We start from the raw sequence: 56,001 nt of genomic DNA on the forward strand, positions 1-56,001 counted from the left end.
TTCTACTGTGTCCTAGGTGGTGCTGGGAATTGGAATTCGACTCCATGGCAATGGGTTTGGTTTACGAATAAATAAGCTCAGAGAGGGTAACTAGTCTAAGACATCAGCCAGGAGGAAGCGGAGCTAGGATATGAATCCGGGTATCCTGACTCCAGAGCCCACGCTCTAACTGCTATGTTATATCCCCTTTAAGCAGTTGTAATATTGTATCGCTATGGTTTGCTCATTCATACACCCCAGAGAAAATTTGCGTAGGCTGGGGTTAAACCACAAGCAAGCCTGGATAAAAACCGTTTTCCACGGAGCCAGCTCGGACTTACCGCGACCCCGTATGTGTCGAAGTAGAACTGTGCTCCCCAGGGTTTTCAGTGGCTGATTTTTCAAGGTAGATCGCCAGGCCTTTCTGCCACGTCAACTCTGGGTTGGACTTCAACCTCCCACCTTTGGCTTAGCAGCCAAGCATGTGAACAAGTTTGCATCACCCAGGCACTCCACAAGCATGACTAAAACTCCCTAAAAGAAAGCTGCAGGATGAGAAGGCAGTCAGGCCAAGGAGGAGAAGGGAGAAAAGAAGAAAGTAGCTGAGTCTTTTTTTTTTTTTTTTTTGCATCCTGGGGTGTCCAGCGCTCTAAACAGGGCTTGGCACAGAATAGGTGTCAGAACACTTCTGCCGCCTGGCGTGCTGAATGAATGATTCAGGATAGACTTGGTTTAGTCCCTTCCTCTCTAGACCTCCTTTTCCTCTACAAAACGGCAATACTGGCCTGGGTTAGGTGGGCGGCAACGGCTGGGACTCAGGCGCGCCCCTCCGAGCGGCGCAAGCACTGCCAGGCTGAGCATCTGCGGAGTGTTCGCTGAAGGGCGAAAGCCGCCCAGGCTGCAAAGGACAGTGGCCTCGCCTCCCTCGGCGATTGCCGGAAAGCGCCCCCGAGTGCGCTAGGTGAGAAGGGCACCGGGACGAGGGTCCTGTGCCCTGAGCAGGGCGGACGCGGAGGAGAAGCCAGAGAGACAGGGGGAAGGGGAGGCCGTCGTGAGGAGGGCGCCGGGCGCGGTCACCGCATCTGGGAGAGACCTCTCGGGGGAGGCGGGTGGTAGGGGCGGAAGGAAGGAGAAAAGGAGGGAGAGATCGGGGAGAGTCATCCGAGAGACCCAGAGGCCGGTGGAGACTTATCTGGGACCCTCCAAAACAAAAACAAACAAATCAAGCTGATGCTATCTAGTCCATTCCGACTCGCGGTGGCCCGTCTGTTGCAAAGTGGAACTGAGTTCCATTGGGTTTTCATGGCGTGACCTCTCCAAGGCAAATCGCTAGGTCTTTCTTCTCAGGCGCCTCTGAATGGGTGCCAGTTGCCAACTTTTGTTCAGTAGTCACAACGCTTAACCGTTTGCGCCACCCAGGGAGGGACTCATTCAGAGCCTCCAGAAAAGAGCAGGTGCGGGTGCGGTAAGAACGGCGCGTGCCAAAACACTCGGAATGAATAACCGATCACGCTCCTCCTAGCAGCCCCAGGACTCGCCGCTGCCCAGGGCACAGCTGAGAGGGCTTGAAGGGTCGTGAGGTACCCGGGCCCAGGTCGTCTCTGCAGGGCCGTCGGAAGCCTTGGAGTCCGCAGGCGCCTCCGGCCGCCGCCGGGGGGCAGAATCGGGGGTAGGCTCTCCCCACCGACCCCGCGTGGTGGCCCCGCCCCCGGGCCGCGGGGAGGCCCCGCGGTGGGGGGCGGAGTTGTCGCCGCCCCCCATCCCCGGGGACTGCTGGCCCCTTCTTAAGCCAGCCGGGCTTCCAGACGCCCCTCACTCGCGTCTCCCGTCAGTCTCGCTCCCGCGCAATGGCCTCCGCGCTGAGCTATGTCTCCAAGTTCAAGTCCTTCGTGATATTGTTCATCACCCCGATACTGCTGCTGCCACTCATCATTCTGATGCCCGCCAAGGTCAGTTGAGTCTCTGGGCTGCCCGGCGGATCCCGGGTGCCCGGTGCCCAGCAGCGGGCACCGAACGTGGGAATACTGAGCTGGCGCGCACGGATTCTCGGGAGGGCACAGCTCTCCTGGAGCGCGCGTACTCGCGAGCTCGAGATGCTGGATGGGAGGCGCCCCGCAAAGAAACCTGAGGGGCACGGAGACCCCGGGAAACACCAACCTTGGGGCTCACTGATCCCAGGGCGCAGGAACCGTCCTGGCAAGCACAGAAACCTCGAAGTGCGCACAGATCTTGGGCACACAGCCCTCCAGCATAGAATCGCCTTAGAGTGCATAACGGCGTTTCCCCCAAGTAAATGCCCTCCGCGTCGACAGGGAGCCTGAGCGCTTGTCCTTCTCTCCTCTGTCTCTCTCTTCCCTTAGCGAGTGAGGACTTACCATTCAAGGTGGCTTCCGAGGTCAGGGACTTAGGCGAAAAGACCCTCACCTAAGTGGATCCTGAGGGCTATCTTTGACACTCTGGCTCTTCTTCGGGTTCCATTTTCCCCATCCATGAGCCCAGTTTATTTCCAGGTCTGAAATCCAGGAAGCCAAAGCTGAGTCAAAATTTCTGCTCCCAGCTGAAGAGCAGGTCGGGTTGGCCTGCTTTTGCTCGCTGCCCGCTGTGGCTGCGGCAGGAGGCGGGAGACGTTCCCAGAACTCACGCCTTGGGTGGCAGGACCCAGAGTTGCAAGGAAGTCGCGTCTCTGCCCTGGCCTCCTAGTGCTCCTGGGAGGGAGGGAGAGAATGAATGGCCGCAGGATGGGGGCGGGGCCGGCGCCCTGGCCCGGGCTCTGCTGGGCTGTGTGCAGCCTGTTTGGCAGAAGCCCGAGCCCTTTGAAGCCTTTTGTGGTTCGATGGTTGCTCCTTCCTCCTCATTCCCTCTTTCAGCCCTTTCACTCTCAGCCCAGACAGGAAACCTCCGGCTCCGACCCCCTCCCCTGTCCCAGGCAGGTTTGGGAAACAGAGGAGCTCTTCAGGGGATGCTGGGGGCAGTCCTGGGGCGGGGGCGGGGGGCACACCGGTAAGCCAACCTGCAAAAGAACTGGACTTCCACCATTCACTCATGCTTGTGACTTTAGTCAATCTCCTGTGCTCTCTGGCCTTGGCGTTCTCATCTGTATAATGGGGCAGGGTAGGTAGGTCCTTACACTTTAAGGCTTGGGCTGTCAAAAGGGGTTATGCTGGTTCCCAGAGTGGGGGTTGGGGGGGGCAGGGAGGAACCCTCGGCTGAGCACAGACCCTGGATGGGCCAAGGACAGCAGATCCCGTTATGGTGGCCCTTCACTGGCCACACCAACTGTGAGCTGCCATACTTTCCCTTTAGAAAGAGATTCTGGGCTGTTATTGTCAGTGGGAGGGAGCCAAGCAGGAGAGCTGTGATTTTCACTCTGCTTTTTTTTTTTTTTTTTAGTGGGGGAGTGGGGAGTGTTGTTCCTGGAATAATTATAGTAGCTTGGTTGACCTTCCTGCCCCAGGAGAGTGTGGCTGAGGCTTTATTCCCACCTTGCCACGCACACAGGTGGGCCCTGAGCTGGGACTCCAATCTGTGTCTCTGTGTGTGTGTGATTAACCTGCCTCGGGAGCAAAGGTCAGGAGAGGGAAGAGGTGACACCGGTGAAAGCCGTTCTAAAGCTGCCTGGACACGCTTGCCCTTCGGGAACTCGGACTTCTGCCTTCTTGTTTTCTCCCTTTGTGCCTCTGTTTTGGTCACCACTGAAGAGCGCCCTGCCCCCTGCCCTCCATGGCCAGACCATTGTGCAAGGAAGCCCAGATGCACGTGGCAAGGGGGCAGAGCAGCTGGGAAGCCAGAGGGACCTTGGCCCCCTGGGCAGCATCATCAGGTTGGGGGGGCAACTCGTGGGGCAGGCTGTCCTGTCCCAACCCCAGCCCTTCCCCTCCAGCCAACTTCTCTAGTTCTTCTCCTGCACCTTGCTTCCCTCCTGGCCTCATCTCTGCTCCACATTTTCTGTCCTTTCTCTGGGCCTCTCTCTCTCTTTAATTAGCTTTTTAAGAAAATAAATGATATATCCATTGTATCACTTATTTTATTAAAATCGTAAAAAAAAAAGTCCTAACAATTCTGTACAAAGGAAAAAAGAATATGCCCTCAAATCCCATGATTTATTAACATTTTGATGAACATCTTTCCAGAAATCAATTAATTATTCTTTTCTCTCCTCTCTTGCTACATATACACAAATACACACAACACATTCTCTTACCTGCATTATTCACTAAGCAATATGTCATAGACGCCCTTATGCATTACTAAATACATAAATAATGAACTGTAGCTTTATTCCTGAATGCACTTAGTATGTATTTATCGAGCCCCACTATGTGCTAGGCAGCTGCTCACTGACAGGTTGGAGGTTCAAGTCCACACAGAGGTGCCTCAGAAGAAAGGCCTGGGGATTTACTTCTGAAAAATGGCCGTTGAAAACCTGATGGATTTTGAGACACATGCCTTTGCCTTGAGTCAGAATATTCTATGGCAACTAGTTATGTGCTAGGCACTGTGCTGGGTGCCGAACTAAATCCCATCGTCTGCTTTTAACGCAGCTTTTTTTTTTTTTTCAATCTCATCACATTCTCTGCTGCAGGGAAGTACTCTGAACTGAGCCACAAGGAACTAGGCTGTCTCTCAGGTAGGGTCCCCCACATTCTCCGTGATTCTCATCACCCCCCCGCCCCCCGCCCAGACTTTCCTAACTTCCCCCTTCCCATTCTGCTCTCTCCGCTGACATTGGGGGAACATTCTAGACTAGGGAAGGTCAAGTTTACTGACCGGTGTTATACCAGGGGCTGGTCGCCTCCTGGGCTTAATAGTGGTATGGAGGTAAGAGGGCAGAGTTAGCATGTGTCTCATTGTGTTTTCTAATGGTCATGTGTTGCAACTCCAGACACTGTGCAGCGAAAAGGGATGACACCTGCCACCTTTAAAGTAGCCCTCTTTACTGTTTCTAAGCTTCGATGACAAAAAAATTACTGAGTACTTTCTGTGTGCCATAAATTAAGAGTTGTTGTTAGTTGCTCTCAGGTGGGCTGTGACTCGTGGCGACCGTATGTACAACAGAATGAAACACTGGCTGGTCCTGTACAGTCCTGTACCGTCTTCGTAGTCGTTGGTAACCGGGCAATATTCTGTTCTGATTCATAGGGTCTTCATTAGCTAATTTTCAAAAGTGGATCACCAGGCCTTTCTTCCTAGTCTGTCTTACTCTGGAAGCTCCACTGAAACCTGTCCATCATGGGTGACACTGCTAGTATTTGAAATACTGGCGGCAGAGCTTCCAGCAAAATAGCAACGAGCAAGCCACTACAGTACGACAAACTGACAGACAGGTGGTGGGTGCCCTTAAATCCTCAATTTACAGATGAGAACGTGGAACAAGCAGGAGGGGTCAGGGTTGGGAAAGGTATGTCACAAGTGGGAGAAGTTTTCTAATCGGTGACATTGTTTAGAACTGCCAGCCCAGATGGTAAAAAGAAGCAGAAAGGTTTTCAGACAATTTTCTTATTGTTTTTAAATAGTCTACAATATATTCCCTTGGTAAAGTAGAGAGTCGGCGAGAAAGAGAAAGACCCTCAACGAGATGGACTGACACAGTGGCTGCAACAATGGGCTCAAACATAGCAACGACTGTGAGGGTGGCGCAGGATGGGCCAGTGTCTTGCTGTCATACACAGGGTCGCTATGAGTCGGAACCAACTCAAGGGCACCTAACAACAACAAAACAGCGTATCCCTTAGCGCGAGTCACTGGAGGGGATCACTCCCATCTCCTGCCTGCCTTGATACACAACTGACACCAAGGCCCAGAGAAGTCAGTGGCTTCTGGAGAGAGAGCAGACCACGGCAGACAGCGAGCATAAATCAGTCTGTCGGGTGTCAGCCTGGGCTTCTGACCGCACTGCTGTTCTGGTTCTCCATCAGGGGCAGTTTTCGTCTCCAAGGATCATTTGGCAAAGTCTGGAGACGTTTTTTATTATCATAACTCAAGGGAGTGCTACTAGCGTCTAGGGGGTAGAGGTCAGGATGTTACTAAACATCCCACAATGCACAGGACAGCCCCCACAAGAAAGAACCATCTGGCGCAACGTGTCAATAGTGCCGAGGTTGAGAAACCTGCTTTAGACAGTAGGGAGGTGCCCTAGGGCATTCATGGGATGCCAAGGAAAGATGTAATTTTTAGGACCCATAACATAATCCACAAAGACTTCCTAATCTTCCTGCAATGTTTTACACATATAACAGTGCTCTTTTGGGTGACGACAAACAGCGACAATGTTAACACAACCGACAAAGACTTTCTAATCTTCCTGCAATGTTTTATGCATACAATACACGTTCTCTGAGGTGATGCTAAACAGAGATAGTGTACAGTACGCTATTTTCAGCAGCGGGGTCACAGGTCTGCTCAGGTAAAGGCTAGTCAATCCACCCATTCTTTTAGTAAGCATTTGCTGAGCATCTCCCAAGTGCTACGGCTACGCTGGGTGCTGAGGACAGAGTGAATCTACAAACACTGTTTTTGCTCTCGAGTTGCTCACTGTTTGGTGGGGGAGATAGTTAGGGAAACAAACTATTACAATATAGTGTGCTAAGTCCTGGGGGGATACTCAGAAGAAGGGCACAAACCCACACTGTGTGGGTTGTCAGGGAAAGTGTTCCAAGAAGGAATGCTGAGCTGAACGATGAGAACTCATTCCAGGCAAGGGAGCGGTCTGTGTGAGAGAAGGAGGGTGTGAGAGGGAGAGCATCGTGCCTCAGTTACTGCAGTGCTTTGGGGTAGCTGGACCCTGAGGTGCCAGTGGGGAGCGAGGTGGGGCTGGAGGAGGCTGTAGGGCCTGATGTGACACTGGGGGGCGTGTAAGTCATGCCAAAACACCTGGGTTTTATCCTGAAGGCAATGAGAGGCTTTTAAGCCAGAGGGTGATGCGATCAGATTTGTGGATTGATGGCAATAAGGAGATCGAATGAGGAGACAGCTGCAGGGATCCAGGTGGGAGATTACGGGGCCTGAACTAAGGCAGTAGCCACGAGGATGAAGGGGAGGGGAGGCCAGAGATTTAAGGAGGGTAGAATCTATAGGTTTTGGTGACTGATTTAATTAGAGAGGGCTATAGCCAGTAAGAGGGCAAAGTCTGGGTTATTAATAACTATAAAAATATTGATAAAACATAAAACAGCCTAGAGAAGTAGGTATCATTATCCACATTTTAATAGGTGACAAGCCTGAGGCCCCAAGAGGTGACATTTCTCACCCGAAGCCCCACAGTGAGGTGGGGTCAGAGCAGCGAATGCTTGCACCTGGACCCAGCTCTGTCTCCCAATTCTTTCTTCTCATTCTTTCCACCAAGACCCAAGCTAAGTGGCTAACAGATGTTATATAGAGAGTTTACACAAAATTAAATGCCAATAGTAAAGCTTGAGACCCGTGTAATTAGAGAGACGGTAATGAAAACACCAAGCATCATCTTCTAAATTGTAATGATAAAAAACAAACTTAATGAGAACATTTAATGCTGGCAAGTCCTGGATGAACTGGTTGACTTGTAAATTTCTGAGAGCAGGGAAAGTTGAAGTGGTCCTTCGAGAAAGCAACTTGGAATAGGTATCTGGAGTTCAGGAGCCCTGGTGGCCCAGCGGGTAAGCACTTGGCTGCTAACCGAGACGTCAGTGGTTCAAAACCCACCAGCCATTCTGCAGGAGAAAGATGTGGCAGTCTGCTGCTGTAAAGACTTACAGCCTTGGAAACCCTATGGGGCAGTTCTACCCTGCCCTATAGGGTCACTATGAGTCGGAATTCAACTCAATGGCAATGGGTTTTATCAGGAGTTCAGGGATCTACTTCTGGGAGTCTGCTAAGGGCTGATTTTAAAATACATGAGCTGAATTGGTAGGGTGATCACAGATCATTTTCATGGCAGAAAAGAAAGAACAATGTTTACTCAACTGCAGGAGGACAAAGGAGAAAACTGGTCAACGTTACGGAATATTTGCAGCTTTAAAAATGATAACCCTCTGGCTTAAAAGCCTCTCGTTGCCTTCAGGAATTAAAACCCTGGTGCTTTGGCATGACTTACACGCCCCCCAGTGTCACATCAGGCCCTACAGCCTCCTCCAGACCCATCTCCTTTCCCACTGGCACCTCAGGGTCCAGCTACCCCAAAGCACTGCAGTAATTGAGGCACGATGCTCTCCCTCTCACACCCTCCTTCTCTCACACAGACCGCTCCCTTGCCTGGAATGAGTTCTCATTTTTCAGTTCAGCATTCCTTCTTGGACACTTTCGCTGCCCCCCTACACAGTGCGAGAGAAAGTTAAGGAAAGGAAGTAGGATTGAAAGAACATGGAGAAAATGGCACTTAATTTGCAAAGTAGAGAAGAATTGCACTTACTTTCCAAACGCTTTTAATTCTTCTTTTTCCTCCTTTCCTCTTCCTCCTCCTTCTCCACTTCTTCCTCCTTCTTCTCCACTTCTTCCTCCTTCTTCTCCTGTTATTATTATTTCATTTTTGTAGCTGAGGAACCCAAGGCTTGAAAAGATGAAAGGACTTGTCCAGGATCACCTGGCTAGGAAGTGGGGACAGGAGTTTTAGACAATAGATCCTGTGCCCTCCCCACTGTCCCAAACCTGGAAAGCTGTGCTGACAAGGGGTGGAAAGCAGGTGGCCCTGAGGGGTTCCCTCTGAGGCCCCACACCGTTCTGACCAGCCATGCTAATTGCCGCCCCGCGTGGTGTGCTGCTGCCGGGGAAGTGGGGCAGCAGTGTGCTGAGGCCTCAGGGCTGTCTCTTCAGTTTGTCAGGTGTGCATACGTCATCATCCTCATGGCCATTTACTGGTGCACAGAAGTCATCCCTCCAGCCGTCACTGCCCTCATGCCCGCCTTGCTTTTCCCACTCTTCAAGATTCTGGACTCCAAGGAGGTGAGCAGACCTGGGAGTCCTGGCAGCTTCCTGGTTCTCCCACTGGCTTTCTCCAGGAGCCCTTTCTCCCTACCACCTGGGCTGGGGTATGGCCAGACTAGCCCCCTCTGTGGGCTCTCCCTACATGGAGCCATGCCACCTGAGCCTCCAGCCCCACTCTGAGCTCTCCTTGAAGACAGCATCTGGCCTGCTTGCCTGTCTCTGGGGACTTGAGTGGCCCTGGGCCCAAGCAGTGTGTGTCTCTCTAGGTGTGTGTCCAGTACATGAAGGACACCAACATGCTGTTCCTGGGTGGCCTTATCGTGGCAGTGGCTGTGGAGCGCTGGAACCTACACAAGAGGATTGCACTGCGCACACTCCTCTGGGTGGGGGCCAAGCCCGCACGGTAATTACCCTTCTCTCTCTCTCCACGTGGCTCTGCGTGGGCCCCAGGGCTGGGGGGGGGGTGGGGTGTGTGTCACAGACAGCCACCCACAGGCAAGAGCTGGCCAAGGGCTTACCTGGTCTTGGCAGACTGGCTCCTGGGTGGGGCACGTGGCAGTCTTAGTGGGAGAAGACCTGATGTATGGGCAGTGGTAGCTGGCACGTGGTGAACAGCAGTGGGTAAGGGGGCAGGCCAGTGAGGGTCCCTCATGTTAGGAATGTTTCCTGGGGAGGTGGCTACAAGGTTCCATGGGGAACAAGGTGGGCGATGGAGAGGGGCTTGGGGGCTGGATCAAGCAATGCCTGATAGGGGAACTGTGGAGAAGGCAGGCCAGAGGTGGCTCGTCTCCCCAGCTCAAGGGGAAGCAGAAAGGTAACCTTCCAAAGCTGAGACATCCATTTCCCCTGAAAAGAATCTTCTTACTTCATCTTCCCCCTCATCACTCATAGCTTTTTATCCACTTCCTTCCCCTACCAATCAGTACATGGGTCATTTCCAACTAACCAATGGAGTCAATATAATTATAATTACTCATTGCCATCGAGTTAATTCTGACTCATAGCAACCCTGTGGGACAGAGTAGAACTGCCCCATAGGGTTTCCAAGGAGCAGCTGGTGGATTCAAGTTGCTGGTCTTTTGGATAGCAGCGGAGCTCTTAACCACTGTGCCACTAAAAAAAAAAAAAAAAATATTGAGTGTCTGCCATGCTCCAGGCATGATCCTGGGAGCTTTATTGCCTCATTGAATTCTCAGCACAATTCTGAGGTTGAATATTATTCCCAACACCACCACACAAATTTTATAGACAAGGAATTTGAAGCACAGAGAGATTAAATGATTTACTTACAGTCACGTGAGGATGAGACCCAGTCTGTCTGAAGGGCACGTGCCCCCAGATCTGCCCCCTCTAATTGGGAACTGAGGATGAATCTTTCTTTTGAAGCAATGTACCTCCTAAATGATGGTGCGTCCCCAGGCCAGCCCTCTGTAAGCAGCTGTTGGCTTGTTAGCTGACAAAGGCTACGTATAAGGTGCATTGGCCAGGAATTGAACCCAGGTCTCCCACTGGAAAGGAAAACTCTACCACTGAACAACCACTACCATTTAGCTACTGGTTAGTTCACAGTAGATGCCTCTGAGAAAGTCATAGTGATCTGCTTCCATAAGGATTACAGCCAAGAAAACCCTATGAGGCAGTTCTACTCTGTCACATGGGGTCACCATGAGTTGGAACTAACTTGATGGCTCCTAACACCAACAACAAACCTCTGAGATATCCTCATGTCAGGGACTGTACAGGCCCTGAATAGACACAGACCCAGGGCCTGCCCTTTAAGTTGACTGATGCCCAGGGCTCCCTTGGTGCCTCAGACTTCCCTGAGAACAGGGCTTGTGGCTCTCTGGTCTCCCTCCATGCCAGGGAGAACCCACAGAGGGACTTATCTGGTCACTCCCAGATTTAGGCAGCTCAGAGAAGCACTGATCTCCTCTAGTGATTGGTTTCCATGAGCAAATCAAATGCTGTTGCATTTTCTAGAAATGTCAGCCCTCAGGGTCCTCTGCTCTCAAGACCCTTTTGAGTGGCCTGATTTCCTCCACCAGTGGGTGGGGGGCCTCTACGGTGGGCTTCATTCTAGAGTGTGCTGGACAGCTCTCACTTCCAAACCCAAGAACTTCTCACAGGCTTCTCTGTTCCTGCCTGCCTCTTGGCTCTTCCTCTGAGTTAGACCTCTTACTATACTGCCTGTCCTGGGGATGACCTGTATGTTGAGGTCCCCTTGGTACCTTGAAGCATCATGTACAAACCGTGGGCCTTCTATGACAACAATTATTCACGCAAACCCTCACCCTCTCTCACTCACCCTCCTTCTTGCCTGAGTCCCAGCCTCTGCTCTTACGGGTCAATGAAGCCAGCCTGTGTGGACAGCTGGGCAGTGCAGTCCCAAATCCCTTCTTCAGGCTCTTACACTCAGGCAAATGAGTGGCCTTTGGGAGGAGCCTGACAGCAGACAGGCATGGAGCCAGAGAGCGGTTGAATTCTATTCAGCCAACCTTCCCCAAGCTCCTTCAGTTCCTGGCCTTGTGCCAGGCTGTTGGGGTGCCATGGAGGAGAATCAGACCCTGCCCCTGCACTTGAGGAGCTCTCAATCTAAGGAGAGTACAGATGTGGAAACAGTTGTTCAGAATCCAACACAGTGATGAGGGTAGGATGCAGGATGGAGAAGGGTGTGGTCAGCCCCACCTGGCATGCACTCGGAGGGAGGACACAGAGAAAGACCTAATCTGAACAGGTTTTAAAGAACCACGAGTACTTTTCCAGGCAGATGCGGGAGCCTATTTTCTGAATACTGCCAATTTGATGTGGTCCATTGCAGAGTAGAAGGGGGTGAAGTGTGTGTGCGGAGAGAAGTGGAGGTGGTGGGAGCAGCCAGGAGGGAGGTCACACTTCCCCAAGCTCCCTCCCCGGCTCACCCTACCCCTAAAGGCTGACTCACGTAGCCCTTCTCAACTTATGAGAGGAGAATCAGGGTCTGCAATGGGTGGGGAGCTCCCAGATAGAGGTGGGGAGCCAGGGCTACCTGCATGCAGGGCTGCTTGACCACACCCCTTCTCTGTGCTCCCCCAATTTCTGGCTGTACCAGGGCAAACTCTTTACACTGGGTTGCACCATCTGGATGCCTGTGCTTCCCCTCTTAGATGGGGTGCTTCTTAAAACTACTGCTGGGTCTGGGGCCTGTTAGTGACCCCAGCAACCAGCAGAGTAGACCTCAGAAATGTTTGTGGAAGAGAGGAGGGAGACAGAAAGGAAAGAAGGAGAGGAGGGAGGAAGGGAGAGGAGACACGAAAATTGTAATCACCTATTAGAACATCCATCATTGAGTGGAAGTGGCCCTAGCACCTTTGTCTGTACCGGGACCTTCTTCTGCACTGGCCCCTCGCATCCCTGCAGGGTAGACCTGGCCCCAGTTGCTCCTTGGGGGTACGGGTGGCGGTGGTGGGGGGAGACTCTCAGGCTTTCCTCCCTGCCCCTCCTCTGCAGGCTGATGCTGGGTTTCATGGGCGTCACAGCCTTCCTGTCCATGTGGATCAGTAACACAGCCACCACAGCCATGATGTTGCCCATCGTGGAGGCCGTGCTTCAGGAGATGGAGGCCACAAGGAGAGTCGCTGAGCTGGAGTTGGTGGACAAGGGCAAGGCCGGTGAGTTGCCAGGTGAGCCCTTGGCCAGGAGCTGTGGGGTCCACAATGGCAGCCTACCCCATGTTGCCAAAGGCTTTGGCCACCTCCTACCACCCTGCCTCAGCTTCCCAGAGCCCTCTTTTCAATAGTCATGTATGAAAATATTGAGAAAATAATATTTTCCTAAGTTTTAGGAATGTGATTATTGCACGAAAGTTTAGATTCTAGTTATATTTCCTTTAGTGGAGCTTGTAACAAGGTCCTATCCTCAGCGACTGGCATCAACAAGTCAGCACCCCCCCCCCCCCCCAGTTATTCATTTATCGTCGAACATCTCTGAGTCCCTCTTGGGGCCTTTCACCTCCTGCTACTTCTAATAATCCTCACGGAGGCTCTCTCTGACCTTGAACAGGTCAACTCCCTCCCCTCTCTGCTCCCACAGTTATTGGGGCTGGTTGTCCAGTGTTTGCTTCCTTGTTAGGCACTAAGCTCTGGGAAGGCAAGGAGAGGGTCTGCCTTGTCCTCTACCTTGTTTCCACCCCACCCCCCAAGGGACCACCACCCTGATTGACACAGGGGAAATTACGGCCCAGGGTTGGGCCTGATTGCCAGAGCCTGGGTGAGGCACACTAGGGTGCAGACTCCTGTGGAGCCCCAGAGGGCCAGGGTAAACAGGACACTCACCCCTCCTCCTGATTTGGGGGGAACCACGTGAATGCAGAAGCAAGACATTGGGGGGCCCTGAAAAGAGCCAGATCTTTCTAATATGAGAGAACACTTAAGGTGGACTTGGTTGCCCCAAGACAGGTGGTGGTGATGGGCAGGAGCTCCTAGATGGAGAAGCAGCTTGAGCAAGAGAGAGGAGCTGGGAAAGAAAGGGCATGGGTCTTGACGAGCTGAACTTGGATGGAGTATCGAGGATTGTTTGGGAAGTCATGTGGAGTGACTTTGGGAAGACAGGTGGGTCCAGACTCAAGTTTGGGCTGGAGGATGAGGAAAGCAAGTGAAAGGATCTAGACGGGATGGGTGGGGTACCCCAAACTGCAGGTTAGCAGCAGAGTTGGGACTTGAGGTGAGTGGGCAGCTCCCAGGACTGGCTCAGGCCTGCATGCCTCATCTAACAGCCCATGTGCCCACCGCAGGGAACCAAGTGATTTTCGAAGGGCCAGCCATGCAGCAGCAGGAGGACAAGGACAGGAAGAGCATGTGCAAGGCCATGACACTATGCGTGTGTTATGCGGCCAGTATCGGCGGCACTGCCACCCTGACTGGGACAGGACCCAACGTGGTGCTCCAGGGCCAGATGCATGAGTGAGTCACCGGTCACCGGCCACACCTTCTAAAGTGGGCTCTGGGGTGGAGGACCAATCCTCCTCTCCCTCCCCACAGCTGGGCCCTGGGGAGCCCGGCAGGGGTGGGAAGGTGTGTCCCCCTCCAGCCTCCAGCCCCGGGACCCCTGCAGCCACTCAGAAGTCCTCAGAGAGGGTAAGGGCTGATGACCGTCCACAGACCTAGTGGGTAGGTTAAATAAAGGCCAAGCTTGCTTTCTGCCCTGGCTGAGTCCTGTCTTTCTTCCCTGGACTCAGGATGCTCAATCTGAGAGGGACTATGTATTGATTTCTGAGCTGAAGTCATGGAGACGACGACATATTCTCAGACGACGGGTCCTTGGTTCAAACTTGGCAGAAACTGTTAGTTGCTGCTGAGTCAACTCCAATTCATGGTGACTTTATGTATAACAGAATATGAAATGTTGCCCAGTCCTGTACCAGCTCCATAATCATCGGCATGTTTGAGTCCATTGCTGTGGCTATTTAGTGCCTTCCAACCTAGGGGGCTCATCTAGCACTCTCTCGGACAATATTCTGTTGTGATCTGTAAGGTTCACATCGGCTAATTTTCAGAAGTAGATCCTCAGACCTTTCCTCCTAGTCTGTCTTAATCTGCAAGCTCCTTTGAAACCTGTCCACCATGGGTGACCCTGCTGGTATTTGAAATACCAGTGGCATAGCTTCCAGCGTCACAGCAACACACAAGCCACCACAGTATGACAAACTTTGGTTGTTAATGTTGAGGGTCCTATGATATCAGGAATCCATAGATGGGATAAAGGGCTGGGAGTCAGGTCACTTATTGCTCACCATCTCGTTCACTATAGCTGCGTTAACTGACCTTGGGATGGTGTGACTTTCAAAGGCAATTAGCCCTTGTGAAGCCCCAGGTAGACCACAGAGATGGTTTGGAGCTTTCCAGACTTGGCCACTAAGGGACACAGGCCATGAGGACCCCAGTTCTCATGGCCTTGTGCTCAGCTGGGCTAGGATCACAAAAGTGAGAGAAATCAGGACCCTGCCCGTGGGGAACTCATGGTCTCAGGTGCTAAAACGTTCCAGTCAGGTATATAAATGGATTAATTGAGATATGCACAAAGGGAGCACAAATCAGATGGCACCTGTCCTGAGCAGGCAAGAGCCCTGTGCAGGGGTGGGAAGGGCAGCTGGCATGGAGCCGGGAGGTGGAAGGGACAGGCCTGGAGCCTGGCTGGGGGGAAACTTGAGGGGCCAGCAGCCAAGCGGTAACCTCAGCTCTCCACAGCTCAGCTTCTAAGCCAGTGTTTCTCCTTGCAGATTGTTTCCTGACAGTAAAGACATTGTGAACTTTGCCTCTTGGTTTGGATTTGCCTTCCCCAATATGCTGATAATGCTGCTGCTTGCCTGGCTCTGGCTCCAGTGTTTTTTTATGAGATTCAAGTAAGTCTGAGCTGCTTACAGAAGAGTCTAATCAGGCCATGGCCCTGCTGAAAAGCCCTCAGACTCAGCAGGCGAGTCAGTGAAGTTCACGTCTGGCCCTGACCTAGATCTCCAGCCTCATTTCCCACTCATCGGCCTCCCAGTTCTGGCTGCCCCAGGCTGCTCACTGTGTCTTTGCACATGCTGTTCCCTCTTCCTGGAATGCCATTCCCTACCTTCTCTTCCTACCTCCTCAGCCTTCAAGGCTCAGTTCAAATGCTGTTTCCTCAGCAACACCTTCTCTGGCTTTTTCCCCACTCCCATTCCATCTCAGAAGAATTGGTCCTTGGGGTTGCCCCTAGGCATATCATAGCCCCATCACTGGTACCCATACTCATGTTCCAGTGCCATCCATCCCCTGACGAGGAGCTCCTCAAGGACAGGGCCTGTGCTCAGTCCTCTCTGACCCCAGCACAGCTCCCAGTGCAGGGAGAAAGAGTACATGTGTTTGTAACCAGTGCCAAGTCTGCATTGCTGGACAAACTTCCACTTGGCTGCCTGTGCCCACTGGGTCAGGTCACAGCAAACCTCCAGTCATGTCTAAATCAATCTCAACTCCAACATTTACCAATTGCCTACAATGTTCCTAGCACATACCAGGTTCTGGGAAGTTTACCTTCCTATTCCCAGCACCCTGGCAGTTCACCAGAATCAACCTTGACAGCAGCCAGACTTTGGACAGAAACCATGCAGCGTGGCTGGCAAACCCCTATGAAGAATTGTTGTTATTTTAAATCCAGGAATTCTATCTGTGGTGCAAAGGTGGTCTTCTCATGGGGGGATAGAAAGTGCTTATCCATGAGCTATGTGCTTGGTGCCTTCATGGACAGGGAGCTCACACTAAGTAAAACACAGGGGAGTATGCAACCAGAGGGGAGAGACCTCAGAGCTGCCTTTAAAAATTGTTATAAAGAATCAAGACAGTTGTCATCATCGTCATGATAATAATAGGCATTCCTGGCACGCCACTCCACTCTGACCTGTGCACAAGCCCCACGTGGAAGGGAAGCTGCGTGGTTCGGACAGCGGCTGCCTTTGCCCTGCGTCCTGCACCTGCTCCTTGACTGTCCTGCTCACTTGCTCACGTCCATGCTTAAGGCCTCTCAGGTGACCTGACCCCAACCTGTTGCAGGCTGCAGGCAGGCATCTGTGTCTTCTCAAGGAGTAATAGTAATAATGATGAACAACATTTACTGAGCTCATTATACACTAATGAGCGCTGCCATTAGAGTGTGCCAGACACTCTATTATGCACTTTACATATAAAAAACCCAAAACCACACCTGTTGCCATTGAGTGGATTCCGACTCACAGCGACGCTATAGGACAGAGTACGTTTCCAAGGAGTGCCTGGTGGATTCAAACTGCCGACCTTTTGGTTAGCAGCCATAGCTCCTAACCACTACACCACATGAACCTAATTAATCTTCCCAACAACCTGTGAGGTAGGTACTGTTATTATGCCCAATTCACAGACAACGAAACTGAGGCACAGAGGGTTTAAATGAGCTATGCAGGGTTGTCTAACTTGGAAGTAGTCGAACTGATATTGGAACCCAGGTAGTCTGGCTCCAGCACCTGTACCCTTAAGCCACTACATTACATCTCCTCTTGAGGGTACCAGGAAACCCTAGTGGCATAGTGGTTAAGAGCTATGGCTGCTGACCAAAATGTTGGCAGTTGAATCTACCAGGCACTCCTTGGAAACCCTGTGGAGCAGTTCTACTCTGTTTTATAGGGCCACTATTACTGGGATGAGTCAGAATTGACTTGATGGCAGTGGGTTTGATTTTTTGGAGTTTGAGGGTGCCAAGGGTTGCTGCCCTTGATGCCTTCAGGCACATGCTGTCCAGGCTCCCTGCCGATCAAGAAAAGCTGATGGGGGGCATGCCAGGCTGGGCAATGGACAGCTTCAGGCTCTTGACACACTGGTGCCAGGTGGACAAGTGTGGCCTCCCTGTCAGCATGGGGGCTGCCCTGGAGGCCTGAAGCTGAGTGAATTTCATCAGAGAGCAAGAGGCAGAGGGGCTGACCTGGCTCCAAGACCACGAGGGCACCATCAGCCTCCTGTTTGGCCTGATGTGAACGCCAGGGCCCAGGGTGCTCACAGCCCAGACCCTGAAGCTGCTGTTCACCCAGCCTGGCACGTTATCCCCCATCAACTCCTCCTGGCTGGCAGGGAGCCTGGGGAGTATCTGCCGAGTCCAAAGTGCCGAAGCTGCTGCCCGGCCGCAGCCCTTCCTGACCTGCCACTCTAGCTGAGGTGGGCCTCATCACCCAGACGTGGAGCATAGTGGGACGGGGTGGGGAGTGGGGTGGCTCCTGCGCAGCCTCGTTTAGATCCCAGAGCAGGGAGAGAGAGGACAGCTTTTCACACTCAGCCTGAACGGCAGGAAGCGTAGGGGATGCCATCTGGTCCAGGCCACGTCCTGCCACACACCAGGACCTGGTGAACCCCACCCTTTGTGGCCTCCTGGACCACCCCACCTGAGGCAAGCAAGCACCTGTCTCAGATGCAGGAAGCACCTGTACTGTCACGACGTCTTGCCCTTCCTCAAATCCCTCATCTGGATGGTCATGGAGAACAATGTCAGGGTCACTGCCTCTAGCCTGATCCAGGGAACCTGTATCTTCCTGAGTTTATGGCCAGCTTCCAAGGCCACATGCAGCCCAAGGGGCCACAGAGCCCCAGGATCACCAAGGACTACACAGAATGTTAAACCAGTATGGCCAGTTGTTTTCAAGTCGGCTCTGACTCATGGTGACCCCATGTGTGTCAGAGTAGAACTGTGCTTCCTGGGGTTTCCAGTGGCTGGTTTCTCAGAAGCAGATCACCGGGCCTTTCTTCCAAAGAACCTCAGAGTGGACTCAAACCTCCAACCTTTCGCTGAGCAGCCAAGTACATTAATTGTTTGCACTACCCAGGGACTCCACATAGGATATTACTGCTGGCTTATGCCCAACTTTCCTAACCAGACTAGCCTCCTGAAATAGGGACGAGGGTTCTTCTGAGCCCCTGCCATACAGAGACATGCGGGGGCTCAAGGATTCCTCCACTTTTCCTTCGCTCTGCAGCATATTCTGCCCAAGTTCACTAGCATCATGGTGAAGGCCATGCTGCAGCAGAAAGACACTTGGGTCCCCACACATCCACCAGAGCTCCCACAGGGAAACTGGATTCACATGCTTGCAGATGGAATTAATCCAGGGATAAGCATGAAGCTGCTTCATGTAAGAGGGCCCTGAAGGCTTGGGGGCCCCACCAGGTGGAGATACATGCATCAGATGACAGGATATATACAATACAGCCCCACAATCTGGAGCCTCTGTGAGTGTCGGGGACATGTAGCCAGCACCAGCGTGGCCTTGGGCTCCAAGGTCACTTGCTCCTTATCCTGGAAATCTGAAGCCCCTCGCCTTGTCTCAGAGTCTCTAGAATGACAAGGGCCAGCAGATGGGTGCTTGGTAGAGCATGGACCATGAAGCCAAGGGGGTGAGGACAGAGGGTCCCTTCCACGCCAGCAGTCATCTCTACTACATCCTGTGAGGTAGGTTAGGCAGACGAGACGGAGGCAGGAAGAGTAAAGGAGGGCCTTGCTCCAGGCCCCATGTCAGCAGGGGGACACCGCCGCAGTCCTGCCACCTTCTGCTGCACCACATGCAGGCATCCCCACGGCCAGCCTGAGCCACCCATCTGCTCCGCCATTCGAGACTTGTCGCTCTCTTCTCCTTTCTTTCACCATTTTGGCCATTTTAAGTGCAGAATTCAGTGACATGAATTACAGTTACCATGTTGTGCAACCGTCACCGCTATCCATTTCCAAAAGTTTTCATCGCTCCAAATGGAAACGCAGTGCCCATTAAGCAGTGACTTCCGGTTTCCCTTCCTGCCCATCCCTGGTGACCGCTAACAAATTTTGGTCTCTATGTATTTGCCTGTTGTAGATCCTTCCTATAAATGGGCTTATACAATACTTGCTCTTTTGTGACCGATTTGTTTCACTTAGCATAACGTTTTCAAGGTTCATCCACACCTTAGCACATCATTTCTGCTTACGGCTGAATGCTAGCCCACTGTATGTATACCCCAGACTTGGTTTATCCACTCATCTGTTGATGGACTGTTTCTTATGTTTTTTACTCTCTAGTTTTAAAAAATCCTGGGGCTGTTGATGGACTGTTTCTCATGTGTTTTACTCTCTAGTTTTAAAAAATCCTGGGGCTGTGGAATAGAGAGGGAGAATACCGAGAAGGCCGCCTATGAGGTACTGCAGGAGGAATACAGGAAGCTGGGGCCCTTCTCCTTCGCCGAGGCCAGTGTCCTTCTCTGCTTCCTGCTGCTGGTGGTCCTGTGGTTCTCCCGCGACCCTGGCTTCATGCCTGGCTGGCTGGCCATCGCTTGGGTGGAGGACAAGACCAAGTAAGTTGTTCATTCTGCAGAGCCATCTGGGTTAGTTCCATGGTGTCTAAACGCTGCCGTTTAGACAGAGGGATGTCCAGGGCACTGGACACAGAGGGATGTCCAGGGCACTCGTGCTTGGTTGGAGCAAGTCCTCTGCTCTGGAGTTGGGTTTCACAGAGCATGCTGTTGGTTACATGAGTCACTTCTTTCTCACCAATCTTCATGAGAAGACCACAGATGTGTTCCTGGGCCATTCCCTCTTCCCTAACAGGCTGAGCAGAAAATACTTGGCCAGGCAGGGTAGCCAGGGCTGTGATACAGAGAGATTTGTTGGGGGGAGGGGGAGGCTCACAGAGCTTTGGTTTCTAAATCTCAGCTGTGCCATCTTTCCTTTTTTGTTTTTCTTGAGACCCAGGCAAGTCATTCCCAGGACACATATCCAGAATCCAGAAGCTTCTTTAGACGTAGACTTAGCAAAAGGGGGTATCTGTAGTTTCTCTCCCAGCTAAGAGGATGTCAAAATGGAAGAAAGGTTCCATTCTAGTACAGGCAGAAGATGTGGGTGGGGAGATGGCTGCTTGTGACTGGTTATTCCATTTGGAAGGTCTGGTTGGGTCAGTACCAAAGTCCTGGTTATGTGTGGGAATAATCACAAATACCACCTGTTCTGACACCAACTACCAGACACCCGATCAACATAAATCAAAATCCCTACTTTTCACTTCTCTGTTCAATTCTGCCAGCAGCTACACATGTAGCACTTCTTCCCCTGACCCCAACCCCCCTGTTAGGTCAGAGCTCACAAGTTACAGGACACACCATCCTCCAGACTGCCAAGTAGGCCCAAGACTTCAGATGCCAACTGCAAGCACAGGACCCCCTGGGCTCCCTCACTTCTGGCCTGTTAGCTACAAGTTCAGGGTTACCTCTACCCCTCAGGATACCAGCCACAAGCTCAGGGGTTCATTTCAAACTCCCCTCACTTCTTTTTTTATTTTTTAAGTAATATTTTATTGTGTTCTAAGTGAAAGTTTACACAGCAAATTAGATTCCCCTTTAACAATTTTTACACAAATTGTTCCCTGCCGTTGGCTACAGTTTTTACAATGAATCAGCATTCTCATTATTTCCATTCTGTTGGTTCTGTTTCCATTGCTCTAGCTTCCCTTGCCCTCCTTGCCTTCTCATCTTAGCTTTTGGGTAACTGTTGACCTTTTGGTCTCATACAGTTAATTTTTAAGGGAGCACATTTCTCACGGGTGATACTGTTTATTTTATAAGCCAATCTATTATTTGGCAGAAAGGTGGCCTCCAGAAATAACCAGTTCCAAGTTAAAAGGGTATCATAGGGTGATAGTCTCAGGGGTTCCTCTAGTCTCTATTGGTACAGTAGGTCTGGCCTTTTTTGAGGAATTTCAGCTTTCTTCTACATTTTTCTGCCACTCTATCTGGGACCTTCTATTGTGTCCCTGGTTAGAATGGTCAGTAGTGGTAGCCGGGCACCATCTAGTTCTTCTGGTCTCAGATTAGAAGAGGCTCTGTTTCGTGTGAGCTTTTAGTTCCGTGGGCTAGTTTCTTCTTTGAGCCTTTGATTTCCTTCATTCTCTTTTGCTCCATATGAATAGAAACCAGTACTTGTTTCTTAGATGGCCACTCGCAAGTTTTTAAGACTCTAGACGCTACTCATCAAAGGATAATGTAGAACGTTATCTTTATGAACTATGTTATGCCAGTTGACTAAGTTATCCCCTGAGACTGTGGTCCCAAGCATTTTGACCTGGTAAACCAATCCCGTGAGTTGTTTGGCTATGTCTAGGAAGCTCTGTAACTGTGCCTCCTATGTGGTTTATTATATATGTGGATATACATGCAGCACACACAAACGTGTGTACATATGCCTACAGATACACCTGTATGTGGACCTGCATTTACTCACATATGCTTTCCTGTACACATATATGCATCCTTATCCACCTACGTAACCACACACATTTTTTGTTGTTTTTACTGTTGTTGCAAAATTGTGTATGTTGGGTTTTTTTGGGGGTATAGCATTTACTGAAATTTTCCCTTTTTCTCGTGTATTTCTTAGTGTCTTTACTTACCTTGGTCAAATTGTGCTGACTTCACCCATATTTGGGATTGCCTTTCCCATCACCAAAAGTAACAAATATCTACTATCTAAAAAGCGATTCCTCTTCCCCTTCCCTCTTCTCCCACCCCTGGTAACCATCAAAGAACTTTGCTTTCTGTGTGTATACCGAGCCTCGATTTTTTATGATAGTGGGACCGGACAGTACTGTCTTTCTGTGGTTGACTTATTCACTCAACAAGATGTCCTCCAGATTCATCTATGTTATAAGATGTTTTGCAGACTCATCATTATTGTTGTTTAGTATTCCATTGTATGTATGTACCACAATTTGTTGATCCATTCATCCATTGATGGGCACTTAGGTTGTTTCCATCTTTTTGCTATTGTGAATAATGCTGCAATGAACACAGGTGTGCATATGTCTATTTGTGTCACTGCTCTTATGTCTCTAGGATGTATACGTAGGAGTGGGACTGCTGGATCATAAGGTATTTCTATTTCTAGCTTTTTGAGGAAGCACCATACTGTTTTCTATAGTGGTTGTACAATTTTACGCTCCCACCAGCAATGGATAAGTGTTCCAATCCTCCCACAACCCTACCAGCATTTATTATTTGCCCCCCTCACTTCTGACCTCTGGTGTCCACTACTCTGTTGGGTTTGATAATTTGCTGGAATGACTCACAGAACTCACAGAAAGTGCTATATTTATGATTACAGCTCTGTTATAAAGGATGCAAAGCTAGATCAGTGTAAAGAAGAGATGCATAGGGCAAGGTCTAGGAGGGTTTTGTGTCCCAAAGAGGGTGTGTCACCCTCCTGAGAGCAGATATTTATCACCAACCAGGAAGCTCATGGGGAGTCAGCATCCATAGCTTTATTGGCGGTAATGCAAACTCCAGCCCCTCTCCCCTGAGCTTGGTCAATATGAGCCGAACACAAGGTATTTCACAGTGAGTAGATCTGGTCTGGCCAGCCTCTACCCCAGGCCATCTCTTCACCTCACTGGCATATCCTGTTAGTGAAGTGTGGTCTGGAGTCCTTATCATTGAACACACTTAAATTCCAAGGTTTTTTTAGAGACCATATTTCAGAAACCAAGAGCAAAGACCAAATTCTTCGGGTAAGGTTAAATTCTAAGCCCCACATTGGTGAACCCAGAATTCTAGAGAATCTGGTCAAGAAGGGGTCACAAAGTTCACTCATGGAGCAAGGTGGGCCTAGAAAGAGGGAAGTAGGCTGCTCAAGACTGCTGCTCAAGACTATCCAAAATTGGTGGCAGAGCCAGGCCAAGAATGTGGGTCTCTCAGTTTCCAACCAGAACTCAGTTTACCAGCCATTCCTGATCTGGCTTTTTGGACTCCAGCTTTCATACCCAGTTGATCTTGCTTATTTTGTTTATTTGTACTTTTTCTTGTATTGGGAGCCCCAGTGGCACAGTGGTTAAGAGCTTCATTGCTAACCAAAAGGTCGGCAGTTTGAATCCACCAGCCGCTCCTTGGAAGCCCTGTGGGGCAGTTCTACTCTGTCCTATAGGTTCACTATGAATTAGAATGGACTCGAAGGCAACAGGTTTGGTATTTTTTTTTTCTTTTATTGAGGTGAAATTCACATAAGATTAACCATTTTAGAGTGAACAATTCAGTGGAATTGAATACATTCACAATGTTGCGCAACCACCACCTCTAGTTTCAAAACGCTTTCGTCACCCCAACAGAAAACCCCACATCTATTAAGTAGTCACTCCCTATTCTCCCTCCTCCCCGCCCCTGCCCCAAGGCCCTGGCAACCACAGTCTGTGTTCTGGCTCTAAGGATTTGCGTGTTCTGGACACTTCATATAAATGGAATCATACAATATATCGTGTCTGGCTTCTTTCACCTAGCATAATGCTTTCCAGGTTTATGCCTGACATAGCATGTATCAGTACTTCATTCTTTTATATGGCTGAATAATATCCCATTGTCTGTACAGTCTACATTTTGCTCATCCATTTATCTGCCGATGAACATTAGAGCTGTTTCCACCTTTTGGCTACTGTGAATAATGCTGCAATGAGAGCATTGGTGTTCACCTATCTGAGTCCTTGTTTTCAAGTCTTTTGGGTATATACTTCAGAGTGGAATTACTGGGTCATGTGGTAGTTCTAAACTCTAAAATGCAGTGGTTAAGAGCTCAGGCTGCTAACAAAAAAGTCAGCAGCTTGACTCTACCAGCTGCTCCTTGGAAACCCTACAGGGCACTTCTACTCTGTCCTATAGGGTCACTATGAGTTGGAATCGACTCGACGGCAATGGGTTTAGTTTTTTTTTTTTTTAATGGTAATTCTATGTTTAACATTTTGAGGAACTGCCAAACTTTTCCACAGTGGGCGCACCATTTTACATCCCCACCAGCAACGCATGAGGGTTCCAGTTTCTCCGTCAACACTTGCTATTCTCTGCGTTTTTTTTTGAGCTTGCACCTTTATGTATGAGCACTTAGACGCAGAACTGTTGGAGTTAGGACAGATTTGTTGAAGGACTGTCAAGTTGGCTGAGCCGGGCTAAAATCTTGCACGTTCTTCCCCTTCTAGGTATGCCTCTGATGCCACCGTGGCCATTTTCGTGGCTGTCTTACTCTTCATTGCGCCTTCACAGAAGCCCAAGTTCAACTTCTGCAACCAGTCTGTGGAAGGTAAGAGTCCTGTCTTGACTGCCCAGTCATTGGTGGCAAAGGAGGTAGAAAATTCCATCCTATTCTAGAGGACTCGCTAGACTCCAAAAGCCTAGGGAGAGGGTGTTTTTCAAGACTTCCCTGGATGTTGTGTAAGGCAAACCTCTTCTTTTGCTTTTAAAAATTTGAAAAATTTTTTATTATTATAAGGGGAACAGAAAAATGTTTTAAATTCCTCCTAATGCTGTCACTATGTTTGTCTTCCTGCTTCCTCTCAGTTTTGTTCATACATGCGTATATTACATGGTTATAATCAAAACACACACCATTTGAATCCTGCTTTTTTGCTTGTTTCTGCTCGGGCTTACACTATAAACATTTCCCACTACTGCTATAGTCTTCACATTTATATTTTCTCATAACTGCATTATACTGCCTTGAGGGGCTATAGGCGCTCTTCTGTTATGAAACATTTGGGTTGTTTTGAATTTTTCATTATTATAGTGTTTCCTTGTGCATTGCTTTATCTTTGAGGTTATTTCTTCTTTAGGATAAATTTATAGGAGTGATATTGCTGGGTAAAAAAGTATACATGTTTTAATGGCTCTTAAAATGTATTGCCAAATTGCTTCCAAAAACGTTGTACCAATTTATAATGCCATGAGAAGTGCATATTGTAGTTTTACCATTTCCTCTCCAGTAATGGATATAATCATTTTTGTAAATTTTATCTAATGTACCAGGTATGAGGTGGTACCTGGTTATCCTTACTGGCTTTTCTCCTCTTAATTTTCTCTCTTTTGCTTTCTAATGCTGCTCCAGGTTGTGTATATGTGTGTTTTTATTTTTTCTTCGCAGAAAGGAAAACCCCATTTTATCCGCCTGCACTGCTGAATTGGAAGGTGGTCCAGGAGAAAGTGCCCTGGGGCATTGTACTTCTGCTGGGGGGCGGATTTGCTGTGGCCAAAGGATGCGAGGTAACTTCTCCAGCCCTGGGCTGCCCACAGCCCTTTTTTCACCAAGAGGATGGCCAAAGAGTGCTACGTATTCCTCCACTCCACCCCTGGGCTGCGCTTGTGTGTTTCTGTGTTTGTCTTTCTCGTAACTGCAAATTCTTTGAGGACAGGGACTCTGTCTTGTCACCCAGAAACCCTGCACCAAGAATAGTGCCTGGAATGGAGAAGGTACTCAGGAAAATTTGTGGAGTGATTGCAGCAATGAGTGACTAAGTGATCCTGGTTGGCCAAGAGAGGCAAAGGACGTTGTCAGGGCCCGTTTGGGGTTTGGTATAGGTTTTCATCTTTCTCTTCATAGGCAATAAGAATCTCTGGTCATTTATGCTAGGAAAAGCTTTTTTTCAAGTCCTTGTGAATACTTTCACCATTAGCTTTGGTTCTTCTTGCTGAATTCTTTGTTGATACGGTTACCATTTTTAAAATTTGCTCTAGCTAAGTAGCAGCGTAAGAGGAGAGGAACAACTTTTGGGAGAAAAACCCAAACATGTAACTTACTTTACCCCCATTCCTGTCTCTCCTAGGGAAAGAATGAGCCAGAGGGAGGGGTCAGACAGCTTGGTGCTGTTCCTTCCACCCACCCACTTTTTCATCCGGGAATAGAATGTAATAGACAAACTTGGTCTACTTTGTTATTGTTGTTTCTTCAACTCTAGGAGAGAGCTTCGTGCATAATTGGTACATAAATATTTTTGGATAACGAATGTATCCTTCTAGTCACCTATTCATCCACCTTCTGTTCATTCATTCATTTACCAAACATTCCTATCATGCCCTTAATGTGAGGTCAGACATAGGGATTACAGAGGTATTGAGATATGGCTCCTGTTCGTGAGGGCTTTGGGAAGGGAACATTTTAGGAACAAGTGACACATGAGCAAAGGAAAAAGTATGATGTGTGTAGCTGAGGAACAGCGAAGATGAGGCTGGTGAAGCTAACAGAAGCTACTTCACTGAGGACCCTGGATTCACAATAGGGATCATAGATTTTATTATGAAGGCAATGGGCAGCCACAGAAGAGTTGAAGCCAGGCAATATGTGTACTAACTGTTTCATGAGAAACTAGTTTGTTCTGTAAACCTTCATCTAAAGTACAATTAAAGAAAAAAAGGGAGGGGGGGTGCTGAAGCCAGGGAGTGACTTGGTTAGATCTGCACTTGAGAAAAATCACTCTGATGGCTTAAGTAGAGGTCTGGGCAAGGGATTGAGGGAGAAGCAGTAGGCAATTTATAGTCTTCATCTAACTCAGTCCCAGAACATTTGACTCCATGGACCATTCTCTCCTATTTCCCCTCTTTCTTTGGCTCCCCAAGATACAACTTTCTCTTAGTTTCCTTCTGTTTCTGCACACCCCTCTTTGCTGACTTTTTCTCTGTTCTTCCTTAAAGGTGAGTGTGTCTTCAAGGCTCTGTCCTTGTCCTCTTCTCTGGTCACCTTTCATTCTCTCCATGGAAAATATCTTCTGAGCCCCACACCTCAAATCTAAATCCCAAATTTCTGGCCCAGATCACTCTCCTGAGCTTTAGGAACTATAGGACTGAAAGGACGAGATAGACATGACATGTTTTGGGTGAATTGGTGATGACTAGGTGCAAGAAATGAGGGGACAGAGACCCCAGCATGACTTCCAGCCTTTTGGCTTGGACAGAGGTGGATAATAAGTCCATTCACCAAGCTGGGGAGACCAAGAAGAGAAATAGATTCTCGGCTAGAGAGAATAAATTCAGGTTGGGACATATTGAGTCTGACAGGCTCATGGAATATGTGGGTAGAAATTTCTAGAAGGCCTACTGATGTTTAAATCTGGAAAGTAGATCAACTGCCTGGAAACAGATTTAGGAGACAGCAGAATGAGGATGGTGGTTGAAATTATGGGGATGGATGAGATCCCCAATGGAACGCATGCAGAGAGAGAATCAGAAGTGGAGGACAGGCTGATCTCCCTGAAGATAGATGAGGGCCCCTCCTGGCCCTGGAGGAACTGTAAGCCAGTAGCCCAGAGTGACCCCCCTCTCAATGCTTCCCAGGCCTCCGGGCTGTCCGAGTGGATGGGGAAGCAGATGGAACCCTTGCACACAGTACCCCCAGCAGCCATCACCTTGATCTTATCCTCGCTCATTGCCATGTTTACTGAGTGCACAAGCAATGTGGCCACCACCACCTTGTTCCTGCCCATCTTTGCCTCCATGGTAAGTAGCCCTCCTGGGGACTTGGGGAGCACCCTTAGGCATCATTTCATAGGAAGCTGTCAACTGGTGAACATGTCCTGGGTCCCTAGAGAGACAGTGATATCAGGGGATAGAGCTCGACTAGGCGTTGGAGCCCTGCATCTGGCCCTGCCATGGACTTACATGCCCTTGATGACACTGGTCCTACCCTCAATGCTTTCTGGTTCTTCTTTGCATCCCCCCCTGCTGACCAAAGCATCAAGCATGGATCAGGTGCCCACACTTTATTTTATAAATGTAACTGAATTATTTTTCAAGCCAAGGATACAAGATTTATGCCAAGGAGGAGTGGGCAAATGACCTGGGGAAATGACAGGGGGTCTCTGAGGGTGTGAGCACATATGTGTGGGAAGAGTGCAGAGCAGTGGAACACTGCTGGCTGGGACCTATAGGAAGGGGTCTTAGGGGAAGGTAGGGCTTGTAAATAGGTGAGACAGCAGAAGGCATTCTGGGAAGATGGAGCAGATCAACTAAAGGAAATTGAGTGCGTGATTGAGGATTCCTAGAAGGCTTGCTTGGCAAGCACAGGGTTCTGATAGGGGATCAGCAGGAGATGAGGCCAGAGAGGTAACTGGTGGTAATGGAGGGGGATTACTGAATGCTAGGCTAAAGAGTTGTATTTTATAGGAAAGTATGTTTTGGGGGGTTGAGAAGAAAACAGAGCTTATAGGAAAACTGTTTGTGATTTTTCTTGCATTTTCTTCTGCCATTCATCACAAGGTGGAATAGAATGAACCCTGGGCTTACAGTCAGAAGACCTGACTTCTTCAGCATGGCACTTAAGTGACAAACTAGCAAGACCAGTGAAGACAGTTAGGCTGAGAGGTGGCTTATGGAACCTCCCCCCATTCTAAGAGGAACTCTTCCCAGCACTGTGCTCAGGGTCAAATAAGATGATAGCTATGAAAATCCTTCGTAGATTGCAAAAAAAAAAAAAAAATGCATGGGAGAGGTGGTTGCTGTTATTCTGGAGTTTGGAGACTGACTTATAAGGGGTCCCACCACAGGATTTAACTTGGTAAATTTCCACTCAGCTGCCTGGGCGTCCACATGGAAGGGGTTCCAAGGGAAGGTGAAAATGTTAAAAATAGCAAGGTGGCTCTGTTTCCTCCTCTCCTGAGCAGCTGCCCACACACATGTGGAGGAGCTTCTTTGGACGCTGGGATGCAGTGATGATGCCCCCTCGTCACCTGTGAAGGCCCTGCGTTGTCATCTCCAGCCCTAGCATTGAGCACCTAGGGCTCCAGGCCAGACAAACGCAGGCTTTACCCCAAGGGAGGGCGTCCCTGGGTGGTGCAAATGGTTAAGCGCTCATTTACTAGCCAAAAGGTTGGCAGTTTGAGCCCACCTGTATGCACCTCAGAAGACAGACCTGGTGATCTGCTTCTGAAAGATCTCGGTCTTGAACACCCGATGGAGCGGTTCTACTCTGCACATACAGGTCACCACGAGTCAGAATCGACTCGATGGCAACAGGCTTGGTTTTCTTCTGGTTTATCCAAAAGGAGTGGCCAGGCCCTTTGAAAATAAGATGTTCTAGAACTAGAAACCTCAAGTAAGAATCTCCACAGCTACCTCCAAGGCCCCCACTCCTTCCTCAGCACCCACTTGTAGGGAAGGAAAAGGCGGTGGTGACTCAGCCGGGTCCCAGAGGAACGTGGCATGCATACGCGTGTGTGTCACCCATGGCCAGGACAAGATGGGGGTGGAGGTGGGAGAGGGGGATCAAGAGACAGACTGGGCACCTGCCTGGGACATCTTGGTTACACCCAAACAACCTTTTCAGAGGGCTATTTAGCAATAGGAACCATAACCTTAAACCTGCTCATATCCTTTGGCTCAGCAATTACACGTCTAGGAATAGATCGTACAGAGATCATATATTATAATGATGTACATCACAGATTATTTATAATAAAAAGTATAATAGGGGATTGGTGAAATAAATGATTTTTTGAAGTTGAAAATGTAACACACATCATCAAAAAAAAAAAAAAAAAAAGGCAAACAAACCTGTTGCCGTTGAGTCGATTCTGACTCACAGCAAACCTATAGGACAGAGTAGAACTGCCCCATAGGGTTTCCAAAGAGTGCCTGGTGGATTTGAACTACCGACCTTTTGGTTAGCAGCCAAGCTCTTAACCATTGTGCCACCAGGGCTCCATAATACATACCCGTAAACCCGTTGCTGTTGAGTCGATTCCGACTCATAATAATACATACATATGGTTAAAAATGTCTAATAATACAAATGAGTATATAGGCCTTAATCCGCTAGCCTCTTACCTAGAGACGAACTCTTATTAATTTCTTAGGTGTCTTTCCAGATACATTACACACATACGTATTCTTTTAAAACAAATGGAATCACTCTATTATCCTATTCTGCACCTTAATTTTTTAAAAATCTAACAATAGATCTTGGAGATCTTTCCATATTAGTACATAAGTCTACCTAACTCTTCTGTACAGCTCCATAATAGTTCCTCGTTTGTATACACTGTATCCTATTAACCATCCTGTTACTGATGGCCACTGAGTCTGTTTCCTGTGGTTTGCTGTTACAATGTTGCAAGAAACATCTTCACATACATGTCTTTGCTCATGTGCATGAAAATCTGCATGATAAATTATTAATTTTGATAGATATTGATAATTGATAGATAGTACAACTATTAAGATATCATTCATTCATTCAAGAAATATTTAATGAGTGCCTACTCTGCTAGGCACTGTTAAATGTGGCTGGATTTTAAAATGAAGAGTAAAAAGATGGATACAAAGTTCCATATGCCTATTCATCCCGAATGTGCTTAAAGATACACACATGCGTAGATGCATGCGTAGATGAGAAGGCTGGGCCCTGCCCTCTAGGCACTCTGAGTCTGGCAGGACAGACATGCGCATCTAGCCTCTAAAATGAAGCTGAGCACACACATGGGCTGCGGGAGACTGGGAGAGTCAGTGCAGTCTAAGCACCCAGCACAGCCTCTGAAGCATGTTGTTACTACCCGAATAAAGTCAGCCCCTGACTCATGGCAATCCCATGATCGGACGTTGTGATCCACTGGAAGTAGACACCAGGCCTTTCTTCCTTGTCCATCTTAGTCTGAAAGCCTCCCTGAAACCTGTTGAGCATCATAGCAACATGTGAGCCTCTACCAACAGACGGGTGGCGACTGCCCATGAGGTGCACTGGCTGGGAATCAAACTTGGGTCTCTGATCTGGAAGGCAAAAATTCTACCACTGAACCACTTGCCCCCTCTGGCACATAAAAAAAGAAAAAAAATTTTTTTTTTTTTTAGCTGGTGTTTAAGAAATACATGTTGAATGCACTGAGGGGGTTCAGAAAGGCCTCCCAGAGGAGGTGCCTCTGAGTTCAGCTGTGAGTGTTCAGTAGAGTGATCTGCCAGACACATGGTGCGGGGTAGAGGAGCCGGCAAGAAAGGCCCCGGGTGGAAGGGTGCACGGTGCATCCAGTAATGCTTTTCAGAATGATGGCCTGTATTTTCCGTATCTGTGACGTTGCAGTGCTGTGTTTTTCCCCAGTCACGCTCCATTGGCCTCAATCCACTGTACGTCATGCTCCCCTGTACTCTGAGTGCGTCCTTTGCCTTCATGTTGCCTGTGGCCACCCCACCTAATGCCATCGCATTTGCCTACGGACACCTCAAGGTTTCTGACATGGTAACACAGCTGCTTTTATTTATTCCTATCAGACTATGATGCTTTTCATAAAGGATGCTCCATTTATTAATGATACGTGAGTTTCAAAGTGATGCCATGAGATTTGAGAATGGCACTGGATGCCCAAATCTCTAAGTCATTCTTTGCATTTACAATGTAGATTTTCTTTTTTATCCCCTACACAGATTATTCTGTTTCCCAAGGATGAGCAGTGGTTTATAGGCTCTTCCACCTGGAGAAGCCCATGCATCCACCAGGGGTGCCCTCCATTGGGCGCTTGGGAGGGGTGGAGGTGGGAGGACCACATGGCCAAGGATAGACTTCACAAACTAGCAAGAACCAGACAGGAAAGTCAGGAGGGGCAAAGCTTAGATTGGGGGAAAATGCTAACATCAGTTGAAGAGACTTGTAGAGGTGTCCGAAGGGGTCGAAGCAAAGAGGGGGACAGAGACCCACTGCTTGGGGAAGAATGGTGCCTTGGAAACAGATACAGCCACAGGCAGAACTTCTGGTGCCTGGTTTGGTTTTATCACCTCTGATGAGAGGAGAAAGCAGCTTTCCAGCTCTGGGGCAGGGACAAGGCAAGTGTACAAACCTGGGAGGTCATAGCCTCTGGTGGGTATCTTTGGGATTCCATGGAAAACTTCCATAAAGGGGGAAATGGTAGATTCCAGAAACTATGGGCTGCAAACTTGATTCCAATCTCCAGTAACAAATCTCCAACATATTTTTAAAGCAATGGTTAATAACATTAAGAAAGAACAGAGAGCAGGCATCAGAAAGAGCCAGTGGAGGTTCACAAGGAACCCAGCAGGTTCTCATGAAAAGGTTAGAGCTGTGGGTAAGCCCTGGACTTAGAGTCAGACTCCCAGTTACGGCACCAACAGCCTGGAGCTGCCACCTGGTCTCACCTCATCTCACCTCCCCAAGGCCCAGTTTTCCAAATGCTAAAATGGGCATAGGGAAGCCATCTGTCCTGCCCACTTTCCAGGGTTGCTCTCGGTGGGCACAAAGTTGCTTTGTTGGGAGGTGGAGCAAGCAGAGAGTGTGGCACAGGGAAGGCGAGGCCCAGAAAGCCTGTCCTTCATGTCCTGCCCTGAGAGGCCTGGTTCCCAGTGTCCTGTTTGTCCTTATTGGACAGCCCAGGCTGACCCGAGGGTGCTGACTCTGACTCTGTTTTTGTCCAGGTGAAAACAGGAGTAATGATGAACATCATTGGAGTCTTCTGCGTGTTTTTGGCAGTCAACACCTGGGGGCGGGTCATATTTGACTTGGATCATTTCCCTGACTGGGCTAATGTGACACATATTGAGACTTAGAAAGAGCCACAAGACCCACGGATCCAACCTCCACCCTCCTGAGGACTCCTGAACCTTCCAGCACACCTTGCAGCAGAGCTTTGCTGTTTACAGCCCACTGTGACCCAATGATGCCCACACCTCCAAGCCCAAACTCAGAGGTGGGGATGGGCAGCTGGAGGGCAGGCTTCGAAGTCAAAGAGAGCCCCTGAAGAGGCTGCTAGTTCCCATTTTCCTAGGGGCTCTGCCGTCATCTCTTGGGACAGGTAGGCTGCAGAGAGACTCAGCCTCCAGCAGCCACTACTCTGGCCCAACATAAGGCTCTGGTTTCCACTTGCTTAGTTCCAGGATAGTCTGAACGGGAATCAGATCCCCAGGCTGGGAGGTGAGAAAACTAACTCCCAGCGCCCATACCTCTTCCAGCTCACCTTGGGCTGCCTCAGATCATCTGTCACTCTGAAGGGGAAAACCCAGACCAGGGATAGAACATCAGGTCTTGGGCAGCTTCCTGCTGGTGGAGGGAGAGTGGAAATCAGAGCATCCTTGGAGATTCCTGGAACTACTTGTATGGAACCATTGCCAAAGGATGAGATGCGAGTTGATAACTTCAGGATGACTCCTCTCTTCCCGCCTGCAAGGCACCATTGGCTACCTTGTTCCCGTTCGCCTTATTCCATTTTAATTGACAATTTGGACCCCATTCCCAGCTCTCCAGTGAGGTCCTTCAACCGCTAGGTCCCTTGGTTGTCTGGGCCAACATTTGCTAAAATCCGCTGGATGGGGCCCTCTGCACCCTTTTTCTCCCAGGTAGGTCAGTTTGGCTCTCCTGAAAGATGCTATGCCTGCCACCTCCACACAGCTGAGATCACACTCTGACTTTGGGCAGTGATGGCTCTTTTGGAGCCACAGTGGGGTATCTAGGTCCTCTCTCACCTGCAGGTCCAGGGCGGACACAGCCGTTAAATGCCAATTGCAGGGTCGTCACTTCAGAGTTGTCTATCATGCTAGAGTGTGAATTCCCCTGGGGAAAGCCTTCCTTTTGCTGAGTGGCCTTCACAGCAATGCCTAGGGGCTCACTGGTAAATGGGCACTACTTGGCAGTCCCCAAGAAGACAGCCCCTGCCCATGAGGGAATCTACCTGATATTACTGGGGCAAAGACTACAGAGTGGCTGCGGGAAGATGAGCCTCAGAAATCCCCATGAGAGAGAGAGATGAGAGAGGATCAGCCCCCAGCCCTGTTTTCCTTCCTTTTTGTGCTGCTCGGGAAGAGAGGCAGAGGCAGAAATATGAGGTCAATTGATGGCATTTTTCAGGGCAGGAGAAAGTGTGGGAACCTAAGGAAACCCTACCAAGGACCAAGTATGTATCTGGTTTCCTTCGGTGGGATGATTCCTGACCCCACCATCAATGTCTTGCCCTTGTTAAATCCTTTGTCTTCCATGGAAAGTTACAGCGTGTTGACTCATCTCTGGTTTTTGGCCATTGTCTCTGTGTGTGTGTGTGTGTGTGTGTAGGATGGAAGAATGAACTACTACTCACTGCCTGCCTTCTGTGTGCCAGACCTTCCCCTGGTGCATCCACTAGCTATCTCATTCAAACTTGCAGCAACCATATAAGATAGGCAGGTGTTACTACCCTTGTTTGTCTCATGAGGAAACTGAGGCTCAGAGAAGTCAAGTGATATGTCCAAAGTTATACATCAAGCTAGTGGCAGCTAGGGTTCCAACCCAGATTTCTGACCCCATGTCTATGCCATGTTCTTTCTCTAACCTTTAAGAGCTTTGGCTTTGTAGGGCTTATGGCGGAGAGCAAGTCCACCCCAAGGCCCTGCCTGGTCAGGAAGGACCACCAAACAAGAGTCCCTTTCTGTTGCCTCCTCTGAAGTGGGCTCAGAACAGTGTTAGATGAGATAGGATTAGTCCTTGCCCTGAGAAGCTAAGTTTGGTTGGGGCGAGCAGTATGAAAATGGCTACCTCCTCCCTTAACCACGGTAGAACTCATGCCTGGCTTCCATCTTAAAAACTAAACCCATTGCTGTCCAGTGGATTCCGACTGATAATGACCCTATAGGACAGAGTAGAACTGCCCCCATAGAGTTTCCAAGGAGCAGCTGGTGGATTCAAATCATCGACCTTTCAGTTAGCAGTCAAACGCTTCAACCACTGTGCCACCAGGGCTCCGATTCCATCTCACCCACCCCTTTATCACTGCCCTCCACATGGCTGCTATTGACACACTGAGGGCTCCTGAGGGCTTTGAGTGCTCACTGGGTCCAGTGCTGGCACTAACGCTGAGCCAGAGTAGGCTATTATAGATGTGATTGATAAATAAATGATTTATCAGTGTGATCAGTTGGGTGCACACGTGGTGCTGGTGGGTGAGGCCAGTGAGTAAATGACTACATAGATAAAGAAGTAGTCAGCTTGAAAAATAGGTAGTCTGAGACTGCTAATTTTTTTTTGACATTAGTTTTTAGTTTGAGCTAACTAGCCACTTTCCTGCCCTTTGAAAACACAGATTAGTACCCCTCAACCATGACTGCAAAATATATTAACTTGGGGACTTTGAAAAGCTATTGATGCCTGATTCTGGTTTAGTTGGTCTGGAGAGCAGCCTGGGCATCAGGATTTTTAAGATCTTCCCAGCTGATTCTAAACTGCAGCCAAGGTTGAGAACTACTGACTTAATTCATTATTATGAGGCCTGAGACCAGTGTAGGTTTGTATGGAATTTCAGGGTACCACAAATAACGGTAGGAATATGGTTTGTCAGACCAATGTGAGGTAGGCACTGAAGGATGAGTAGGACTTGCCAAGTGTGACAGGGAGAATGTGGTGGAATGGATGGAGAACCCTATCAGACACCATCTGGTTGAGGGCTGACAAGAAAACTGGGTCGAAGACTTCAGGAGACCAGAACTCATGGCTGAGGAGACTGACCAAAGCCTGTTTCTAAAAAACTTCTCTAGTTGGCTAGAGGTAGTTACAGAAATAGTAATGGTCTGTGGCAATTAGGAATGCTTTTGGCTGCAAATAACAGAAAACGTAGCTAACAGTGGCTTAAACCATAAGGTCATTTAATGTTAACAAGAAGCCTGGAGGTAGAGAGTTGCTGTTATTGGTCCAGCAGCTCATTCAGGCCACCAAGGACTCTGGTTCTATCATCCACTCTGCCATTCTAAGGGTATCGAGCTTTTACCCTCATGCTACATACACATCTGCATTCAAGGCAGGAAGAAAGGGGTACAGAGCAGAGCAATGATGGTACCAGAGCTTTTCCAGAAGTCCCCAAGAGACTTCCATTTATGTCTTACTGGCCAGAATTGGGTCACATGTCCAGTCGTAGACCAATCATTGACAAAGGGGAATTAGAATACCTGACCTAGCTTGAACCAATTAGGACTTATCCCTTGGGGTTGGGGGACTGGCCTACTTCTGAAATCAACAGCTTTCATCGCACTATAAAATCTGGGTTCTGGCAGGAGAAAAGAGAGGAAACTAATGAGAAGGTGATGAACACTGTTTGCTGTCATGACCCTTTTTAAGGTCCACTCCACTTCCAGCTTCTTGAGAGGATTCCTTTCCATGGAGTTCAGTAGAAACATGTTCCTAGGTAGGAAGAGAGTACATGGTTGTCTGGTCAAGGGCTTTAGCTCTGTCTCCAAATCCCAAAGGCAAGGCCTCCTCTAGGAGGCTCACTGAGCTGAAACTGAGACTGAGAGACTAGAGTTGGAGTCAGGGTACGAGCTTGGTCTTGACATCTGACACTGAACAAGTCATTCCATTCTCTGGGCCTCAGTTTTCATCATGAGGGGCTGGACCAGAGGGTCTCTAAGGGCCTTTCCCAGAGTCATGGATTCCCTATCCCAATTGACCCTTGCTCTCCTTGGACCAAATGCAGTCCCCATCCCCAACCCCATGCTGTCTCAGCTCAGAGCCTATTACACAGACCCACCCCCTGCCCCCATCTAGGTCTTAGCCATTTACTGCAGGCCATCTCAGACCTTTTTCCCACCAATATTTTGCATCTTACATTTTGCGTAGAGGTTATACACATGACCCTTGCTTTCTCTCTTCTTAGTATTTGGATCAGACATTTGGGCCCAAGGTTAGCTGAACACAGAATTCTGATAAGGACTGCTCTCTTACTTTTTGCCAGTGAACTATGACTCCACAAGGATTCTATGTATTCCAAAGGTCAGGGTGTGAGTCTCCTTATCTGCTCATCCCTGGATTGGGAACTCCTGAGGGCAAGCCACAAGTCTCCCTGTTCATCCCAAACTGAAAACTTCCTTAGGGAAGAAACTGGGCCTCGTCCTCTGACAGGGCCAGTGAGCAGGGTATCTCCCCAGGGCAGGCAAAGTCCTCTCCTCCCCATGATTTCTCACACGCTAGCAAAAATAATGGATAGTGAGATATTTGCTCCTAACTCTGAGCAGAAATCAGCTCACTAGCACCAAGTCCAGTCCTTGAAATGAATAAGGACAGTCACAGCTGAGAGACCTTAAGGGCATTTTCTTACTTGTGGGAATAAAGACCAAATGCTGGATTGTCTGGTTAAAAAACATACCTGGAGGTCCTATTCTGAGCCCAGAATGCCTTCTTCCAGGTACTCTCTCCCATTAGTCCCATAGCCTCTTAAAAGCCTTGTTTCTGAGCACATCAGTGAAGCTTTTTATCAACGCACACCCTGGGGTGGCCTTTTACATTATTAAACAAAAAGCTTATCATTTCGAACTGAAATCCTTGCAACTGGATATTCAGTTTATTTCACTTGGTGTCCTGAGCCAGGACTCAGGTACTACTCCCCGCCCCAGGAATGCTTTCCAGGGGCTCCCCTGATCTGCTTGCCCAGATGCCCCTTCCATTCTTAGGGCCACAGGCTGTCCATGGCTTGCTGTTTGAGAACAGCATTCAAGTCCCTGCTTCAGCTATCAGAAGTACCAAAACCCAGTGCTGTCGAGTCAATTCTGACTCAGAGCGACCCTATAGGACAGAGTAGAACTGCCCCATAGAGTTTCCAAGGAGCGCCTGGCGGATTTGAACTGCCGACCCTTTGGTTAGCAGCTGTAGCACTTATCCACTACGCCACCAGGGTTTCTGCTATCAAAGGTAGAGATATTAAAATTCAATCTCAGAATATCCTATTATCCAATGAAGGAGTTTTTAATTTGTTTTTATATTAAAAATTATTATGAATAGAGAAAAAGATATTCAACAGTACAAAAGGGATAAAGTGAGAAGTTTCTCTCCAATCTCGGATCTTGAGTCCACTGGTCCTCTCCACAAAGGCAACTGCTGTCAACAGTTTCTTACATTTCCTCCCAGGAGCATTACACGTATATAAGGTTATGTAATAGTCGCTCCTTATTATTCACAGACTCTATTTGCAAGTTTGCCTTCTCACTAAAATTCATGTATAACCTCAAAATTAATCATTTGCAGACATACACAGAGTGGTGAAAAATCCGAGTTGCCCGGTGCATATGTTCCCAGCTGAGGCTGAGGAAGACGGCTTCGGTATTTGCCAGTTCAGTGTGCTCAGGGACCTTACAGAACATACCACGAGTTGCCACGGAGTCAATTCTGCCTCATGGTGACCCCGTGTGTGTCAGAGAGAACTGTGCTCCATGGGATTTTCTATGGCTCATTTTTTGGAAGTAGATCACCTGGCCTTTCTTCCAAAGTCCCTCTGGGTGAACTTGAACCTCTCCAACAGTTTGGTTAGTGGCCGAGCTCGTTAACTGCTTCCACCACTCAGGGACTCTCTTATAGGACATAACTACCACAAATAAGATTTACAGTATAACCTCTCTTAGTCATCTAGTGCTGCCATAACAGAAATACCACAAGCCGATGGCTTTAACAAAGAGAAATTTATTCTCTTGCAGTACACTAGGTTACAAGTCCAAATTCAGGGTGTCGGCTCCAGGGGAGGGCTTTCTCTGTCGGCCTTGGAAGACGATTCCTCGTCCTCAATCTTCCCGTGGTCGAGGAGCTTCTCAGGCGCAGGGACCCCAGGTCCCAAGGACGCGCTCTGCTCCTGGTGCTGCTTTCTTGTGGTATGAGGTCCCCAACTCTCTGCTTGCTTCCCTTTCCTTTTATCTCTTGAGAGATAAAAGGTGGTGCAGGTCACACCCCAGGAAAACTCCCTTTACCTTGGATCAGGGAGGTGACCTGAGTAAGGGTGGTGTTACTATCCCACACCAATCCTCTCAACATAAAATTACAATCACAAAATGGAGGACAACCACACAATACTGGGAATCACGCCTAACCAAGTTGATACACACATTTTTTGGGGACATAATTCAATCCATGACATAACCCCTTCATTATACAAGAGTGTATTATACATGTTGTTCTGTCTTTGTTCACCACCCTCTCCCTTAACTATTTATTTGGAGATCATTCCATTCCAGGACATGTAAATTTAACTGATTTTTTTTTTTCATTCAGTATTTGACTTTAAGTTGAGGTAAAATTAAATTGAGTGAATTGCACATATCTGAAGTATACAATTTAATGCTTTTGGTAAAGGTATATACATGTGTAAGAACACCCAGTTTCCATCAGCCCCAAAGAGCTTTTCCTTATCCCTTCCATGGGCGAACACTGTTCTCATTTCTGTCACCAGGGATTAGTTTCGCCTGTTGAACTTCACATAAATGGAATCATACATTACGGACTCTTTTGTGTCTGATTTGTTTTGCCTAACAAAATGCTTTTGAGATTCATTCCTGTTGTGTGTGTATCAGTTCATTCCTTTTATTATTGCTGTGGACTGGTGTTCCGTGGTATGAATACACCACAATTTGCTTATTCTCCTGTTGATGGATCTTTGGGTTGTTCCAGCTTGGGACTATTACGAATAAAGCTGTTATAAACTTTTCTGTACAAGTCATTTCATGGACATATGTTTTCATTTTTCTTGGATATGTGCCTGGGAGTGAGCCTCAGTCTTTCACAGATGCATAGTATTCCATTGTAAGTATGCACCATAAGCACGTCTCCTACTGACGGGCATTTGGCTTGTCTCCAATCTCTAGCTAATGCTGTAATAAGTGTGCGTACGTATTTCTTTGTGCACCTCTGTGCATGGAATACTTTCCTAGAAGTGGACATACTAGGTCAAGGGGCATGTGTGTTTAAATTTGGGACAGATATTGCCAAATTGCTTTCCAAAGAGGCCGTGCCAACATACGTTCTCAACAACAGCGCATGAGACCTTACTCTCATACCATCTACAACCCTATGTGTTATCAAACTTTAACCTTTGCTAATCCGATAGGTGAAAAATGCTATCTCATGATTTTCGTTTGCATTTATTTATATTGTGAGTAATGGTGAGCAATTTTTTCATATATTTATAATCCAGTTGTGTTTCTTTTTCTGCAAGCTCCCTGCCTTTTGCCCACTTTTCTAAGAGTTTGGTTTTATTTTTTTTAAGGTCCTTTCTTATTCATTTATAAGAACTCTTTACACACTAAGGAAATTAATCACTTTCCTGTCATAGGAATATTTATAGTCTATGTTAGGACCTGGTAAGGCTAGTTGTTGTTGTTGTTAGTTGCTGTCGGACCTTATGTATAACAGAACAAAACATTGCCCGGTCCTGTGCCATCCTCACAATCTTTGGTATGTCCGAGCCCATTGTTGCAGCCGTGGTATCAATCCATCTCATGGAGGGTTTCCCTCATTTTTGCTGACCCTCTACCAAATATGATGTCCTTTTCTAGCAACTGATCTTTCCTGATAATGTGCCAAAGTAAGCAAGATGAAGTCTCACCACCCTTGCTTAGATTCTAAGGAGCATTCTGGCTGTACTTCCTCCAAAGCTGGCTTGTTTGTTCTTGTAGCAGTCCACACGGTCTATTCAATATTGCCAACATCACAATTCAAACACATCAATTCTCCTGCAATCTTTCTTTCTCAATTGTCCAGCTTTCACATGGATATGGGGCCATTGAAAAGACCATGGCTTGGGTCAGGCACACCTTAGTCATTAAAGTGACATCTTTGCTTTTTAACATTTAAGAGATCTTTTGCCGTAGATTTTCCCAATGCAATATATCTTTTGATTTCTTGACTGCTACTTCCACGGCCATCGATTGTTGATCCAAGTAGAATGAAATCCTTGACAACTTCAATTTCTTCACCATTTATCAGGATATTGTTTATTGGTCCAACTGTGAGGATTTTTGTTTTATGTTCCGGTTTAACCCATATCGAAGGCTGTAGTCTTTGACCTTCATCAGTAAGTGCTTCAAGTCCTCTTCAGTTTCAGCAAGCAAGGCTGTATCATCCGCATAACCCAGTGCCTTCGAGTCGATTTCGACTCATAGCGACCCTATAGGACAGAATAGGACTGCCCCGTAGAGTTTCCAAGGAGCGCCGGGAGGATTTGAACTGCCGACCCTTCGGTTAGCAGCTGTAGCACTTAACCACCACGCCACCAGGGTTTCCATCATCTGCGTATCACAGGTTATTAATGAGTAATTCTCCAATCCTGACCACATTCTTCTTCATATAGTCCAGCTCCTAGGATTATTTGTCAGCATACAGATTGAATAATATGGTGAAAGGATACAACCCTGCCACACGCCTTTTCCGATTTTAAACCATTCAGTATCCCCTTGTTCTGTTCGAATGACTGCCTCTTGATCCAGGTACAGGTTCTGTGCGAACACAATTAAGTGTTCTGAGATTCCCGTTCTTTGTAATGTTACCCATAATTCATTATGATCCACAGAGTCAGATGTCTCCATGTAGTTGATAAAACATAGGTAATAATTTTTCTGGTATTCTCAACATTCAGCCAAAATCCATCTGACACCAGCTCCCTATTTACTCTTTGTTTTTATTTTTTCCTCGCTATTCTCACATATTTTTCCATAAGAATTTCTGAATCAGCTTTTCCAGTTCCAAAAATATCTGGTTGGCATTTACCTCTCTGGCTTGCTTTCCAACTACTCTTGTCCTCAGTCACTCCAGGCTTTCTCAATCTCAGCACTGTTGACATTCTGGGCCAGATAATTCTTTATTGTGGGCGGCTGTTCTCTGCACTGTACGATGTTTAACAGCAGCCTGCCCTCTATTCACTAGATGCCAATAGCAAACCCCCCAACCCAGGACACTGCCAAATGTCCCTTGGAGGCCAAAATCGGCCCCAGTTGAGAACCAATGACCCACTCTCATCTAGCTACACGGCCTCCTTACTATTCCCAGAGCATCCACAGTGCCCTCTTGCTTCAGGGCCTTTGTATTTGTTTCTCTCCCTCAGATACCACATGGCTCACTCACCTTCTTTAAATCTTTGCTGAAATGTGACTTCTCAACCTATTTTAAAATTACAACCACCATCCTCACCCCCGCTACACACTCCCGATACCCTGTCCTTGATTTATTTCTCTGTATTGTACTTTTTATCTTCTAATATACTATAGGAAACCCTGATGGCATAGTGGTTAAGCGCTACAGCTGCTAACCAAAAGGTCGGCAGTTCAAACCCACCAGGCCCTCCTTGGAAACTCTATGGGGGTAGTTCTACTCTGTCCTATAGGGTCGCTATGAGTCGGAATCAACTCGACAGCAACGGGTATGGGTATGATATACTATATAATTTACTCCTTTATTTTGCTTGCCTGTGATTTAGGAAATAATACTGGAATCATTATTCCTTGTCCTTGAGCATAGAGAATGTGACCCAGTTGGAGCTTAGCTCAAAGGGCTCATAAGGAAGGCTCTCAAGGACATATCAACTGGGCCCTGTGGTATAAAGAAAATAGCTAAAATAATCTCGGAAAATCTCTCTTAGGGACCCTTTCACATAAACGGAACACAAAAGACTTTCCACTCTTATCTTTTTTCTATTAGCATTTAGTGAACAGGAAATTTGTTGGACCAATGAAGACCCTCCTGACTGTCTTACTGAAACCTGTACCAATGATTGTTAAGAAAGACAATTCAAAACGTAGGATCAGAGTTTCTAGCCAATCTGTGAAAAGGTGAAGCTTTCAATGGTTTTGCCCATTTGTAATGTTAATATATACTGAGGATTCCGTAACATTCCTTGGACTTGGGCAGACATGGCTGTGGCAGTATGCTTGTCTGTTTTCCCACTTTTGCTTATTCTGTAATATTTCCTTGGACTGGGCAGACTTGGCTGTAGCAGCATGCTTGTCTGTTTTCCCACTTCTGCCCGTTCTGTAATATTTCCTGGACTCAGGCAGACACGGCTGTGGCAGCATGCTTGTCTGTTTTCCCACTTCTGCCTGTTCTGTAATATTTCCTGGACTCAGGCAGACACGGCTGTAGCAGCATGCTTGCCTGTTTTCCCACTTCTGCCTGTTCTGTAATATCTCCTGGACTCAGGCAGGCACAGCTGTAGCAGCATGCTCGTCTGTTTTCCCACTTCTGCCTGTTCTATCTCCTGGACTCTGGCAGGCACGGCTGTGGCAGCATGCTCGTCTGTTTTCCCACTTCTGCCTGTTCTATCTCCTGGACTCTGGCAGACACGGCTGTGGCAGCATGCTTGTCTGTTTTCCCACTTCTGCCTGTTCTGTAATATCTCCTGGACTCAGGCAGACACGGCTGTGGCAGCATGCTTGTCTGTTTTCCCACTTCTGCCTGTTCTGTAGTATTTCCTGGACTCAGGCAGACATGGCTGTGGCAGCATGCTTGTCTGTTTTCCCACTTCTGCCTGTTCTGTAGTATCTCCTGGACTCAGGAAGGCACGGTTGTAGCAGCATGCTTGTCTGTTTTCCCACTTCTGTCTGTTCTGCAATATTTCCTTGGACTGGGCAAACATGGCTTTGGCAACATGCCTGTCTACTTCCCACTTTTACCTTTTTGAATATACGCTGAATAACTTTTTTGATTTGTGATGTTTTTCCCTACAACACCTGTAAGAATGTAAGCCCCGTGAGGGCAGGGATTTCTATTTTGCTCCCTCCCGTATCACCGGTGCCTAGAACACATCTGGCACGTAGTAGGTGCTCAATAAATATTGGGTGAATGAACGAGTCAGAAGAGATTTGTAGATGTGGATGAAAAATGACACCTTTCAGTATCGATTCATCCTACACAGGAAAATGGTGTCTTACTATATACTAAAGTTTTCTTTTATGTCCTTCTGTAAAGTTTCTTACAATCAAGAATTTTAAACTGTTTTTTGTAATGAACATTTGCCCTGACAGGTTTTTTTTTTTTTTTTTTCATATTAGTGAACTTGGAGAGCTACACTGCTTGACTCATGGGGTTGGGGATGGGGTACCACCAGCTGGCAGAGGCGACCCCTAGACCTGTGAAGATTTCTCTTACCATCACCCAGCGCGGAGTTCCCCAATGACAACCTCTCAGGAGGGCCTCTGTCTCAACTGTTGGCCGTTGATGTCTCCTTCCTTCTCTCTACCCGAGGGGGCTCCAGCCCAGAGATCCAAGGGTGCCAACCCCAGAGGGTCAGCCTCTGGGAAGGGGCTCCTAGAAACACCCCGAGCTCATTCCTTTACGAAGAGGGATGATGCTTGTCTCTGAGCAGGCAGTGAACAGGCCGAGTCTACTCAGTCTACCAAGGGGGCTGTGCCTGGTGGCCCCTCATGGTCTGATGTTTCCCCAGACTGTCCAGTGCAGTGTGGGTGTTGGCACAGAGACTCAGGCCCTTGGCAGGCTGAGAGGGGCCAGAGGAGAAGGGCCCTTCTCTATGTGTGTGAGCCCTCACCTCTGAAGTGGGCACAGTGACCCTTCCAAGTTTCTGAGAGCTCTGAGTGGACACTTGGGTGAGTCACGGCTGCACCTCCCCAGGGTCTCCTTTCCTGCTGTGCCTCTGAGGGTGCTCATCAAGGCCACAGGAGACCCACGTCCCCCCACTCTCCACCCCAAGGCAACACTGACTGTGCCCCTTGCATCCTCCAGATGTGCCTGGAGCTGTGGCCTGGTGCTAACCTGGGCCAGGAAGAAGACAGTTGCAAGCACTAAGCACCAAAAAGAGTGGGTGTCCCCTCCTCTTGGGTAAATCAACATAAAACAAGGCTGTGGTGTGAGCAGAGACCAGTGGCACTGACCACTGGAGGCATAAGGTACCCGAGATGCTATGTAGTCCCCTGCCTGCCCAGTCCCCAGCTGTGGCCAGGACCTGGGTCGGGGCCCTCCAAAGAACCCCAGCAGCCCTGCTCAGAGCTCAGAGCCCCGGTGGGCGGGTCTGTGCCACTTCAGAGGCTTGGTGAGCTGGGCCTGAAGCCTGCAGGAGGCTGGGGGGCTGGCTCCTACCCACTGCTGGGCTGCAGCAGTGTCCCGCGGTTCCCCACTCTACATTTATAGCTACAGCACTTCTCAGCTTACTGTCCCTACAGCGGGAGTCCTGGCTCGCTGGAAACCACAGCTGTGGTTTGTTGGGTGCCTGCCTGAGTGCTGAGCTGTGAGGGAGGCTCAGAAGTTCCCAGGACAGTGAGACCCAGCCCCCAGCCTCAGGCCTGCCCTGGCGTCTTTCTAGAACCTGGCTGGAGGCTGGAGGGAGCTGCCAGCACATTGAAGGTTGGGGCTCTCCCCTAATCTGACATCCCATTAGGAGCAAGAAGCCTTGCCAGAGGGAGTTGTGCTGTTAGGCCCAGGGGCTCCCTGAGATAAGGGGGTGTATGGAGGAGGTGAGGGTGAGCGATGAGAATAGAGAGGGAGGCAGGAGCTGGGTGACAAAGGGCCTTTTGGCCACCATGGTAGGGTGATTGTTCAGTCAAGTCAGCAAAAAATGAGGGAAACCATCAATGAGATGGATTGACACCACGGCCACAACAATATACTCAAACATACCAACGATCATGAAGATCGCACAGGATGGGGCAGTGTTTCACAAGGCCTGTCTACTGAAGCTACTGCTCTCAGCTCCAAACTTCTCTCCCTGCCAGATTTCACAAACAGCCCCGCTGATGGGAGTAGCCGGGCTTGTGCTTTGCCTGCCTTACTGTGTGACTCAGGCCTCTTAGCAGACACGGGTGTTAACTGTTTCGCCAGTGGGGAGTCTGAGGCGCAGAGGGATTTAGGGAGTTAGGTGAGCTAAGTGCTGGCGGCTGCCCAGGAACCAGGACAGTGACCACGATGCCAAAACTTATGTTCCTTTAACTGCACCACATGGACCCTGTATTTTTTAGTGGTAGAATTTTCGCCTTCCATGTGGGAGACCCTGGTTCAATTCCCAGCCAACACTCCTCAAGCACGGCCACCACCTGTCTGTCAGTGGAGGCTAGTGTGCTGCTATGATGAACAGGTTTTAGCAGAGCTTCCAGACTAAGACAGACAAGGAAAAAAGGCCTGGTGATCTGCGTATGAAAAATCAGCCAACAAAAACCCTGTGGGGCACAAGTGTCTGATCTCATCGTGCATGGGCTCGTCATGAGTTGGGGGCCAGTTCCATGGCAGCTAACAACAACAGGCAGTGAGGTCCTGGTGGTTTGACAGGAGCCTGGAAGGAGAACTTGGCTCCCTCTGTGAACTCAGTCATTAATCTTCCCCTCTCTGGGTCAGTTAAGGGGCTAATCTAGTCACAGACTGACTCCCTGCCCTGCCCCCTCCCCAACCTACCCAAAGGGCCCAAAGGTCCTCACTCTGGCTTGCTCCTCACTAACTGCCTGGTGAGAAGGGCAGGGCAGGGCAGGCAGGGAGTGGGGAGGGAGTCTGGGGCCACGCATGAGACAGGCCTCTGGGGCGTCTGGAAACTCATACCCTGCAATCGAGGGAAACCCCAGAGAGCAAGCAGGGGAGGAAAGGTGGGGCAGGTGAGACCATGATTACCGGGTGGGGTGTGGAAGGGACCTGTGGGAGGGTAGGGTTCACCTTGGGGAGGTGAGGTGGGAGCACTGCTACCTAAAAACAGAGGTTGCTTCATATAAATAGAACACCTATTGGTTATGTTTCTTTTTTAAAGTTAGGATTTATTTCAGACCTAAGTGTTCCCTTCTCCAGCAAACAGCCCTGGCATGCCAGCCCACAGTGGTTTCAGCCCAATGACACGGGCAGCCAGCTCCTTCAGGTCATGTAACCCTTAACCTCAGCCTCTGAAGCAGAATGTGTGTGTGTGTGTACTTGCTATTGCAAAGAGCAATCCAGTTTACATTTATTGACCCCATTAGATGTCTTACCTGTGCTGAGAGCTGGGGCTGTAGAGAAGAATCAGGCTCAGTTCTTGCCCTCTAAGGCACTTGAGTGAAGATCAGTCACCCTACAGATTGTACTGGAGAGGACAGGGTTCATTCAGTATGTGTGGAACAGAGAAGTCTTCATAGGATCTATTCTAAGCAGAGTTTTGAAGGATGAATGCAAGTTTTTCGGACTCTCCTTTGCTGCCGCAACAATTACCGAGCACTTAACGTGTGCCAGGTATCAAACTAGTAATGGGGCTCCAGAGGGACAGGACACGGTCCCTGCCCTTGGGAAGTCTTGTAGGAGACAGTCACATGAATGACAACACCATGTCTTAAGTGTTTGAATAGAAGTGTGCGCAAGATGCATCAGAGGCCGGAGGGGGGACGCGAAAGCAAGGGCCTGTCTTGTTGGCTTCGCTGGGGCAAGGGGAGCTGTGTGCACCAGGAGAAGAATCGTGTTAAGAGACAGGTACTGGGATTGGACTTCCTTAAGCCCAAGTGCTTACCAAGTTGCCCAAAGCTGTGGAACCACTGAGGGGCATCCAGAAGCAGCGCTGGTGTTTTCAGGCCAGTCACCTTACAGATAAGCCGTGTGGCCTGGGGCATGTGAAGAAGTAGGTTCCAGGTCCCACTCCTTCCCTTGAGTTGGGTGGTCTTGAGCCACAAACTTCACCTCTCTGAGCTCCATTTCCTAACATCTAAAGTGGAAATTACAGTAACACTCATCACACCTACTTGACAGGGCTGATATGAGGATGTTAAATACAAACACCACGCAGCATGGGAAAGACCTCATACACAGCCAGTCCTGCAGCTTCTCAGCTAATGACCTAGCTTGCCCACAGAGCTACTGGGAGACAGGACAAGGTGTGTGGGGGTCCCCTGCAGGAAGGGGCGATCAGCCTTCCTGACCCCCAGTGGTGCTCCAGGGCTGTGATATGTGCCCCATCTCAACCTTGCTCTGTCAGGGGCATCATCTTGGACTGAGATGTAGTTTTTTCTGTTGGAGTCCAGGTCTAGCAGGACCAGCCCACAGAGAGGGGGCCTTAACTGACCCAGGCCTGGCTAGTCCCAGAGGCCATTCGTGTTAAGCCTGGCTTTGATTTTCTTTTTTTATTTCTCCTCATTTCTGAACTAGGCCTGTTTGGGCAATGCCTGCCTGCCTGCCTTGGCTCATCTGAACCTGCGACCGTGGTCTGGGCCGGAGGGAGCAGCACTCAGGGATCTCCCCCGAGTGCAGAGGCTCTGGGGTCCAAATGACCCAGGGGGCTGCCTGCTCTGGGACTGAGGCTCATCTCCCCTCTGTAGGCTCTGGGGCTCAGGCCAAAGGCCCTGGACTCGGGTGGGGCAATGCTGCAGCATCCCGAATGCTCAGAAGCCATTGGTGATCTTCTCAAAACCTGGTGCTGACTTGGCTTTCATGCAGGCTGCCCTGGGAGGGGCTCAAACAAGAACGGCCTTGTGAAAGGCCCGTTACCTGCCAGCGTTCGACATCCAAAATAGAATCTTGAGGAGCAGCAAAGCCTTTAATTCAATGTGTCCCAACGGCAGGTCGGTGTGGGGATAACTATGATCTGACTGGCCTTGAGCTATAATTACGAAGTCAGAATAAAAAATTACAGGCATTGTGTGGGCTTGTTTTAAATATAATGTAATCCACACCGTCCTCTCTCTTATTTGCTGGAGTTGAGGTGGAATCTGGCGGCTGAGTTGGCACAGGTTTTCCCTGACGTGTAGTAGATCAAAATGGCCCCTGCCCGGTAAAGACGGCATGGCAGGAGGCCCCCCACCCCCAGGCTCCCGATGGTTCCTGACTGTCCACTGCCCACGGCCACAGTATTGCAAGTCCCATTTGCTGATCACGTTATCGGTATGTTACGTCTACCCAGCTGGTCTCCCTGTTTCCAGTCTCCCCCATGCCAGCCTACCAGAAACATCTCTGTAAACCATGGCCTTGATGCTTAAGAACCCATTAATATACGGTAAATTCAAACTCCAAGTCCCTTCTCCATCACCCTTCAGCATCATCATATCTGGGAAGCATAAGCTACAGAGTAGAGGTGACGTACAAGGGCTCTGGGGTCTGACCACATGGGATTAAAATCAAGCTCCACCTCTTATTAGCTGTGTGTGAGTCTGGGCAAGCTACTTTACCTGTTTGCTTTCGATAATGACAGTACTCTCACTCTTGTTGTGAAGACAGAATGAGACAACACACTCCCAGAGTGACCCCAGGCATGTCCCTTTTCCTCTCCCAGCCTGTTTGCTTATCATTAAAAGGAAGCAATAGACTTACTGCCCTTCAAATCAAAACTGTTTTGTGAAATGATATTTCTTGGTACTATTGCCGGTGTGTGGTAAAGTGGACAAGCATTAGTTCAACTGTTCTGGAAAGCACACTAAACATACATATACAAAGTCTTAAAACATATTTCTAGCCTATGAGTAGGACTCTAAGCTAAATAAAATCTGGATAAAGATTTATGCTTAAAAATGCCTACTTTAGAGTGTTTTTATACTCTTGAAAAACAGAAAACATAATGCCCAACATTAGGGTGATAGTAAGTAATTTAAGGGCTATCCACTCAGGCTATTATGCAGTCATTAAAAGTGCATATGAGCAAGATTTCATTATTCTGAAAATGTTTACAATCGGTTTTAGGTAAATAAAACAGATGCAAAACTATATGTACTGTATGATCTCAGCAATATTAAAATGTATACGAGCAGGGAAAGGAGCTGAGACGGAAATATAATAGCAATTGTCTTTGGTGAACTGACAGGTGACACATATTTTCTTCCTTATAGTTTTCTGTATTCTAGAATGGGTGTAGGAGCCCTGGTGGTGCAGTGGTTAAGCACTTGGCTGCTAACTGAAAGGTCAGGCATTTGAACCCAACCAGCTGCTCTGTGTGGCAGTCTGCTTCCATAAAGATCACAGCCTAGGAAACCCTAACGGGCAGTTCTACTCTGTAGGGTCATTATGAGTTGGAATTGACAGCAGCGGGGTTAGAGTGAGCATACATTACTTGCATAATAATTTTTAAGAGAGCCGAATGTTAAAATGTTAAATATGATGAGAGGTTAGAACTTAATTTCTGAGTTCTCTTTTGGCATTTAACAGTCTGCGATTCTAATGTGCTGAGACCAGCCACAAAGTCTGAGATGAGACTGCAGAGACCCAAACTCTCAAGAGTGCCTGCCTCTGACGAGCAGCAACAGGGCAGGCCCATGGGACTCACCAAACACATCTACACAGACTTCCTTTGAGGTCAACTGCCTTTCTAAAATCCTGCTGAAATCTTCCCATTGCCTCACTTCCAATGGAATCAAAATTTCTTCAGCAGGTGGGAAGATTTTGGTCTCTGCTATACCTTGGAGCACCAGGGGTTTCTGGCTCAAAACCAAAAACACACAGCCACCCTATATGACAGAGTAGAACTGCCTCATAGGGTTTCCAAGGCTGTAAATCTTTACAGAAGCACACCGTCACATCTTTCTCCAAGGGAACAGCTGGTGGGTTTGAACCACCAACCTTTTGGTTAGTAGCTGAGCGCTTTAACCCTGCGCCACCAGGGTTCCTTGCTCCCTGGCTCACCTGGGGTCAAATGGGTTTTCCACCTGCCAGGTGAGCTCTTTCTGTGACTTTAGACATGGGCTCCTTGGAGTAGGCAGGCAGGCTGGGCCCCTGTGGGTGCTGCGGGCCTCTGCTATTCACACGTCTGGACTTTGGGGACCCGACTCACTGGCTCTTTCAGACCACGTGCCCCCAACTTGCTAGGACATGCAGCCCTGTCTGGAGAGTTGTCCTGAGGGTGAGGCATCCAGAACACTTCTCTGGAGAGGTCACTGAGGGACAGCCTGGTCATTCCCGGCTATTCCTCAGTCCCCAGAACCACTGGTCCTGACCTGGCAGGTCAGGCCAGGAGAGGCCACCTGGAGAGATGAAAGGGGCCCTTGATGAGCCCTGGTGGAAGGAAGGGCCTGTGTCAGTTCACAGGGTAGCTTCCTAGGGAGGGAGGACTTGGAGGCCAGTACCCAGAGCCTAGTGTCCAGAGTCTAGCCTGCAGCTTGACTAGGGTTGGCCAGACCCTCCATGAGCCAGCACATGCCTTCCCGGTGAGAATCCAGAGCAAGATAGAGGGTTCAGAAGCAGAGAGACTGAGAGAGACAGACGGGCTTAGTCGGACAGCAAGAAGGACAGAGAGAGGCAGACAGAGAGGTGGAGAGACAGACTGAGAGACAGACAGAGACTGAGAAGTGGCAGAAGGGTGATCACCAAAAGAAGACTACAAAGAGAAATCAACACCTATGAACATGCTCATTCTCACTATAATCAGGGAGATGCAAATTAGAGTAACCCTGATGTGCCATTTTACACCCACTAAATTAGCAAACGTATGGCAATTACAATGTCTCCTGCTGTTGGGGCTGTGGTAAAACCAGCTTAAACCCACGGCTGGCCAGGGGCAGCGTAAATCAGCGTGGCCTTCTGGGGTAGAAATTGGGCAATACAGTTCCAAAGTTATTAAAATGTTCATACCTTTTTAGTGGCCACTCCACTATTGGGAATGTGTTGCAAGGAAATTACTCAACAGAAAAACAAAAGGTTTGTACATAAAGCTGATCCATGTGGGGCTATGTGAATGTTCAATGTGCAATACTGGGAACACTGATTATTTTTAAAAATAGAGAACATGAATACTATATAATAACATTTAAGGATCCTTAGAATATATGAAAGTCAGCAGAAATAAAACCATCTGTATGGTTAAGCGCTTGACTACTAACCAAAAGGTTGGCAGTTTGAACCCACCCAGAGACACCTCAAAGGACAGGCTTGGCAATCTGCTTCTGAGAAGTCCAAACCCACTGCCATAGTGACCCTATAGAACAGAGTAGAACCGTCCCACAGGGTTTCCAAGAAGTGGCTGGTGGATTCAAACTGCTGATCTTTTGGTTAGCAGCCAAGCTCTTAACCACTGCACCACCAGGCCTTAAAACAGCCATGAAAACCCTACTCTGCATACCTGGGGTCACCATGACTTGCAATCTACTCAATGGCAACTAACAGCAACAACAAGGATCCTTATGAAATGTGAAAATAAGCAGAAAAAAAAATCTGTAGGTTAAAATTAATTAACTACATGAAATGACTGCCTGGAAGCCCTGGTGGCTCCACCTTCGCTGGTGGACAGTGAACAGCCGCTGGTTCCTGGTGGGTCGTACACACACGCCTGTCTTCCCACCGAGGACCTGCCCTGCCACTCCCTGTCTGGAGCAGTCCCAGCCATGAAACCTAATCCACAGACCTCAGACTGGCGGGGAGACCAGTCTCAGCCGGGCCTGCCCACCTGGCCAGCTCACTTTGGTGGCCCTGGGGAATCTGCGTGGTGCTCACTGAGCCACTCCAATGTCACACCTCAAGGAGCAAACCAGAGAAGCAGCTCCTGAAATGGTAGAGTTGGTTCCTCATTTAAGAAGGGATAAAGGGATTTTACAGGCTCTGAAGGGCCTTGAAGGAGCCCTGCTGGTACAGTGGTTAAGCACTCAACTGCTAACTGAAAGGGTGGCGGTTTGAACCCACCAGCCCGAGGGAGAACGATGTGGCAGTCTGCTCCTGCAAAGATTACAGCCTTGGAAACCCTACTGGAGCAGTTCTAATCTGTCCTATAGGGTTCCTTTGAGTTGGAATCAACTTGACGGTGATGGGTTTTTTGGTCTGGAAGTGCTTTCCTAATTTGCATGCATGGTGATCCCTTTACGCCACCTGAGGTCTGGACCCCTAGCTGGATGCATCACACGAGAGTGCAACTTATAACCGATTTCAGGCAAGGGCAGGAGGACTCCTGGGTTACCTCTCCTGGTCTACCCCAACAGTAGGCCCAGGTCTGACTCTGAGCTTGATTCATTCAGTTTTGCACCTCCGAAGCCCGGGTGTCCAGCCCAGAAGGTGGTACCAAGTAGAAACTCGGTAAATCGTGGGCAAACGAAAAGGAGAAGAGAAAAAGATCATGTAGTCCATGAATAAGCATGTGTCACCAAACAATTCCATCTTTATTCAAAGCCCATCTAGCTTTCCAAATGTGCCCTTAATCATGCTCGGGAGCCACTATGCCCCTTGTGGCTGCCCTGCTCACTGCCAGGGGATGCCCTGCCTCACAGGGCAGGGAACGTTCCGTGACCATGCCTGCATCCAGACAAGGCTAACCTTGTTCATTCGGTCTGCACAGTCACCTAGCACAATGAAGCTTTATGACAGTCCCTGCCCTTGATGTGCTTTCAGTCTCATGGGAGAGACAGGCGTTAACAACAAGGAATAATTCAAGGAGCAATCACGTGAGCGCCGTAAGAAGACAGAGCTGCGGTGGGGAATGAACACTGAGGAAGTAAGCTCAGGGCGGGGTGTGGGCCTGGGCAGGGCTCTTCCAGGTAGGTGCAAATGGAGCAGGGCCTTGAGAGTAGGCAAGATTTTACCTGGCAGCAGGAACACCAGTGGTCCAGGGGCAAGTGTGAAATTGGGTCTTGGCCTTTGCCAGCCTTTCATCTGTGAACCTGCCAACGAGCTTGGCTCAGTACCAGCCAATCCTGCAAAGAGAAGCAGAGTGCCTGAGTCCAAACTGCTGAGGGCTCTGCAACTGAGCTTGATCGTACATTCTTCCCACCACCACTTCCTGCACACCTGCTCTGTGCCAGGTACTATATGTAGGTGTTCCGCGATATAGCAGGAAACGAGTCAAAGTCTTTGTCCTCCGGTGGCGGACACAGACAACAGCAACCAAGCAACAAATAATGCAAGTTCAAGTTGTGACAACTGCTATGGAGAACTGTAAAATAAAGGTGAGGGGATAAGAGTGATGGAGGTGGAAGAGCAGGAGGTAGTATTTAATTACAGAAAACGAGTGAGGAAGCAATATTTCATTTGAGATTTAAATGAATTGAAGGGGCAAATCGTTTAAAAATCCAGGGGAAAGGCCTTCTAGGCAGAGGACAGAGCAAATGCAAAGGCCCCGTGGCAGGAATACACTTACAATGTTTAAGGAATAACATGAAGGCCAGCAAGGTGGAAGAGGAGTGAGGTGGGAGATATCAGCGAGGCAGTGGGGAGCCAGACCCTGGTCATGGCCCTGGCTGCTGGGCTCCAGGGGATTTACAGTATCTTCTATGTCACAGTCAGCCTCCTGCCTTGAGTTCAAAGTCTCAGGACGGGATGCAGGCCTTGCACACTAACGTGCTTGACTGGGTCCTTGGAACGTGGCCATACCCTCATCCAGAAGTACCTGCTGGGTCAGACAACTGACAAGCCACACCTCGTGTGCCCCCCTCATAGGACAGCAGCTTCTGTAGCTTCTTTGGGTTCACCAACCCCCATTCTTGCACCCTCCTCCTGTTTCTCCCAAGGAGTGCTGCTGAAGTCCCAGCATGACTTGAAATCAGGTAACAGAAAGTGTGCTGTTCAGGGGGGAGCACTAGCGAGATGTGGTTGGTGCACGGAGTGCCCAGTGGGATCTGGTGGCAGACGACGTGAGACCTCAAGGCCAGGCCAGGTGTAGCACAGAAGGTGGTGGAGCACTGAAGGTGAGAAGTGGTTGAAGGAAGGAGTGAAATGTTTTACCGATGTAACTTTGGTGGTGTTTTGAAGGATGTGTTAGAAGAGAGAAAGGGAGACCAGGCAAAGAGATGACAAAACTTTGAACTAGGGCCATGGCTATAGGGCTGTTTTCAAGAGACAAAGCAGATAATTCCATTGTTTTGTGATCGGCTTGGAGCCCTGGTGGCGCAGTGGTTAAAAGCTCGGTTGCTAACCAAAAGGTCAGCAGTTCAAATCCACCAGTCTCTCCTTAGAAACCCTATGGGGCAGTTCTACTCTGTCCTATAGGGTCACTATGAGTTGGTATCGACTTGACAGCAATGGGTTTGGTTTTGGTTTTGTATTCGCTGAAGGTAACAAAGTTTTCTAACAGGTGACTGGGTAGAATATGTGTTATTCGCTGAGGAAAAACAGGTGAAGGTGGTGGGAAGATGGCCCCGCAGTCAGGGGACAAGAGGCAGATGGGCCAGTTTTGGACACATTGACTATAAGATGAATCTAGCTCATTCAGGACAAGGCTAGGGAGGTCTGATGCTCAGGAGAGGTCTGGGGGGGTGGAAGCATTTGGTAATAAGGGGCATTCAGGCAGCAGATGACACTGTGAGCACCGGGGTAGAGTGTGCAAAGTGAGAAAATAAGCCCGTAGCAAGAATTCTGGGGACCACAGACATTTGAGGGAATAGTGGTGGTGCTGAGCGGGAGGACATAATGAAAAGATATGGGTCAGAGTGCAGGGTCATGGAAACCAGGGGTGGACAGTTCAAGAAGGAGGGGATTGTCCCTAGTTTCAAGTGCTGCCAAAAGGTCAGGGAGGATGGGGACTGAGAACAGGCCACAGATTTTACACTGGGAAGAGGAGGAACAGACTTAGGGAAGGTGTTTTGGTGAGGCTAGGTTGCAAGGGGAGGGTAAGACTATCATGGTGGGGAAGTTTAAGCAGCTCTTTAAAGTAGTCTGAAAGAAAAGAACCAAAATAAGATGAGCCATGGCTTAGGAGTAGAGGGGGGTGAGGTGAGCTGGGGGGAAGTGGGGGCTCAAAGTAATGCTATAGGACCGAGTAGAACTGCCCCATAGAGTTTCCAAGGCTGTAATCTTTACGGAAGCAGGTTGCCGTATCTTCCTCCCGTGTAGCTACTGGTGGATTCAAGCTGTCAACCTATTGGTTAGCAGCTTACGGAAGCAGGTTGCCGTATCTTCCTCCCGTGTAGCAACTGGTGGATTCAAGCTGTCAACCTATTGGTTAGCAGCTGAGCGCTTAACCACTGCACCACAAAGCCTTCTTAGTTTGGGAACAGCAGTGATGAGACATTTTGTGTTGACATAGGCAAGGGAGCAGGAGGAAAGAGACAGGCTAAATAAAGATTCTAGAGAGGGAGATATGACCGCTGGGCTTGCTGCTTCTTCCTTCTTCTCCCCACTTCCTCAAATCTCAGGTCCCTGCCCGGGACCTCCCAGGTTTCCTGCACAACGCCCAACCTAAATTCCCTCTACAACAGCTCTTCCTAAGAGTTTGTCCAGCCTCTGCCTGTCCTTATTCAAGGAGAACACGTACCACTGTGTGGCAGGCAGGCAGCCTAGACTGTCAGGGGACTGGCTCAACCGTCAGAGATC

At 48.8% G+C, this 56,001-nt stretch overlaps 1 protein-coding gene and 1 long non-coding RNA gene across 4 annotated transcripts; one reads left to right on the forward strand and one right to left on the reverse strand.

Moving 5' to 3' along the window:
- The first annotated feature begins 1,826 nt into the window (after positions 1-1,826).
- Positions 1,827-32,789, forward strand: SLC13A5 (solute carrier family 13 member 5). Of its 3 annotated transcripts, none has more exons than XM_003416854.4 (12): positions 1,827-1,928; positions 8,764-8,892; positions 9,141-9,277; positions 12,358-12,530; positions 13,640-13,808; positions 15,125-15,247; positions 19,491-19,706; positions 24,359-24,459; positions 25,297-25,415; positions 27,480-27,641; positions 31,231-31,368; positions 32,556-32,789. In XM_003416854.4, exons 1-12 carry the CDS (start codon positions 1,827-1,829, stop codon positions 32,685-32,687), a joined length of 1,701 nt encoding a protein of 566 aa, XP_003416902.1. In that variant the 3' UTR covers positions 32,688-32,789. The 3 variants fall into 3 exon arrangements, with proteins under 3 accessions (XP_003416902.1, XP_010594823.1, XP_003416903.1); XM_010596521.3 differs by having other exon boundaries at positions 12,409-12,530; XM_003416855.4 differs by lacking the exon at positions 31,231-31,368.
- Positions 32,790-43,941: 11,152 nt separating this feature from the next.
- LOC135228118 (uncharacterized) lies at positions 43,942-54,670 on the reverse strand. Its single transcript, XR_010318438.1, has 4 exons — positions 53,482-54,670; positions 53,277-53,387; positions 47,306-47,497; positions 43,942-46,888 (listed from the first exon to the last, which is right to left on the reverse strand). It is a non-coding gene; the product is annotated as an uncharacterized LOC135228118 (long non-coding RNA).
- Between the last annotated feature and the right edge of the window lie 1,331 nt (positions 54,671-56,001).

This window comes from Loxodonta africana, chromosome 18 (assembly GCF_030014295.1).
Source record: "Loxodonta africana isolate mLoxAfr1 chromosome 18, mLoxAfr1.hap2, whole genome shotgun sequence".
Lineage (NCBI taxonomy): Eukaryota > Metazoa > Chordata > Mammalia > Proboscidea > Elephantidae > Loxodonta > Loxodonta africana.

Excerpts from the sequence above, each read along its gene's own strand:
- SLC13A5 (XM_003416854.4), top strand. The coding sequence starts at position 1,827 with ATGGCCTCCGCGCTGAGCTATGTCTCCAAGTTCAAGTCCTTCGTGATA. Across the intron at positions 13,809-15,124 it reads CTCCAGGGCCAGATGCATGA|ATTGTTTCCTGACAGTAAAG; the intron begins GTGAGTCACCGG and ends TTCTCCTTGCAG. Across the intron at positions 25,416-27,479 it reads CTGTGGCCAAAGGATGCGAG|GCCTCCGGGCTGTCCGAGTG; the intron begins GTAACTTCTCCA and ends AATGCTTCCCAG.